The 70,155-nt window shown below is 48.8% G+C and overlaps 4 protein-coding genes across 4 annotated transcripts in view; 3 read left to right on the forward strand and 1 right to left on the reverse strand.

Moving 5' to 3' along the window:
• Positions 1-5,041: 5,041 nt before the first annotated feature.
• EXOSC5 (exosome component 5) lies at positions 5,042-38,177 on the reverse strand. Its single transcript, XM_063139728.1, has 6 exons — positions 38,031-38,177; positions 35,390-35,503; positions 30,263-30,384; positions 22,544-22,684; positions 19,002-19,091; positions 5,042-5,619 (listed from the first exon to the last, which is right to left on the reverse strand). Exons 1-6 carry the CDS (start codon positions 38,140-38,142, stop codon positions 5,527-5,529), a joined length of 672 nt encoding a protein of 223 aa, XP_062995798.1. The 5' UTR covers positions 38,143-38,177; the 3' UTR covers positions 5,042-5,526.
• A 2,243-nt stretch (positions 38,178-40,420) lies between these two features.
• Positions 40,421-47,348, forward strand: LOC134407804 (2-oxoisovalerate dehydrogenase subunit alpha, mitochondrial-like). The gene is made up of 9 exons (XM_063139751.1): positions 40,421-40,534; positions 41,879-42,058; positions 42,253-42,339; positions 42,973-43,081; positions 43,549-43,710; positions 45,136-45,342; positions 45,862-46,003; positions 46,154-46,313; positions 47,178-47,348. Exons 1-9 carry the CDS (start codon positions 40,421-40,423, stop codon positions 47,346-47,348), a joined length of 1,332 nt encoding a protein of 443 aa, XP_062995821.1.
• Positions 47,349-53,443: 6,095 nt separating this feature from the next.
• LOC134407947 (2-oxoisovalerate dehydrogenase subunit alpha, mitochondrial-like) lies at positions 53,444-65,393 on the forward strand. The gene is made up of 9 exons (XM_063139966.1): positions 53,444-53,557; positions 54,867-55,046; positions 55,241-55,327; positions 55,961-56,069; positions 56,833-56,994; positions 61,941-62,147; positions 62,973-63,114; positions 64,206-64,377; positions 65,223-65,393. The coding sequence occupies exons 1-9, from the start codon at positions 53,444-53,446 to the stop codon at positions 65,391-65,393; spliced, it is 1,344 nt and encodes a 447-aa protein (XP_062996036.1).
• A 3,978-nt stretch (positions 65,394-69,371) lies between these two features.
• Positions 69,372-70,155, forward strand: part of LOC134407778 (2-oxoisovalerate dehydrogenase subunit alpha, mitochondrial-like) — an 11,015-nt gene continuing 10,231 nt past the window's right edge. Inside the window, exon 1 of the mRNA XM_063139722.1 lies at positions 69,372-69,491. Coding sequence (XP_062995792.1) covers positions 69,381-69,491 — 111 coding nt within the window. The 5' untranslated portion in view covers positions 69,372-69,380. The remainder of the gene's footprint in view (positions 69,492-70,155) is intronic.

The raw sequence follows: 70,155 nt of genomic DNA on the forward strand, positions 1-70,155 counted from the left end.
TTATTAGGGGTTGGAGATGGCAAGCTGGCAGTTGAAGGAGAGGAAAAATTATTTATTTATTTATTTATTACATTTTTATATACGCCCAATAGCCGAAGCTCTCTGGGCGGTTCACAAAAGTTAAAACCATAATAAAACAACCCACATGTTAAAAGCACAATTACAAAATACAGTATAAAAAGCACCATCAGGATTAAAACCACGCAGCAAAATTGATATAAGATTAAAATACAGAGTTAGAACAGTAAAATTTAAATTTAAGTTAAAATTAAGTGTTAAAATACTGAGAGAATAAAAAGGTCTTCAGCTGGCGATGAAAGCAGTACAGTGTAGGCGGTCAGGCGGACCTCTCTGGGGCAAAGTGGGTCCGTCTAGGCCGCAATGGGGCCAGGCCTGAAGAGGCGGGCCAAGGCCGCCCTTGCCTTTCCCACCTAATGATGAAAACTCACATTACAGGCCGACCCGAGAGCCTTTGGGGTCGAAAGAGAGGAAACGAAGTCAAACAAGAGTCTTCCTAATTGGGAGGCGCGAAAAGGCAGGCGCGATTTGGCCTTGATTGTCTGTCCCCAAAGAGGCCTGGGTGACAGGGTTCTACATGGATCCCCCCCCCCGTCACCCCCTGCTCCTGCCCCCTAAGTTCTATTAATTAAAATCTCTTTAATGTTTCCCACCAAGGGGCTGCAGAAGCAGAGGTGGCAGTGACGGGATACGACGGATGAAAAATAATCAAATGCAGCCTGATTGAATATTCATGGTCGGGAACCGGAGGCAGAGAGTGTAGCGGTTGAGAACTCGAGTCTGTTTTCAGCTCCTGGAAAAGGGGAGACGAGGTCCTTTGAGGGGAGGAGGAGGAGGAGGAGAATATGGAGGCGGCGGGGTGGGGTGGGGGCAGAGAGAAGGCCGTTTGTGCATGATGGGATCCTGCTTTTCTGAAGCCAGCCAGGATTTATTTTTTTTCCAGAGAGGCAATGAAGCACCAATGGGGGAAATAAAAAAAAGATCATTTCATCAAGGCAATTAGGCGCATTAATCAAAGCAGGCTGTTTGCTGCTTACCAAGGCAGTTGGTGAAGGTTAAGAGCACGGTCAGCACTCCGGGAAGTGAACATCAGAGGGAGTAAAGAGTTTGGGGACGGGCAGCTAGCTTGCCAAGGATTATGCCCGAGGCCAGCCCCGTCGGTTGCAATTGGCAAGGACTTGATGGAGATGAATGATATAACCCCACAAGAGGACACCACTGGAGCTGCCTCGTGAACCACGGGAGCCCCCACGTCCCACAACGCGAGTACGGGAACGTCCCCGCTCTTCTTCAGTGATCCCACAGGCACAAGATTTGGAACCCAGAACCAGATTTGGCTACCTGAGCAACCCCAAGGGACTTCTTTTTTCTTCTTCTCTTATTCAAAAAAAAGAGAGAGCCTCGTGTGGCGCAGAGCGGTAAAGCAGCAGTTACTGCAGCCGAAACTCTCCCCACGGCCTGAGTTCGATCCCAGCGGAAGCTGGTTTCAGGCAGCCGGCTTGGGTTGACTCAGCCTTCCATCCTCCCAAGGTCGGTAAAATGAGTACCCAGCTAGCTGGGGGAAAGGTAATCACGGCCGGGGAAGGCAACGGCAAACCACCCCGCTATAAGGCCTGCCAAGAAAACGTCAGCGAAAGCTGATGTCCCTCCAAGAGTCAGTAATGACTCAGTGCTTGCACGAGAGGTTCCTTTCCTTTCCTTTTTTCAAACCCCCCCCCCCACGTTTCTAGTCCTCATCAGTTTTAGAGAAAGGACAGCTCTGTAGACAACGCGAAGGGATGTGGCTGAGAGCACCATGGTCAGCAGTGAGGTTTTCAGGGGGCAAGGGCGCTTCGAGGAGACAGCCGGGAGGGGGCAGGCGAAATCCCGTTTCTGCAAGCCAGCCCACCAATTCCCCCTTTATCAGTGTCCACAGCTGCCAACTTCCTCCCCTTCATGTTCTGCCACGTATTTGCCCCCACAGCTGTTTCAAGCACCTCATTCTTAAGGCTGCTCCAGAAACTGGAGCTAGTGTGGAACGCAGCAGGAGCTGCCGCTTTTCAGTATATAAGTCCTTTGCTGAGGGAACTACCGCTCCAGGTTTAAGGTTCTGGTACTAGTGTACAAAGCCCTAAACATCTTGGGACCAGGATACCTGAGAGAGAGGGCGCCTTCTCCCTTACCAACCTGCCTGGTCACTGAGGTTATTGGAGGGCATGCGCCTGATGGTTCCACATGGACCTTTGGCCTGATGGACTCCACCAGGAGAAGAGCCTTTGGTGTGGTGGCCCCTTCTCCACGGAATTCCCTGCCCCTGGAGGTCAGGCACTAGGCTGCTTCCGGCGCCTCCTGAAAACAACTCTTTTCCAGGAGGCCTTCCTCAACTGACTTGCCAACGTTGTTTTTTATCGGTACTTCCTTTTACATTGATCAGTTTTAATTTGCTGTTGTTCATCTTCTTTTACTGTTCTATGTGCACCGCTCCGGAAGCTATTTCAGATATGGGGCAGTATATAAATATTGGAAATAAATACTGGAAAGGAAAAGGAGTAGAACTTGAGGCAGCCGTCCTTGGGCCAAGCCATCCCTCAGGGAACCAATTTTGGCGGGGGGGGGGGCTCAGCTGCTAACCTTTCCTTTAAGCAGAAAGGGCCCAGTTCCATTCTCAGCTCAGCCAACGTCCTTGCTGGGATTAAGTGTCATATGCAAGAGGCTATTCGTCGCCCCAGCTCTGAGAGCGAAGGGTTGGCTGGGCTCTCTCCTAGAAAAGACCTTCTGTACCCAAGATCCTGGGAGCAAGGAATTATATCCCCACCCACCCACCCACAATGCCATGCCCCGATTCCTTGTTCAGTTTAGGGATGGAGCATCTAATGGGGTCTAGGAGCACTTGGGGAGGGGGAAGGCAGGAGTCCTTTGGGAAACCCGGCTGGCTTGCCTTCTCGCCAAGGCACTGCTGCATTCTGAGGCAGGCAAACGCAACGAAGAAACAGCTGGCAAGATGCAAGTGGATTCCGCTCCGGCAAAGGCCACGCTCCCACTGCTGCGTCTGCCAAACGGCAAAATTAAAAACAAGCAGGAAAGTTCCGCAGAATGTTAATGAGCGCGGGGATGGCACGGAGCCCTGTGTCGCTTTCGGATCTCAAGGCCTGCATGAGAATGGCAAGAGGTGGGCGTAGGTCCCTTGCGGGGTGGGATGTGTGTGTGGGGATCTTGGGCAGGCGGCCCCTGGGGACTGCAGTGAGAGACAAGTGCCAGGGCTGAGGAGGGAACAGGACATGGTTGCACACAGTCTCAGCCTGGAGGGAAGGACCTTAGTCCTGAGATCGCAAGGCTTATGCATGGGGGGGGGGGGATAAATGGGGTGGGGGGCAGCGTAGACAAGATGGTCAAAGCCAGGGGGGGGGGAGTTCTAGGCCCAAACCTGAAGGGGACTTGAGGGGAGCCGGGGGCAGACTGTGGTAACTGATCTCTCCCTCCAAGGCCACAGTGACCCGCCCTAGCTCAGCCTTCCCCAAGCTGGGGCCCTCCAAATGTGTTGGAACACAACTCCCATCATCCCCCAGCCAGCATGGACTTATGCGAGTTGTAGTCCAACAAATCTAGAGGGGAAACTGGCCTAACAGTTGTGCTTTTAAAGCAGCTATGCTAGCATTATTATCATCATCATCATCATCTTCATCATAAATTATTATTAGCTATTATAAGAGACCCAGTGTGGTGCAGTGGGACTTGAGAGATCTGGGTTCCAATCCAATCCAATGCCAAAGGAAGTGAGGCAGGTGGCTACTAGGAGGGGGGCTTCCTCCGCTGTGGCACCCCGGTTGTGGAATGAGCTCCCCAGAGAGGTCCGCCTGGCGCCTACACTGTACTCTTTTCGTCGCCTGCTGAAGACCTTTTTATTCTCTCAGTATTTTAACACTTAATTTCAACTTAAATTTAAATTTTACTGTTCTAACTCTGTATTTTAATCTTATATCAATTTTGCTGCGTGGCTTAATCCTGGTTGTGCTTTTGATACTGTATTTCGTATTTGTGTTTTTAACCTGTTGGTAGTTTTATTACGGTTTTAATTTTTGTGAACCGCCCAGAGAGCTTCGGCTATTGGGCGGTATAAAAATGTAATAAATAAATAAAATAGTCATTGACTCTCACCATAACCTACCTCACAAGGTTGTTGTGAGGAGAAAATAGAGAACAGAAGGACCATGTGAGCTTCCTTGGGTTCCTTGCAGGAGGAAAAAAAGGCAGGATATAAATGCAACGACAACTATACAGAACACCTTCAGAAACTGGGCCTACCAAAATACATCCACACCAACACCCAGAAAGCAGCCATACTTAAAACATGCTCAGTTGTGAGGAAATTCCTGAATCAGTAAAAGGCAGCATGGCTTGGGCAAAGCCCGTCATGTCCATCTAGAACAGCCTTCCTCAACCTGAGGCGCTCCAGATGTGTTGGACTACAACTCCCAGAATGCCCCAGCCAGCTCTGCTGGCTGGGGCATTCTGGGAGTTGCAGTCCAACACATCTGGAGCGCCCCAGGTTAAGGAAGGCTGATCTAGAAAAACTGCCACAAGTGAGAGATATGATGATGATGATGATGATGATGATGATGATGATGATGATGATAATGTGACATCCAATCCTTCTCCATTTCATAGGGATTAGACTGTGTGACAGTGAGTAGCCAAAGCAGTGAGCTTCATGCCTGGGTGGAGATTTGGACACAAGCCTTTCTGGTTCTGGCTCTAGCCAGACGCTCGGACCGCTACACCTCAGTGGCTCACGAGGAATACTGGGGGGCTCACCTTCGGGCCCCAAGCAACACTGATGCCCACGGATTGCAAGCCGGGGTCTTCTCTCCTGCTTCGCGGAGGGCGGGTGAGAACGGCTTGCAGCACGTTAGGGTAGGTGAGAACAGAAAAGACAAGGAAAGCGGCGTGTTTTAACGAGCGCAAAACTACCGTTTCAGGCAGGAGACCAGAAAGGAACCATCTGGACTCACAATGAGGCCAAAGATGAGATGATCGCCTAAGAATCTGTGCAGAAACGCCGACTTTTATTGGAGAAGGGGAGAAAAATGGGCACGGCAAAACGTAACTGACATTCCCGTCCTATGATGCCCATGATTGAGTCATATACTGCAACCGACCTGATGCCCCCCCGCTCCAGGTGTGTTGGACTACAACTCCCAGCATTCCAATTGTAGTCCGACACACCTGGAGGGCATCAGGCTGTGGAAAGCTAATGCAGTTGCTCCTGTAAAACTGAGAGGTAGCAGGCCCTGCGCAGTGGTAGGGAAGGACAGGTTAAACAGCTGGCTTCGCCGGCACCCTGCAGTCCAAACCAGCTCCACAAGCCCAGTTCACAGCCTCCGCTCGCTCTCACCCAATCTTCTTTTAGAATGGAGGAGGAGGCATAAAAGAAGGCTGAAGGGGTGTGTGTGTGCACGTGATCCCACGGACGCCACCCGATTTTCGCTAACAGCCCGGCCCCCTTTTCCGTTCCGCTTGTCGGTGGGGGCGTCACCACTTGGAGTACTTCCTGCAAGACGAATCCCGGTAGAACTGAAAGATGGCGTCAGCGGCCCGCTGGGAGGCGGCAATGCATTGCTGGAGCTGCAGGGGGAAAGGAAAGGCGAGGCTGTTATGCTGGGAGGGGACGGGAGGGGAGGGGAGGGCCCCCGAAATGTCAGGGGAGGCCACAGGGTCTCTGAAAGGGGCATGCTACCACACCGTGGGACGCAGCATTTTTTTGAAGGTGATGGACGGTAAAGATAACAATATAAGAAGAGCCCTGATGCTGGATCAGACCAAGGGTCCATCTAGTCCAGCACTCTGTTCACACAGTGGCCAAACAGCCATCGGCCAGGGATGAACAAGCAGGACATGGTGCAACAGCACCCTCCCGCCCATGTTCCCCAGCAAGTGTTATACATGGGCTTATTGCCTTTGACACTGAAGGCACCACATTGTGGCCACCAAGATGCAGGATTCCTGCTGAAAACAGATTCAAGGTGCTGGTTTTAACCTATAAAGCCCTACATGGCTTGGGACCACAATACCTGATGGAACGCCTCTCCCAACATGAACCTACCTGTACACTGAGCTCAACATCTAAGGTCCTCCTCCGAGTGCCTACTCCGAGGGAAGCTTGGAGGATGGCAACAAGGGAGAGGGCCTTCTCAGTGGTGCCCCCCCAACTGTGGAATGATCTTCCCGATGAGGCTCACCTGGTGCCAACATTGTTATCTTTTCGGCGCCAGGTCAAGACTTTTCTCTTCTCCTAGGCATTTTAACAGCATTTAACAACATTAAGTTTGTTTTTAATGGAGCCCAGAATTGTTGTTTTTAAATCGATACTGTTGTTTTTATACCATTGTTTTTATGTTTCTGATGGTTTTTAAATTTTATATAATTTTTAATGTTTACTGTTTTTAAATTTTGTAAACCGCCCAGAGAGCTTCGGCTATGGAGTGGTATATAAATGTAATAAATAAAATTAATAAATGTGGGACGAGACAGTCTTCAGCTTGAAGAAAAAAATCCTCTTTGTCCTGGGAATCAGGTGGCCGTGGACAGCCAATCGCGTGCTAATACCTTCTACCTAGCTTCGCCATGGGCTGCACTCCCTTGGCCTGGGCAACCCATTGCTGAGGGACGTCATCTGGCAGCATGTCTGCATGCTTCCTGCTGCGGCCGCGGAGGGACCGGAGGGTGCCCCCCCTTCCACGTATCCCCTCCACTTGCAACCTCCAAACGACGGATTCTTTTCGCTGCAAGCCGGCCTCCAATTCCCGCCGCCTCCGGCAGACGAAAAGAAAGCAGCCGTGGGCAGACAGAAAGGAAAAGAAGAGAAGTTGCACGATGAAGAGAGAAGAGAAGAGGGGAGAGAGAGGCAGGGGGCAGGAGCTACCAAAGGGAGACGCCACGTAAAAGTCTTTCCCTCAGAAAACAGATGCAAAAGGAGGGGAATGAAACCCTGGCAGCTGACTTCAAACCACCCACCGGCTCCCTCGGGCCAATTCGTAGGATTGGAAGCTCGTAGTCTTGGCTTTATATTTGATTCCTCGCTCTCCTTTATTCCTCATATTGAGGCAGTAGCTAAATCCTGTCGTTTCTTCCTGTATAATATTGCCAGGATTCGACCATTTTTGTCTGTCTCTTCTGCCAAGACTCTCGTTCACGCACTGGTTATCTCTCGGTTGGACTACTGCAACCTCCTTCTCTCTGGCCTCCCCTCGTCTCACATCAGTCCGCTGGTCTCTGTCCACCACTCTGCCGCTAAGATCATCTTCCTGGCCCGCCGCTCTGACCATGTCACTCCGCTTCTGAAATCTCTTCATTGGCTTCCAATTCACTCCAGAATCCAATATAAACTTCTCCTGTTGACCTTCAAAGCTTTTCACGGTCTAGCTCCTGCCTATCTCTCCTCTCTCATCTCACACTATTGCCCCGCTCGTGCTCTCCGCTCCTCTGATGCCATGCTTCTCGCCTGCCCAAGGACCTCCACTTCCCTTACTCGGCTTCGTCCTTTTTCCTCTGCTGCCCCTCATGCCTGGAACGCTCTTCCAGAACACTTGAGAACTACCAACTCAATCACAGCTTTTAAAACTCAACTAAAAACTTTTCTTTTCCCTATAGCTTTTAAACATTGAGTTTGTTCTGACTCTATACTGTTAGCTTCACCCTACCTGGTGCCTGTTTACACTTCCCTGCGCCTGTTTGCATTCTCTTTCCCTCCTTATTGTTTACTACAACTTTATTAGATTGTAAGCCTATGCGGCAGGGTCTTGCTATTTACTGTGTGGTCTGTGCAGCACCATGTACATCGATGGTGCTATATAAATAAATAATAATAATAATAATAATAATAATAATAATAATAATAATTTCAAACCCAGTGCTGCTTTTCCCATTGCCTCTGTGGAGAATCAAGGGGAGAAAAACCACTGCCCGCCCCCCCCCCGCCCACCCAATTCGTTCCTTCCGTCTTAATTAGTCAATTTCTATGCGAGGGGCAAGCTATCAACCCCCCCGCAAAAAACATGTACCAAAAAGCAGTACCAGGGCGCTCTGCAACCCCGTGTCAGACAACTCGCCCGCCCGGGACTGTCAGGGACTGTCAGGCCCGCTTAGGACTTCTCAACTCAATTACTGCCGGCGCACCGCCGGCCGGAGAGCGCATGGCGGCGGCGAGGCCACGGTACACTGGGAGGCAGCGGCGCCTGGTAATTGATTTACACACGGCGGCTCCCTCGCCTCCGCTGGGTGCAGCGAGCGAGAATGTAGACAAACAGCTACAAATATGAAACCAGCTCCGGCCTCTTGCTCAATGCTACACGGCATCAATCTTCCGGCACGCGCGCAACACAGGCGCACGGCTGGATTTAGGCGCGAATCCGCAGCAGGGCCCGGCACATGCCGACAAAGGGGATCAAGATCCCCTTCCGAAGCCACCCAAATTTCATGCCAGGGCAAGCAGAACGATGCGACCCGGAATAAAAGGGAGGGGGCCAACCTGCATCGTCACCCTCCTTGTTTTAAGGAAGCTTTTCTTAACCAGACGCCCCACCCTCCGTCCATTTGCTCCGTTTCTGTGCCGCTCAATATCTGGACAGGGATAACCTAGCTTCAGTTGTCCATACTTTGGTAACTTCCAAATTAGATTACTGCAATGCCCTCTACATGGGGCAGCCTTTGAAGACGGTCCGGAAGCTGCAGCTTGTGCAAAATGCAGCGGCCAGATTGATAGCTGGAACAGGGAGGCTTGAGCATATAACACCGATTCTGGCCCGCTTGCATTGGCTGCCTATATGTTTCCGAGCCCAATTCAAGGTGCTGGTTTTAACCTATAAAGCCTTACATGGCTTGGGACCACAATACCTGATGGGACGCCTCTCCCAACATGAACAAACCCGTACACTGCGCTCAACATCTAAGGTCCTCCTCCGAGTGCCTACTCTGAGGGAAGCACGGAGGATGGCAACAAGGGAGAGGGCCTTTTTGGTGGTGGCCCCCCGACTGTGGAACGATCTTCCCGATGAGGCTCACCTGGTGCCAACATTGTTATCTTTTCGGCGCCAGGTCAAGACTTTTCTCTTCTCCCAGGCATTTTAACAGCATTTAACAACATTAAGTTTGTTTTTAATGGACCCCAGAATTGTTGTTTTTAAATGGATACTGTTGTTTTTATACTGTTTTTTATGTTTTTGATGGTTTTTAAATTTTGTATACTTTTAATGTTTACTATTTTTAATTGTTGTAAACCGCCCAGAGAGCTTCGGCTGTGGGGCGGTATATAAATGTAATAAAATAAATAAATAAATAAATAAATAACCAACACTCCCTGGGCAGTTCACACGGTGGGAGAAAAACAATAGAAAACCTTCAACTTTCAAAAATCTAAGGCCGTTTGAAACCAAGTTAAAAAAAAACAATTCACAATAAAACTGCCCTCTTTTGTATCTGGCCACGAGGGAAGGGCTCCTGCTGCTTTAACGGTTGCGATGAAGAGGGAATTTCAGCAGGCGCTGCCTGCATACAAACGACCCCTGCTGAAATCCCCTTTTCTAGACAACTGTTAAAGATACAGGAGCCCCGGTCCTCCTTTCCATAAGGTCACCCTACTTCGGAGGTTTCCCCACGCGTTTGCCCGCACACCTGCAGCAGAACTCGTCTCAAAAAAAAGATTAGCCTGCCAGCCACCCCGGTGCCGAATGCCTTCCATCTCTACCCATCCGACCTCTGGCCCCAAAGCTCATCTAAATGCGAGACTCACGGGCGGATGGGGCTGTGACCGCACCAGTCAGAAAGGGCTGTGCTGAAAAGTGGGGGTGGTCTTGGAGGGGAGGGGGATGGAGCGGCAGGGGAGCCCGGCAGCGCACGAGAACGGCGCCCGAGGCCACAAAGGCAATGGAGGTCAAGAGCGAGTGGGCAGAGAGAGCAATGAAGTTAAAGGAAGGGTCAGAGGGCAGGCAGACATCGCCACGCACCCCCTCAGGGATGGAGAGCTTAAAACTTAAGGGCCAGACGCTGGAGAGTGATTGAAAGGGGGATTGGGACCTGGTGTACAGACCAAAGGCGAAGGTCGGCGTAATCTTAGCGTGGGGGGAAATGAAATGAATCCTACAGCAAGCCCAAGGCAAGCATTCAAACCTTTCTCCCCCCCCTCCACCCACCCCTAGCAATCCAGCTACTGTGCGCCGTTTGCCATTAAAATGCAAGACCGCTTGATGGGAGCGCTGCCAAGGCTGCCTTCAACAGCTGTTATCAGGAGAGTTCAAAAGAGTGGTTTTAATTTCCTCCGCGGCCTTCTTCAGTTGGCCTGACAGGCATCGTCGGGCCAGGCTGGTCGGGCGCTACGTCAGCCAGTCTGAAGAGGGGAAGAAATTCCCGCCTGGCGCTGTCGTTAGGTCCCGTTACCAACTGGAAAACGAGTCCGAGACTTGAGGACTCTTCGTTTAAAATGTGGGTTAACGGACCATCAGCCTCGCTGGACCGTTCATCATCAGCCTGCTTCCACACAAAGAGAGGCAAAACAGCCTCAGACACGGTGGTCCAGAACATGCACAGGCTCAGGCTTTGGCAGACCACCAAAATCAAAGGAGGGCAGCCACGAAAAATGTTTCTTTGGAAGTCTCCTCTTCCAGGGGGATAGTAAGAACCCAAGGAGAGCCCTGCTGGATCAAAACAAAAGCAACCTCATCCAGCATCTTGGGACATGTCAGTGGAAGAGCACATGCTTTGCGCACAGAAGGCCTGGGATTCAATCCCCGTCATTTCTGATCTTGGGAAAAAGGAAAAAGGAAAGGAACCTCTCGTGCAAGCACTGAGTCATTACTGACTCTTGGAGGGACGCCAGCTTTCGCTGACGTTTTCTTGGCAGGCCTTATAGCGGGGTGGTTCGCCGTTGCCTTCCCTGGCCATTATTCCCTTTCCCCCAGCTAACTGGGTACTCATTTTACCGACCTCGGGAGGATGGAAGGCTGAGTCGAGCCGAGCCGGCTGCCTGAAACCAGCTTCCGCTGGGATTGAACTCAGGCCGTGGGGAGAGTTTCAGCTGCAGAAATTGCTGCTTTACCGCTCTGCGCCACACGAGGCTCTTTCTTGGGAAAAACTCCTCTCCAATTCTGGAGAGCCCATTCTGGAGAACCACCCTTCCGCAACCTGTTGGCCTCCAGGTGTGTTGGCCACATCTTCCGGTCCAGCACATCTGGAGACCAACAGGCTGGGGAAGGCTGAGGCGGACAATACTTGAACCGAATGGACGACAAAGATCTGACCCCGGTAGACGGCAGCTTCCGCAGTTCCTACTCCGCCGACCAGGGAACAGCAGAAGGCCAGGGCTTTGAGCGTTTACCCCAAAGTCTCGTGCTGCTTGTCTGTTGCAGGAGTTGAGGTTGCTCATTTCTACTCCCAGGTAATTCACTAGACGAGGCTTCAACCCCTGGAGCCTTGGGAGTCACCGGCCAGATCTACGCCTTGTGTCAAATCATTACAAATGTGGAATAAAAAGCAGGATACCGCACTGTGAAAGCAGTATATGGAACACAGGTTGTACCCCAACAGTTATCAGTGCTCTGAGCCACCTACCCCTTTTGTCTACATCCTCAGGGCTAGCGGCCTCTCCCCTCCCTCTCCTTCGTGGGCCGAGGGCCATTTTTCCCGGACAGCCACCGACGAAGCAGATTTCAAGCTCCGCTGCCGAAGTCAGCCAAGCAAAACCTGACTTGCCCGAGCTGGAATGGGGTGAAGAAGAATGGGAACACCACGGGGACCTGGCAGCTTCAAACTCTTGCAACTCAACATGATGGGAAGCAGCCTACTCCCTTCCTTTCGGACCAGCGTGGCTTCCAAGTCAGCGCCAGGCTTAGCATGCAGCTGGTGTCTCCGAGCTCCTGCCAGGGAGGGAGGTAAATCATCATTATTTATTGTGTGCGCTCCTGTTGCTCCTGCGAGAGACAAAACTTTCCTCTGGCAGAGGGCTTGACAGCTGCTGATGGATGCTGGCTGCGTGTGCGCGTCGTTGCAGCAACCCAACATGCGAGAGGTTCCCAGGAAGGGAGAAAGCTCATACTGATGACCAGGGGTCGGGGGGGGGGGTCAGGTCTGGGTGCGGTCACCCCCAAGCTAATAAAATGGCCTGGGCACTCTTTCTGCCCCATTCCTTTTAGAAGTCTTTCTCTACATATCCCAGAGGCCCAGAGCGCGTTACAAATTATAGTGTGTCCATCTCAGTTCTCTAAAAGATTGCACCAACAGGAGCCCAAGGCAGGCAAGCTGGCGTGTGCTTTGGATAGAAGCAACCCCAATGTAATGGAAGGTTTTATTTCCCCCCTTTCCTTTATGTGTGCCATGTGTGGGTGTGGGTGTGGGTGCGGGTGATTCTCAAGGGGAACTGCAGCTTCGGACTAAAGGGGCAGCTTTTTCCATATGCTGCAACAACGTCCAAAACAGATTTTGGAAACTCCATTTTGTTGCAAATGTTGCCAATTTTGGATGCATGCATACACGAAGGGCTGATGAAAACGCCTCCCAACTACTTGTTGTTGTTGTATTTTTCACACCCTTGCAAATTAATTGTAACTGAAGAAAAGCTACTAATCTGAGATGATTGGGGGCAAGGTGCAAATTAACTGAGGAATTTGTTTTATTGGAGGTGATTTGGATGAGACGTTAATTGGCTTTGCCTTCTGTGAAATGTTAATAAATCCTAGTAATCATTTCTAAATGGGCATATATAACTATAAATCAGCATATGAAAATTTATGCATATTTGTGTCCTATGGGACTAGGCACCAAATCTTTCTCTTTTTTTTCTCGCAATGCCCCTCCACACCCCACTTTTCAGCTTTCATCGGCGCTTAATTGTTAGAAAGGAGGTGTGAGATCACGCGTCTTGACCTAACTATCCCAAAGGTGTGGAGAAGAGCTGCAATTACTCAGGGGTGGGTAAACTTAGCCTGCATGTTCACAGACTACCCCCCCCCAAAAAAAAAGGGGGGAGTGGTAAGACAGAAGGGCCCTGATGCTGGATCAGACCAAGGGTCCATCTAGTCCAGCACTCTGTTCACACAGGGGCCAAACAGCCATCGGCCAGGGATGAACAAGCAGGACATGGTGCAACAGCACCCTCCCACCCATGTTCCCCAGCAACTGTTATATATTGCCTTTGATACTGAAGGTACCACATTGTGGCCACCAAGATGCAGGATTCCTGCTGAAAACAGATTCAAGGTGCTGGTTTTAACCTATAAAGCCCTACATGGCTTGGGACCACAATACCTGACAGAACACCTCTCCCGACATGAACCTACCTGTACACTGCGCTCAACATCTAAGGTCCTCCTCCGAGTGCCTACTCTGAGGGAAGCTTGGAGGATGGCAACAAGGGAGAGGGCCTTTTTGGTGGTGGCCCCCCGACTGTGGAATGATCTCCCCGATGAGGCTCACCTAGCGCCAACACTGCTATCTTTCAGGCGCCAGGTCAAGACTTTTCTCTTCTCCCAGGCATTTAACAGCATTTAACAACGCTAAGTTTGTTTTTTAACGGACCCCAGAATTGTTGTTTTTAAATGGATACTGTTGTTTTTATACCATTGTTTTTAAGTTTCTGATGGTTTTTAAATTTTGTATAATTTTTAATGTTTACTGTTTTTAACTTTTGTAAACCGTCCAGAGAGCTTCGGCTATGGGGCGGTATATAAATGTAATAAATAAAATTAATAAATGTGGGATGAGACAGTCTTCAGCTTGATGCAGCAGACTTGCATTCTTAGCCAGACTCCATCGTCAAAAAACTTACACAACGAACCAAGAAGGAAGACAGACGTGTTAGGGCAGCTGTGCATTTTGCCACTCAACTGCCGGGCTGGAACAAGTAGGTTTTCCTCCCAGGTGAGTAAACAATTGGCAAATGGTTCCTTCCCTCCTTTCCACAATCCCTCAAGATACACTCTTCAAAGAGGCATGGTGGGAAAGTAGCACCGGCCTCACCTACCAGCCATCAGTCATCCCTTACGATCTGCCAGGGAGGCTCTGCTTAGAGTTCCTCCTAAGATCAAGGCCAGACTGGGTACCCCGAGAGAGCTTCCAGACAGAGAGGTCCTCGTGTAAACAATTCAGAGGCATTATGCAGCTAGGCGGTCTTTTCTTACTGAATGAATTTTCAGTGGAAAGAACAAAGGTGGAGAACACAGGAGGGAAACGAACAGAAAATGCTGTCGTCGTCATCTGGACCGCTGCAAAATTCCGTGAATGAGGCAGGGCAACTGCACAATAAAAGACTCGTCTGAAAGCAACTACCAAACGCAGGGACTTTTGTGCTGCAGACCATAATTCTGGAACGATCGCCCTCGGGGGGGGGGCATTTTTGGCTCCTGTCTCCTCTGGAGGGAGAACTCAAGGCCTCTCTCTTTTTCCCTTTTTCTTTTTGCTCCTGTGCCTTCGGTAGCTCAATTGTAAAAATAAAATGTTTTGCTGCTCTGCCAGGTTTTTTGATCTTCAATGCATTTTGTACTGTTCGGTTTAAAATTGCTTTGTGTATTTTAATAAGTTGCGACCTGGCTGTGCTTCATTTCTGCATGCGCGCCTTTCGAAATTACTCCCCAAAGAGGCAGATATACCCTATTTCTTCGATTCTAAGATGCACTTTTCCCCCCATATAAACATCTCTAAAAATGGGGTGCGTCTTAGAATCACGGGTGTGTCTTAGGGTTTTTTTTCTTGTTGGTGGTACTGAAATTAGTGTGTGTCTTACAATCGATGGGGTCTTACAATTGAAGAAATGCAGTAAGACATTTCTTTAAATGACAGTCCAACACAGAAATGATTCACTTAGCAAACACTCCTGTCCTTAGCAGGGCCCAAAGGCAAGACTCCTCTGGAGATTCTCCTCCTCTTCATTGCAGCAAGGGGCTCAGAGAGCGTGCTCAAAAAAGTGGATCCGGTGCTGGATGTACTACAACTCCCATCAGCATGGCTCTTGGCCATGGTGGCTGAGGAGGATGGAAGCTGCAGGCACATTTGGAGGACACCAAGTTGCGGAAGGCTGGTATACAGGCTGAAGAAATCAGCTTTTCGGTGCGGTTGCTATAAAAAGCCACGTTTCGAGCCTTTATGACGGCAAACACAAAGATATGCTTGGAAGTGCGGGGGCGATGCCTACTGGAATATCACACCCCAGTTGACAGGGCTCAGGGAGCGTCAGCGCTCTCTAAAGCTCCTCCACGCCTCCCTCTGTACTTTCAGAAATAAGAATTATACGGGAAGTAGAAGAAAACCCACAGAATCGTGCAAAATAAGAAAAGGTGTGTATTTCCCCGTTATTTGCATCATTCAAGCAGGTTGGTTGCCGAATAGACGTTACGTATGCATGGACATCATTACATCCGTTGGCACAGACCTTTCTTCTTGTTTTCCCTCCATGTCTGCAACTTGATTTACATCTGAAGCCCTCTCCTCGGTGGACATCTCTAGCACAGTGTGCCCTCTAAGATCCTTAGCTTGTGGCCTGCCATGGTCACTAAGTCGGCACATTGTTTTATTTATTTATTTATTTATTTATTTATTACACTTCTATACCGCCCCCATAGCAAGAGCTCTCTGGGCGGTTTACAGAAATTCTAAAATTGAGATAAAAACGAGTATACAAAATTTTAACGGTTTAATAGTTTTAGTGCTTTTAAATTATATATTGTTTTAACTTGGTTTGTGGTTTAATTTGTTTTTAGCTGCGTTTATTTACTGTTTTATACTGTATGCTTTTATTTGTACGCCGCTCTGAGATCTTATTGATATAGGGTGGGATATAAATGTTGTAAATCAGGGGTCCCCAACCCCTGGGCCACGGAAAGGTCCTGGTCCATGGCCTGTTAGGAACCGGGCCGCGCAGGTGAGCTGCTTTCACCCACCCCAGTGTACCTGGGTGCAGGGCGCCATCTCGCCTGCCCAGCCGAAGTGAAGCCAGGATGTTGGGGTGGGCGGCTTCAGAATGGTGCGCCCGGCCAGAAGCTGCTCTGGGAGAGCGACTTCCAGGCGCGCCGTTCCGAAGCCGCCCGCCTGCCCCAGCGTCCTGGATTTGCTTCGGCTGGGCGACCACCCAGCCAAAGCGAAGAGTGGGGGGGGGGGCTTCCCAAAACCATCCCCTCAAACCCCACACCCCCGATCTGCATAAAAATTGTCTTCCACGAAACCGGTCCCTGGTGCCAAAAAGGTTGTTGTAAATAAATAAATGAATAAATGGTCGCACTGGTTTATGTCGTATATTTTTATCCTGGTTGTGCTTTTTATACTGTATTTTGTAATTGTGCTTTTAACATGTGGGTTGTTTTATTATGGTTTTAACTTTTGTGAACCGCCCAGAGAGCTTCGGCTATTGGGCGGTATAAAAATGTAATAAATAAATAAATAAAATAAAATAAAATACATATTTTGTAGGGAGCTGATGAAGAACCTGCCATCCCCACGGCAGTCTTATAACCACCCTGACGCCTTACTATTCGGGGTCAGAGAACACTCGGGGTCAGAGAAGTCTCATCATACATTAAAGTAGACTTTGCCAACTTAGTACCTTCCAGATGTGTGGAGAAACAGCTGAAATTACTCAGGCACAAAGCTAAGAAGTACCCTGATGCTGGATCACACCAAGGGCCCATCCAGTCCAGCATCCTGTTCACACAGTGACCAACTCCCCTCCGCTCCAACGAGCACGGCCAACGGGCATACAGGATGCGATCGGGAAGAAGAGCCCTGCGTATCGGACGGGCACCGGATTAGAGACGGCTGTGATAGAACTCAAGGGGAAATACTAGTTTTATTTATTCACTGTGTCGTCATCTGCGCTCTCCCTTTTTAAGGCACTCAACGCATTAGAATTCACCCCAAAAGAAAAGCGATTCCCCCCACCTTTCTCGTGACAGGAACACTTGTCTAATTAATGGTGCCTGGCTGCCACCTCCGTTCAATAGCACATTAGTGTTCATAATTGTTCCTTTAGAGCAGGACGGGCTCAGCGTTCCGAGCCATTTGGCAGGGACGCGGGAACAGTAATGAGAAACGACTCCGCGGCCCTCGTCCGGAATACTAAGAAGCTTTCCTAAATAGGTTTGGGTGGGATGGGGGTTGGAGAGAAAAGCATTGATTAACACACACACACACACACACACACACACCCCTTCACATACATTGTGTACCTGCAGCTGATAGCCATATTTCACCCACCCACCCAGCCCCGTGGATAAATCCATTTCCCCCTGCTGTGGAAAGCAAAGGAGAGGTGATGGATGGGGTGGGACAGACGGTCTGACCGATTCAGCCGGCTACGTTCAAGAAACGTGACTGGCGGAAGCCTTTGCGAGGCTGCCGCCAAAGCAGGCTGTCAAGAGCAATTTGAGGAGAGCGGAACAGGCGCTGCAGATTTCGAATATGGGATTGCTTCAGTCACCTGAGGCAGCCCATTGACACTGGGCTCAGAAGGGGGCAAAAAGGCTTGTTGCGTCTGCACGGCCCTCGGCCTAAGGGAGGTCAAACCCTCGGCCCAACCACGCACACCAAAGTGCCAACAGACAGCAGGATCAGGTCCCTTAAATGAATTCAGACACAATAAAAGAGCAGCAACACAGCCAATTCCAGCCTCTGCGGTTATATTAACGTCCTTAGCTGGCTCAGCTCCCTTTCTCTCCTCAACTGGCAGCAAAGACTATTCGATTCTGAGGGATGCCACTGCTGCTGTTGGTTCCGGTGTTTGCGTTTTGCTTTCCTCTTAAGGAAAACCAACACAAAACAAGAATTCCAGAGGCAGCAGCAACATTAAAACAGGATAACTGGCAAAGGGGAAGCTGGGCCCAGGGCCCCGTGTGGCACCTGGCTGCAATATTTCATCCAGGCCTCTGTTTCCATGGTAACCAAACACCTCCATCTTGAAAGTGTCATGTAACCCCACCGTAAGGTGAGGCCACACAAAACCATCACACAAATTTGGATGAGGGGAAATGGGAAATGCACCCACGGGCTGTCAGGGAAAAACAATCAGACTTTCCTCCAAAGTAAAAAAAATCAAAAAAAAATCCAGGTTGTGTATTGTAAGGTCTCACATATATATTTTTAAAAGTATTGGCAAAGCGGGGCACTTCTGTGTTCGTGTGTTCGATTCCAGCAATTCATTTTTAGGTTCATCTGCAGGTTTCTCTCTAATATCTCACCTGCTGCCCTCTTTCTATGTCTGAATGTTTCACACAAATACGCATCCCATGTTATTTTGAATCAATGCAGGTGTGTGGAGAAAACCGCTTTCCCATTTTCCCCTGCCCTTTTACTTAACAAGCCCCCTCAGAAACAGGCTCAGAAGAAGAATGCCTCATGGACTTTACCTCATTTAGAGGCGAAAGGAAAAAGAAAAGAGTCAGGATGCTGGCAACTGTGGACCCACAGACAGGGCCACCCATATTCCAGAAAGTTCTGTGCCAAGGTCATCTCAAACTGCACCAGGACAACCCGAATTCTGCACACAATCTGCAAATTCTAGAAGTCTACATGTTATTTGTGCATTCTGCGTCATTAATTTCTGCTAACCAGGAAGAGCGGAGAAGACCGACACTGGACACCAGAATCCTGTCCTACTCCCTAGAAATCTGAGTTTTTATCAGATATTTCAAACCTATCATTGCAACCTTCGGGATTGGAAATTTGTTTTTGGAAAACCTGAAGTTCACAGAACAATTAATACTGCATCCAGCACCAAATGCCATGGGTAAAATCCAACATAAACCGTATTTAGAGTAAACCTATTGAAATGAGTGGGATGTAAGCTTTTCCAGAACTGAATCTGGCCTCAGGATGGAAGAGGTTTCTCACCCACCCAGCCCTGCTCTACAGCTAAAGTAAATGCCCCTAAAAATGACTTTGACAGATGTCACAAATAAACACACACACAAATTTCAATGGGTTTTGGATCTGGAGAGGTTTCATCCACCCAGCCTGGCCTGGGCCACTGCACTCACCTGTTCCACTGAACACGACCCCTTTGTGGTGGACATCAACACCTTCTTCTCCGTGCTCTCAAGGGCAAATGTCAGCACAGCTGCGGCTTCCTAGAAGAGTGAAGAAAGGCTTCTGGTTGACACAACCAAGACCCAGGGGCAGTAAGCCAGCTTTCCCCAACCTGATGACCTCCAGACGTTCTGGACTACCACTACCAGCATTCCTACCCACTGGCCATGCTGGCTGGGGCTGATGGGAGTTGAAGTCCAAAAGATCTTGAGGGCACCAGGGTGGGGAATGGTGCTATCAACCATAGCCAGTAGCAAAGTGGAGGCAGATACCGGCCAACGAGGCAGACCCCTAGACAAACACTGCGGTTAGAGCAGGAGTGGGCAGAAGCTAGATCTCCAGATATTTTGGACTTCATCTCCCAGAAGCCTCTGCCAGCATGGCCTAGTGGTCAGGAACGCTGGGCGTTGAAACCCAAAACATCTGCTAATCTACCTTCTGCCCACTCTTTGGTTAGGGCATCCAAGGGGGTAAGGTATCATCACAGGACAACCAGAACAAAAACATAATGTCGGAAGTTTTTGATTGTTCTACGTCTTCACGAGCAATTGGGTGGAATCCTGCTTGCAAGATTCCTCTCGCATCCCCTTTGCTCTACAAAAGTAAAATAAAATAATGAACGCTGGTCAATCAGGAGGCACCTCGAATCTCCCTGAGCGGGAAGAATCCCCACAGGCTCCCCTGTGGCTAACGGCCCTCCCTGGAGGCAAGTGTACAAACCCTTCATTTGGTCTTTGCTTTGCCCTAAGTCTCGAGAAGCACCTTCTACCGTGTGAACTTGCTTGCCTCCTTCGATCAGGGAGGTTGAGCTTCTTTCAACCTGAGAGCTGGGTCCCATTTCAGGAAAGTTTGGAGGGGCCACAGTAGGAAAGGCAAAAAAAAAAATCACCACATTTTAACTTCAAGTTCTTATTGCCAGTGACTAAGGTTTAGGAGCACCATGATCAACCTCTTAGCATAGAGGGGGAACCTTCACAAAGCCAGAAAACCACCCTATGATGGGAGGTTGGAGGGAAGGGGGCAGGGGCAGAGAAAGGGGGTGGGCCCATCCCAAGAAACACTTAAAAGCCCTTCTCCAGCCTTGAGAGGTGTGACAGGCAGCAACTGGAGAGGTTTACCTAGGGAGGTGGTGGGCTCTCCCACACTAGAGGCCTTCAAGAAGCAGCTGGACAACCATCTGTCAGGGATGCTTTAGGGTGGATTCTGCATTGAGCAGGGGGTTGGACTCAATGGCCTTGTAGGCCCCTTCCAACTCTGCTATTCTATGATTCTATGATCTCCCGCCTCGCAATCAGAGGCATTTCTGAGATGTTTATGTGACACAGTGCTGTGATGTTCCCCTGCAGAAATGTCTACTTGGCACCTACATTTTTGGGAACAACCCAGAGAGCTTCGGCTATTGGGCGGTATAAAAATGCAATAAATAAAAAAAGAATACATGGTTACTGTTTAAGCACCCAGCAAAGACTATTTGATTGTCTTGCTCTTGGTCTTTCTGTTCAATTTTCTGCTGGCTGAATCTGGCTGATTAAATTGGATTTGTTTGTTCAAACTTTCGCTGTCTTCCTGCTGCTGTTGTAACATTCGGTGATTTAACACGCCATTTAGTTTTTGCCGGTGAACTGGTGATTTACTCTTGTTTTTGCGATTCGCTTTTCTTGCTTTTTTTAATGACCGTTCGTATTTTGTAACCTGCTTTGAGCACTAATCAACTTACAAATAAATGACAGAGGGGAAAAATGTTTTAAATGGCCCAAAATAGACAGGTTCGTGATTAACCATCTGGTTGCGCTCACAAGTAAGGTGACAAAGGACTGAATGTTTTTAGAAACATACTTTCAATTATCTAGGTTCAATCAGGGATTGAGGATTCAGGGTATTGTTCTGGATTAATGCAGAGCGTAAAGCAGGGGAGGAGGGAGGGAGCAGGCCTGGGTGGGGTGGGGACAAATCCTGCCCTCCTGGATTCTCTGTATGGCCTCGCTCCCTTACTGCTTGCAGTAAGAGCTTTAAGCTACACTATGACGGCATTTTGGCCACACCCGTTTTAGGCTTTGGAACCACCCACCACAGGAATGTGGCCCCCAAGAGCTCCGAAATGGAATTCAACCCTGTGGCCGAAAAAGGCTCCCCATCCGAGATATAAATCTTTGGAAGGTCGCCCATGTCACTAGGGTAGGGTGGAGGAGGCGATGCTGTTCTGAGGAGGCACCGAACAGAATTCTGGAAGGAGACGCAACTGTGCGTCTACTGAAATGTCCCCTGACGAATGCATTCGAAACAACCCAGGAGTTCTTCGTTCAATTTTTCTTGGACCTAACTGGCGTCACCTTTTTGCATTTTCCTCGGGCGTTACTGGTACGCCGAGTGGGAAATTGTCCTTAAATTAAACAACAGATAGCTGGAAGGTTCTTTGCTTTAAAAAAAAAAATGCCTGCAGGATTCATCCCGGTGCCCCACCCTCTCCATCCCCTGCTTTTAACCCCCAATGGAACTACTGCATTTGGCATAAACTCAGATCCCAGGGCTGGGAGGAGGCGGTGTTTGTTTCAAATAAGCGATGCGTTAGAAGTAGCACTTCGTCCCGCAGAAGGTCCAAACACTCACCGGGAAGGCTCTGTAAGAACCGGGTTTTCCCGCACCCCCTTTTTCTTTCCGAAGAAAGCATGCAAGAGAAGCAATGATCTTGGCAGGCCAGCAGGAAGGAAGGCTGAGCCAAACTGCAGTTGATTAAGGAGAGTCCTGGGCAAAAAAGGCAGCTGGCGAAGGATTGGATCTGGAGGCCGATAAATGAGCAAAGCCATTAGGAAAGGCAGTGAGGGCCAGGCAGCCAGGAGGGACACCGGGGGGGGGGGGGGGGAGAGCGATGGAGCTGCCAGACCGCAATAAGCAATTACCCGCCAGAGTTGATCAAGGAGCGATGACAGGGCTGCCTCCCTTTCGCCGCACCTGGCGCCATGCAGACCTCACACCAGCTGGATACCTAACTGCAGCTGGGGGGTGGGGAACCCCGTGTAACAGGAGTGGAGAGGATCCCTGAACGCCAAGGATTCCCTGCGCAGTCATCCTGGCAGGTGACATTCGGAAGCCCCTGGAAGTCGGGAGACGCCACGCCTCAACTTCACTCCCCTGACGATGCTGGGACGCCAGCTTTCCCCGGCCTGGTATCTTGAAGACGCCATCGGCCATCCTGGATGGGGTTGTTGGGACTTTTAGCCCAGCAGACGTGGGGGACGCCAGGAGCACAAGGTCTTCCTCTTCTCCACTTTATCCTCCCAACATCCCTGTGAGGTAGGCTAGGCTAGGCTGAGAATCAGTGACTGGCCCAAAGTCACCCGGTGAGCTTCATGGCCATGTGGGGACTAGAACCCAGATCTCCTGAGACTCAAGCCAATACTCTAACCATTACACCACACTGCTGACCGCTGAAACTCCCTGCCACCAGAAAGAGCAACGGCATTCAGTCCCCACCCGGAGGTATCCAGGCACCCACCTTTTCCTGCTTCGCCGTGGGGTCCAGGGTGATGCTGCCGTTTGAATCCAAGGCACACGTCACTCCGCAGAACAAGGAATTCATGGGCAGCCCTGCGTCCATCAGGCCCATGCAGGTGGCATTCAAGCAGCTCGACAGCAGCTATGACACGGTCAGGTTTCATTAAGGAGAAAAAGGGCACTCTGGAGGGACAGCACGCAAGCTTCGTTGTCGGCACCAACAGGTTAGCATTAGCCACGGCCCTACCATAAGGCAGAGTGAGGCAATTGCCTCAGGCGGCAGATCTTGGGAGGTGTCAGCAAGGTGTTGGGAGGAAAAACCTGTGTGCCATGCAGGCTGTTCTGTGTTCCCTAAGTTAGCCTGCTGCCTTCAGGTGTACTGGAGGTTGTTGTGCCACTGTCAGTGTTGAAGGCAAGTTCACCTGTCAGGTCAATATGCTTCCAAAAACGGAATGGGAGGGGGGAGCCATCGTGGTCTTTGCTTCAGGCAGCAGAATGTCTTGGGCTGGCCCTGGGGACGGTACTCAGCACAACACAATGTATTAGGGCAGGGAACACGCGGCCTTCCTGATGTTGCTGGACTGCAATTCCCATCAGTCCTACCCAGCAGAGCCAATAGTAAGGGATAGTGGGTGTTGTAGTCCAACAACATCAGCCCCCCCCCCCTTTCCATCCCTGTGCTAGGGAACTGAGGAAGGCCATCAGCCTCATGGAAATCAACCTCCCATGATCGGAGAACCAGAGGGAAGATTCCCCAAACCGCAGATCGGATATTCTGCCAATTCACTGTCGCAGATGCATGGAGAAGTGCAAATAGTTACTCAAAAAAGGAACACGATAATTGCATGCCAGTTCTCAGCTGCGGGGAGAAGAAGGCTTGGAGGGGCACAGAAAGGTCGCCATCAGGCATGGTGGAAGCAACGGAGGAAAAGCCTGCCACTGCCCCCTCTCCTCACTCCAGAGGGTGGCCAGCATCTCAGAAGAACAATTCAGGCTTCGACGCCCTCCCAGTGGGAGCAGAATGGGAAAGAATTCCTATCTGCAAGATCCATTCAGTTTCATAAATGCCTGCCTCTCCTTCATACTCACAGCCTGGCTCTGACCCTCGGCCGACCCACTGGACCAGTAACCGCTGTGGCTGAAGCAACTTTCTAAGTCCACAGGTGAAAGCTGCAGGTTAAGTTGCTAAATCTTACTGGGCAGCTAATCGATCACAGCAGCCTCCTCTGTGATCATGCCAGTCACAAAACGCTCTCCGCTCCCATCACTTCGAGGGAGGAGAATCAGCGACACGGCAGCGGCCGTCCAAACCGGGGAGGCAGGGGCAGCTGTGGGACACTGGAGAACGGCCGGATGGGAAAAGCAGCTTTTAAGGATGCCGAAATCCTCTGGGTTGACTTCGGCTCCAAAGGCACTTGTTCAACCCAGCCCCAAAAGGCATGGAGGTGCTGCAGGGATGCCTCCCACTTCAGGCCGGAGAGGGAAGCCCCACCGAACGTTGTAAAAATGCTCTGAGCCACGGGGAGCGTCCGAAGCATCTCTCTGGCTCCTGGCATGCTGCATTTCCAGGTTAACCAGCCGGCGTCAGCGAGATGCTCGGCAGATGGAAACGAGGACGGGCAGCTCTCGTTAGCCAGCGCTGACGAACAGAGATGGCAAGCCCAGGGAGAAGAGACGGTCGGAGGGAAGATCTCGGAGCCTTGGGAAGCGGGAAGGGTGGGCTGCAAGCCAGGGCTCCAGAAATAACCGCCCGCTGGAGAGAGTGGGGGGGGGGAAGTGACCAGAGGTGTAGCGGTCCACTTTGAAGTGCACGTGCACAGGGCAGCCCCCAGGGAGAGTCCAAAATCGCAGGCAGCTGCGTGGATCTGTATCAACAACCCGAATTCTTTTCATCTCCACCAGAAGCAGGTTGTTTTTTTTTTAAAAAAAAAAAAACAGGTCTTAATTTCTCACTCAAGGCTAAATCACCGGAATATACTTTGCATAGCAAGATGAAACGATATACTGCCCCCGCCAGCTACGGTGAGGGCTGCAGCTATGTTCAGAGGGAACAGGGAATTCTGGAGGGGGCAGCAGATGATGCCAGCATCCCTGCTGATAAAAGAAGTGCCAACGCTGCACCCCTGTGTGCCCAGGTTCCGCCATACCACTGGTGGAGACCCAAGGAGGGCATCAACACAGGCATAGGAATACCCAGGTCCGCTCCGCCCCCACAATCAAGAATTACACCGTTAAACAGATGGAATCAGGGGTCTGGGAACAAAGCCCTACGAAGAGAGACTGGAAGAACTGGGCATGTTAAGACTGGAGGAGAGAAGATTGAGGGGAGACATGATAGCACTCTTCAAGGACTTGAAAGGTTGGCACACAGAGGAGGGCCAGGATCTCTTCTCGATCCTCCCAGAGTGCAGGACACAGAATAAAGGAAGATAAAGGAAGCCAGATTCCGGCTGGACATCAGGAAAAACTTCCTGACTGTTAGAGCAGTATGACAATGGAACCAGTGACCTAGGGAGGTTGTGGGCTCTCCCACACTGGAGGCCTTCGAGAGGCAGCTGGACAGCCATCTGTCGGGGATGCTTTAAGGTGGATTCCTGCACTGAGCAGGGGGTTGGACTCGATGGCCTTAAAGGCCCCTTCCAACTCTGCAATTCTATGATTCTATGATTCTATGATTACTAGAAGGGGAAAATGGTGTGAGTGTGTACATATCGTGAGCAGCAATCCCTCTTCCAAACTGTGATTGTCTGAGCAAACTATGCATATACCAGTTGCTGTGGAAGATGAGCGGGAGGGTGCAGGGGCGCTCATGTCCTGATTGTGGGCTTCCCAAATGCATCTGGTTGGCCACTGCAGGAACAAGACACTGGACTAGTTAGGCCTTTGGTTAGGGTTAGGGGAGACATGATAGCAGTCTTCAAATACTTAAAAGGTTGGCACACAGAGGAGGGCCCAGATCTCTTCTCGATCCTCCCAGAGTGCAGGACACGGAATAACGGGCTCAAGTTACAGGAAGCCAGATTCCGGCTGGACATCAGGAAAAACTTCCTGACTGTTAGAGCAGTACGACAATGGAATCAGTTACCTAGGGAGGTTGTGGGCTCTCCCACACTAGAGGCCTTCAAGAGACAGCTGGACAACCATCTGTCGGGGATGCTTTAGGGTGGATTCCTGCACTGAGCAGGGGGTTGGACTCGATGGCCTTAAAGGCCCCTTCCAACTCTGCTATTCTATGATTCTAAGCCACAGGACAAACCAACCTACTCCAGCACCTGCACTGCTGGCATCTCATGGGATCAAGAGGTGCCTTGTTGGACCCCACACCAAAGGTCCTCCAATGCCCAGCATTCTGCTCCCAACAGTGGCCGGACAGATGTCCCGTCAGGAATGCTCACAAGCAGAGCGCGGCGGCAAGAGATGACCTTTCACTGCGGTTTGCCCTAGCACCTGGTACTTAGAAGGTAAACTCCCCCTGAAGATGGAGGCTCCATTTAGCTGTCATGGCTAAAAGTAGCCACCACATATTACTCGGATACTGTAGAGATCTACATTGCATGCACAATTCCATGAGGAGTCAGAGAGGACAGGGATGAGGCCCTGACTCTCACCACACACTCCAATCTTGGGAGTTGTTTAGACAGAAAAACAGTCCCTACATGCCTAGGTTTGTGGCCTAAATGTACGAAAGGGCCAACAGGCCAGCACTTTCCAGGAGCTTGGAGACAAAACCTCCGAGATGCCCTATAAAGCTACAACAAGCCAGCAGGCTCAGCGCAAGACACGTCTATGCGTAGTTCAAATTCCATCGACCGCCACAGCTCTCCTGGACGGCCACAGTTAAGTTGCTACTCCTCACGTGGGCCGTTTTCCAGCTTCGCCCTCCTACCCCCGAAGATTCCTTACAGTTAATGAGATGAGGACATTATTATCCGTCCTTAATGTTAGGGACTGAGCTGGTCAGGAATCTAAATGAATGGAGCTCAATTAACTGTGCAGCAAGAAGGGTTCTGCGTTTCCCCTGCTAGGCTGCGGCGGCTGTGAAATCAGCCAGAGAACCTCAGTCCTGGCTGAACGAAAGGGAACGCTGGTCTCAAAATTGAAGCTGAATTAATTCTCTGAACCATTGTATATTTAGCTTTAATAAAATATCACGGCACCCAGAGTTAATCTCTGCTGCACCCTGTGTGATGCTGAGCCAGAAACGCCAGCACTGGTAATTTGTCACCAGACACCGGATAAATTCTGCCACCGGAATTGGTGGAGGCCTCCATGTGCTAATTATGACCCTGTGGGGCTAATTGCACGGGGGCACGCATCATCTGGGGATCTCCAGTTATATCCTAGATCCCCCTTAGAAATCTGGTAAACATGAAATCTGCTGGGTAGGTTTGCTGATGAAGATTAATTTCTCTGCAGTGCTGGGTTGGCTTCCCAGTTCCCACAGCCAGGTTCAGATTAAAGAACCTGCCCCCACCCAATCCCACAAAGCACACACACACACCCCAGCACTGGATCACCACCTCACACATATCCACTGCATTTCAACGGAAGTTTCCGGCAACCTAACGTGCCTTATGTAACTCCGTCGGGAAACGGCATCACACAGATGTCGTGAGATTCTGCAAAAAAAGAAAGAAAGAAAAAGACCTAAGGTAAACAAAAAAGGAGCCGCATTAAAAAATACAGAAAAGAGAGATTGTCTGCTCCGCTGACAGTCACAGGAACGCGGGAAGGAGGCACTGGCGAAAAGCAAAGCCGTACGAGGGTGTGAAAGAACACCAAGACGCTGCCACACTCTGTCCACGCTCTTTGTGAAGAGGGGGCGGGATAGAAATCAAATCAATTGAAATCAAATCAAAGGCCGTGCCCATTCCACGATCCCAGACTCCCGTCTCCGAAAGGAGTTGTTGCAGTCGGGTAGAACAGGGGCCCGTTTCTTCCTGCAAAGCACCTGGAGGAAACTGACCTTTTATTAACGGGTTTTGTCTGGATTCGAGAAGGCACAGAAACAACCGCAAAACCTATCAAAGGGCAGCCGCCGCCGCCGGCGGGACCCACGACATGATTTAACAGGTCCACAGCGAAGCCCTCCCCGTCCTTAACTCACTTTGGCCCGATCCACACGCTTCCTGGTGCCGACGGATTTGTCATTTCTGTCCACGTTCAACAGCCCTTATTGCCAGAGGCAGATCGACTCAGCCAATGGAGCCACGTGTCCCTGAGACTCAGTTTGAGTTAATGGCATATGAGACACACGGCCTGCATGTGTGTCTCATACGCACGACAAGCTGGAGCGTGTTCAGAGGAGGGCAACCAGGATGATCAGGGGTCTGGAAACAAAGCCCTATGAAGAGAGACTGAAAGAACTGGGCATTTTTAGCCTGGAGAAGAGAAGATGGAGGGGACACATGATAGCACTCTTCAAATACTTGAAAGGTTGTCATACAGAGGAGGGCCAGGATCTCTTCTTGATCCTCCCAGAGTACAGGACACGGAATCAAGGGCACAAGTGACAGGAAGCCAGATTCCAGCTGGCCATCAGGAAAAACTTCCTGACTGTTAGAGCAGTGCGACAATGGAATCAGTTACCTAGGGAGGTGGTGGGCTCTCCCACACTAGAGGCCTTCAAGAGGCAGCTGAACAACCATCTGTCAGGGATGCTTTAGGGTGGATTCCTGCATTGAGCAGGGGGTTGGACTCGATGGCCTTGTAGGCCCCTTCCAACTCTGCTATTCTATGATTCTATGTACGCACGCATGTGTATGTTTTTATACTAGGCTAGTAGCAAGAATGCTTTTAATTATATGGTAGCAAGCACAGTCTTACAATATTTATTTTTCCTTGTAAAGATCCTGCCACTCACGCTGGGCAGCTCCTCAGCCGAATCCGGCCACCCAGGTGATGCGATCTGACTCCCTGTTATTATTTCTCTTTCTTCCTCCTACCTGAAATAGATTGAGGGATGTGGCGGAAGGTAGGATAGAGGAAGAGAAAGACTAAACTGTATTTAACCCTCGACGAGCTACAGCGCTCATGGGTGCCACTTTGCATATTCAATCCCCTCTTGGGGGTTGTCGTGTCACGGGGCCCTGGCGAGGGCGGGTTATGTGGGCGTTAAACCACCCTCGCATAACCCATGGTCTATTCTAGGGTTATGCGAGGGTTGTTTAAGCCTCGCATAGCCCACGCTCGCCGGGTTCGCAGGACACGACAATGCCCGAGCGGAGGTTGGAATACGCAAAATGGTGGCCGCACCCCACCCACTGCAGCCTCACCATGCGTTAAATAACGCAGGGCAGGGCACGCGGGCGAAATCAGCAACTCTCTCCACATGTGCTCCAGTGATTTTGCTCCAGAGACTTCGGAGGACGGGAGCGACGAACCGTCCTTCTCTCATGTTAATTTCTCTCTTTCTTCCTCAGATTCAGCAAGCCGGGAGAAAGAGAGGGATCAATTTGCCCCCCCTCAAAGCTGGTCACTTGCAAAAGTAGTTGCTGACCAGGGTGTTAACGGTAAAAGGATTTACTGTTTTACTCTGTACAGCACCATGTACATTGATGGTGCAATATAAATAAATAAATATTATAATAATAATAATAATAATAATAATAATTAAAAAAAAAAAAAAACCAGGAACAAGTGCTACTCCGTGAGGATGTGTCTTAATTGTTGTAAACCGCCCAGAGAGCTTTGGCTGTGGGGCAGTATGTAAATGTAATAAATAAATAAATAAAATAAATAAATAAATAAGACCGCCAAAGGGTCTTTTGGCCCCTGCACACTGCAGAGAAACCAGGTCCCTAAGGACTCCTCCGCAGCGTCTAAAACAGCCATTTTTGCAGCGCTGCTGCCACCTGCCGGCCACACAGAAACTTTTCATTTCTCCCACCAGCATGAAACTTTTCCAGAAGAGGAAACGTGAACTCTTCCCGGGAGGCGCACAGAAATGAAGCCGCTTCAGGCTCTCACAGTCAGAGGGGATCTACACTGCATACTGAAGGCGCTTGCGTGCGCCTCCAGTCTGCCCCGAAAACTATTGTGTAGATCCCGTTTGGAAGAGGCGGAGGAAGAGGCGGAGGAGGAGGCGGCTGGGGAATCCGGCTGCATCCTTGCCGCCCACCTCCCTGCCGGCCTCCTGCTGCCGGCGAAAGAGCCACCTGGGTCGGAGAGCTTCTTCCGCTCTCCACCCCGCCTTCTTCTGCCGAGTGGCTCTTTCGCCGGCAGCAGGAGGCCGGCAGGGAGGTGGGCAGCAAGGACGCAGCCGGATTCCCCAGCCGCCGCCTCCTCCGTCTCTTCCAAACGGGATCTACACAATCGTTTTCGGGGTGGACTGGAGGCGCACGCAAGCGCCTTCAGTACGCAGTGTAGATCCCCTCTCAGACAAAGGGGCTGGCTAAGAATCAGCACTATCTATCCGGCACATTTACGTCCTGTCTTTTTTTCCTATTGCAAGGAAATCAGGGTGGCTCACACAGTCCTCCTTGCCCCCATGTTGTCCTCACAACAATCCTGTGAGGTAGGCGAGGCTGAGAGATCCAGAGGGCTGTCGGTCAGGCAAGGAATTGGGGTTGAACACCGACTGCGAGACAACAAACCCAAGGTTTCGTGGAGAAATGGCGCCCCTAGCATTTCTTGGCTTCTGGCGCGTGTGAACGCAGGGCAGAGGTGCTCCTTAAACCGTCCCCCTCTCCGCAAACTGGGTGTTCCAAAGAAAGGATACGGAGCCGGCATCTGTAACTACCTGAAGCACCACCGTAATAGAAGAGCGGGGATGCAGCGTGCCCAAGATCACGGCTTCGCAAGTCTTCTTGATCATCTGTTCTCGGCTTCTTTCGAAGACACCTGGGGAAGGAAGGAGGGCTGCAGATGAGCCGAAAGCCAAACAGCAGCAGCACCCTCCCACCCATGTTCCCCAGCAATTGGTATATATAGGCTTTCTGCCTCAGATTCTGGAGGTGGCACACAGCCATCAGGGCTAGTGGCCATTGACGGCCTTCTCCTCCAGGAATTTATCTAACACCCTTTTAAAGCCGTCCAAACTGATGGCCATCGCTACATCCTGTGGTAGTGAGTTCCATAGTTTAACTATGTGTTTAACTATCCTCCATCCAGTCTGTCGCTTAGACTCTCTGCTATTCAATAGAATGAGGTAGTCAAGTTTTTTCTGGATTGATGCACTTCAGCCTGCATTGGGGGGGGGTGGAGCATACATGTCTGAATGCCCCCCAACAAAAGAAAAGCCCTTCCTTCATATGAAAAAAAACTTAACAAAACGATTCAGCCTGGCCGTCTCCCCATGATATTAATTTTTGTAGATGCAGGAAAGATTTTGGGCGTATGTTGGAGAAAGCACTCAAAACATGCAATCCTCACCCTGCTCCAAAATGGTACAGTGACCCAAGTAATAAAGTACTGATGGTATAGTCCAGGAAAAGGGTTTCCATTGGGTGCTGCCCCAAGATAATCACTCCAACCAACACCTAATCCTACTGTGCTGACTCCAACCTAACTCTGTGATTGGTGACCCCAGAGGATAGGTGTGGCGATACCCACCTTTCCATCCCTTAGGTATGTCTGGGGATTTGTACATCTAGTGAATGCGGAATGTTTGACTGATGATGCGGTGAGAGACTGATGATCATTTGGCTGAGGATGCGGTGGAGGGGGGAGGAGTATAAATAGGCTGGCTGAGGGGATTGTGAGTTAGTTGAAGAGTTAGGGTTTGTTTAGTTTGGAGTGTCCAGTGGTGTGGAGAGTGAATGGAGATAAGAGTTTAAGAGACTTAAGAGTACTACTTTTATTAGAACTAGTAGATTAAGCAGGTTAACTTGCATTTAAAGTAACTAGAATCATAGAATAGCAGAGTTGGAAGGGGCCTACAAGGCCATCGAGTCCAACCCCCTGCTCAAGGCAGGAATCCACTCTAAAGCATCCCTGACAGATGCTTGTCCAGCTGCCTCTTGAAGGCCTCTAGTGTGGGAGAGCCCACAACCTCCCTAGGAAACTGATTCCATTGTCATACTGCTCTAACAGTCAGGAAGTTTTTCCTGATGTCCAGCTGGAATCTGGCTTCCTTTAACTTGAGCCCATTCTTCCGTGTCCTGCACTCTGGGAGGATCGAGAAAAGATTCTGGTCCTCCTCTCTGGGACAACCTTTCAAGTATTTGAAGAGTGCTATCATGTCTCCCCTCAGTCTTCTCTTCTCCAGGCTAAACAGGCCCAGTTCTTTCAGTCTCTCCTCATAGGGCTTTGTTTCCAGGCCCCTGATCATCCTGGTTGCCCTCCTCTGAACACGCTCCAGCTTGTCTGCGTCCCTCTTGAATTGTGGAGCCCAGAACTGTTCGCAATACTCCTTAGTATTAACAAAATGCAATACTTAGTTTTGTTTAACTAAGATCTGTTAAACAAAAATAAATGTTTTATTTTGTTTTGTTACCTCAAACCACGTGTCAGCTTGGCTTTATCACCTGTTCTACAGTTACTATCATAACCATATATATATATATATCTTTCAGCTTATTACATACACAGTAAAACCTTCCCAGATTCTAGCCTTTACCCTCTCATGTGAGGAAAAGGTCGTGTTTTACCCTACCCTCAAGTTGTTCAAGTGGTAGTGCTTGGCTTGACAAGGGTGTGCGTTAGGCAAGGCCTTCTGTATAAGGCCGGTGCCATCGCAATAGGAGATACACAAACAGGTATCTTCTGTTGGACAGGTGGTTCAAGCAAGGGCAGAAATACACAAGCTTCCAGGTTTCACTGACCTCTTACGTCTGACAAAGAGTCAAAAGCTAGCCCAATGAAAGAATTCCGGCATATCCGAAAATACTCTCTGAAGGACATAGAGCCTAAAGGAGACGCACTCCCAAGCGCATTCTCTTCCTGTATTAACGCTAATTCCATCAACTGCAAATAAGATTAGCAGCACTTTCTTTTATTTTCTCCAAAAAAGCCTTTTTTTGTCTCCACAGAAAAGGAACGGGCATTCTTTTGTTTCATAATTTAATTATTCAAAGCAACGGGCCCCCTGGAGATTTCACAGGCACTGAAAATCTCAGCGGGCGGGGAAAAAGAAGGGAGAATTTTATTTTATTTTTCTGATGCAAGCGATTTTCTTTTGTGTGCTTCCTGTGGAGGGAACAAGACATCCAGATGGCATCACTGCAGGATTCCAGATGGCCCACTTGGCAGTGGAGATAACAGCTCGTCTCACCTTTTGATTACGCTAGTTCTAGTTTCGGGGGGGGGGGGGGAGGAAAGCAGTGAGAACGGATGCCGAATTTAAATTAGAATAAGATGGGGACACAATGGATGCTGTTTGGACCTAAGGCAAGACCATGGTTTAATTTTATGAGAACAAGCCTAGCCTCCCCACGATCTCACATGCTCCCTCTGTGGCGTTACACCCCACAAGTCAGTTCCCTAATGAATGTGTAGGATTTGTAAGTCTATTGTCTTTAAAATGTTGACCTGAGTGGGTGGAGATTGAACATCTTAGGAGGGGGGAGGAGGATATATAAGGGAATGACTGAGGTGATAGGGGGGTGTTGCTTTTAAAGTACTTTAATTCGAGGGGAGAATTAAAGAGGGTTGTCTTTTGAGCGTAGTGTGCAGATAGTCAGTTGGGGCATATTAAACAATCCTGATAATAAAGGAAGTTCAAGAGTGAAGGTGTGAGAGAAAGGAAAGCGTGTATGAGAAGAGAGAAAGTATTGGATGAGAGGTTTTAACAAGGGTCTGAAAAGTTTTATTATGAAACAAAGTTTGTGAACGTTGAAATAAATTTTTATTCAGTTTGTTTTGCTACCACAAAAATCCCACGTGTCTCCTTGGCATTTATCATCTGCAGTATTATACATATAACACCCGTTCCGACATTAATTCACCATCAGTACATATAATTCACAGCGCATTATTTTATTCCTGTTTAACCCCTAACATTATTTTATTCTCCGCACAGTTTGTAGAAAAGTGGTGTTTGTCCCTCACCTCAGGCTCATAAAGTGGTGGCGCTTAGCTTGAGCAGGGAGTCTCCGCGGACAGGCCTGTTGCGGTGGCACACCCTCCCCTTATTCTCTCCTTCACAATCACAAGGAGACAGGAAGACTAGCCACGGTTTAGCATGTTAATCGAACCCTAAACTGTGGTTAATTTAACTAAGGTTACTCAAAACAAGCTAGCTTCAGAAATGATAGCAGCATCTGCACACAGGGTAGGTGTCAAGGGTGTGCATGGTCGGGCATCTGCAAAGGGCCCACATTCCAGAAAGGGCCCACTGACAAGAGCTCCATGGGGTTGCTCCTCCGCTTCATCATTGCAACCTGCTTGTTCACCTCCCTCTCAGCCAGGTACAGACAACGGTGGTGCAATAGATGCCGCCGCCGACTCGCTCCCTGGCAAGCAAGTGGGAGCCATGATGAGAAAGAGGAGGCGAAGGAAGAGCAGCTGGTGACAATTGTGGGGAGAAAGGAGATTCAGTGAGGGAGGAGGTCCACTCAGGGCGTCACTAGATTGTTGACCGGGGCTGGTTACAGGGAGCAGACAACTCCCATGTTAAAACAGCTCCACTGGCTTCCAGTCTGTTTCCGGGCACAATTCAAAGTGCTGCTTATGACCTATAAAGCTCTATATGGTTCGGGTCCAGGTTATTCGAAAGAACGTATTCTCCCTTATGAGCCTGCCCATGCTTTGAGATCTTCTGGAGAGGCCCTTCTTCAGTCCCACCTTCTTCACAGGCACGCTTGGTGGGAACGAGGGAGAGGGCCTTCTCGGTGGCTGCTCCGGTGCTCTGGAACTCTCTTCCCGGGGAAGCTAGGCTGGCTCCCTCCTTGATTGGCTTTCGGGAGCAGGCTAAAACTTTTTTGTTCAAGCAGGCCTTTGGAGAATAATCCAGCCCTCCATCTATGTTAATGTCTTATAATTTTGTTGTGTATTTTTCAATTGTTTATGGTTTTGTTTCCCTTCCCCCCCCCCATGTATATTTTAAACTTTGTAAGGCCGCCTTGAAGACCAGCATTGGGCAAAAGGCGGGATACAAATAAATATAGTAATAATAATACCAGGAACTGCCACCATTTGCACATAATGGTAAGCCAGGAATCTTCGCTTAGTAAACAACAATGCAAGCCACATGCTCACGCACATAGTCCTTTGCTCCTCCTTTCATGCGAGTGGGAAAACAAACCAGGAAGAGGATAGCTCTGTGTGATGTCCATTAGAATTATGGCTAAGTGCTCCCAGACAAGCCAGGATGCATAAGCCAACCAATGTCAGTTTAAAGCTGGCTTATTAAGGCTTAGCTTGTTTCTACTAACTGTGGTCAAGGTAAGGGGTAGCTTGTCTGGCTTCGGACGACCAGGATCTGTCACATCGACTGCAGCCTTCCCCAACCTAGTGTGCTTCCTAATTCCAGTCAGTTTGGCCATTGGTCAGGATCCCCCCTTCCACGGAGCTCTTATGAGCACAGAGTTGCTTCGAGAGCTCACCAAACGCACATTGGGCAGGGAGATGTGTCTGGCCTAGGCGTCAGCAGCACGACTAGACTGCACGACCCCACGATCCTCTCACACACGCTTTAAATGCGCTAGGAGGTTTGTCAGATGTCTTCTTTCGGCTCTTTAACCCCATCGCCCTCAAAGGGAAAACAATTCTCAAAATGTACCAGGTCAACAGAGATTTAAAATGCAGTACAAAATCATTTCAGCAAACATTAACAAGCGGACAGAAAGCATCACAAAACCACTTTAGTGCTAAACGCTAAGCTTTGGCTGCCAGCACCTGGGTCAAACCCCCTCCCCTCAAAAAAGGGTACCACAAGGGGAAGGTTTGCTACACAGGAGCTCCTCACCTGGTAGGCCCACTTTGGGCCTGAGCAGCACTTCCAGGGTAGCTTTATCATAGATCTCTTTGCTGACCTTGACTTCTGTGGGCCCGTACACGCCAGCAAGCACCGAGGTGTCCCCTGAGAACAGCCAGAAACAAGGGAAAGGACAAGCTTGAGTATGTGCCGTGATAATAGCAACTTCTCCATACCAAATCCCCACTCTTCTGGGGGACAGGGACGCAGAATAGGTGCACTGAACTCCTATTAATCTGAAAAATGAAGCCCACCAGATTAACCTCTGGAGCCTAAAAAGCAAGGAAGAAAGGTAATTATCCCCCCTCGCCCCCAGAGAACATGAAAATGGGGGAAATATCCCCAAGTACAGGTAAAAAGAAATTGTAGGGGCAGCCCAACAGATAGCAAAAACATCCATATTATAATTTAATTGAATTAAATACGAATTCTGTGACCCAGTGCAGATTGGTTTTGTTTTTGATCCCTATGGAGGCATGCCTATCATGGAAGAATCAGCAATGGAACAGGATGAACAAAAGCATGCCTCTGAGCATACACAGAGTGCTATCTCCCTCACAATGGAGAAACCAGAGCAAATTTGGGAGAAACTCCCTGGCTCCCACCAGCTGAGAATAACAGAAATGCTGCCAGGGGCACTTAAGCTGGAGAAAAAGGTTAGGGATATGAAAGCGGTATATAAGACGCAGGAGCCACACTACTTTTTATACTGTATTTTGTATTTGTGTTTTTAGATTGTTGGCTGTTTTATTATGTTCTTCATGGTTTTAATTTTTGTGAACCGCCCAGAGAGCTTCGGCTATAGGGCGGTATGAAAATGTAATAAATAAATAAATAAATACTGCTTTGTAGCGGTATTGAAGAGCACTGACAACTGTTGGGGTCCATTGACACATGCCATAGACCACTATCATAGCGCTATATGCTGCTTGGTGTAGATCTGGCCACAGAAGCCAACCAGCTGTTGACCAGGCACCCACAAGCAGGACACGGTGCAATAACACCTTCCCACCCATGTTCCCCAACAACTCTGTGTCAGAGGGAACAGAGAGAGGCGGCATTTTTAAAGGGCTCAGGTTGGGTGGGTTGGAATTCCCACAGACCACACTAGCATTGTGGTGGACTCCAATTGGAGTCCATCAGGGGCAGAGCCTTCAGCGTGGTGGCTCCCCCTCCTATGGAATTCCCTGCCTCTGGAGGCCAGGCAGGCGCCAACTTTGTATTCCTTTCAGCACCTCCTAAAAACATCATTATTCCAGGAAGCCTTTCCTTAATGACCAGCCATGGTTTACTGTACATTTTGCATTTTTAAAAATCTATTTTAAAGTGTTTTATTCTGTTTTTATTTTACCGTATTTCTTCGATTGTAAGACACCATCGATTGTAAGACGCACACTAATTTCAGTACCACCAACAGAAAAAAAACCCACCTAAGACACACCCGCGATTCTAAGACCCACCCCATTTTTAGAGATGTTTATATGGGGGGAAAAGTGTGTCTTAGAATCGAAGAAATAGGGTATCTTGTACACCGCTCCGGAATTTTCGATGGGGAGTGGTATACAAATATTGTAAATAAAATAAAATAAATTTATCCCCCATCCAGGACTGCAGTTTAAGGGCACGATCCTATGCATATTTAGAGAGGGGAAAAAAAAAGTCCTACGACTCTCAGTCTCCCTTGCCCCCTAACCCCAGATAGAATCATAGAATAGCAGAGTTGGAAGGGGCCTATAAGGCCATCAAGTCCAACCCCCTGCTCAATGCAGGAATCCACCCTAAAGCATCCCTGACAGATGGTTGTCCAGCTGCCTCTTGAAGGTCTCTAGCGTGGGAGAGCCCACAACCTCCCTAGGTCACTGGTTCCATTGTCGTACTGCTCTAACAGTCAGGAAGCTTTTTCTGATGCCCAGCCGGAATCTGGCTTCCTTTAACTTGAGCCCATTATTCCGTGTCCTGCACTCTGGGACGATCGAGAAAAGATCCTGGCCCTCCTCTGTGGGACAACCTTTCAAGTATTTGAAGAGTGCTATCATGTCTCCCCTCAGTCTTCTCTTCTCCAGGCTAAACATGCCCAGTTCTTTCAGTCTCTCCTCATAGGGCTTTGTTTCCAGACCCCTGATCACCCTGGTTGCCCTCCTCTGAACATGCTCCAGCTTGTCTGCGTCCCTCTTGAATTGTGGAGCCCAGAACTGGAGTCAGGTTACGGCTACAAAATCATCCAAGAAATAGTGGGAGGTGTTTACAGGTTGCCCAGGAACTTAGCGGCTCTGAATAAGCTAGATTTTTAAAAAACATATAAAATCCATATTAAAGGGTATAAAGGAGGAGGATAAAGGAATTCTGTGGGGGGGGGGGGATATTAAACCTCTGAGACTTTGGCTACGAAACGAGCTTCAGGGGTCTGGAAGACGCGTCTCGAACTGAGCTGGAGACGCCAGGAAAGAGGAGGAGGAGGTGGGGGGGCAGCCCAATATAGACAAAGATCCGGAGCAGTAGGAACGTGGATGGAGACACCAGAGCAAGGGCCATGGGGCTTCTGCTCCCTTCCAGGGCAGGGATGGCGAGGGCATGATCCGGGGCGAGGGGCGGTAGGCTGGGGAGGGAGAGGCGGAGGAAAGCCACGGCTCACCCTGCATCCAAGAAGCGGAGCCATCAGGACGGGACAGCGGAGCCTGTTCACACAGAATCCGGCGCAGCGCAGGCAGGTCCCCAGATTCGAAGCGCTTCTGCTCGGTCTCCATGCCTCCAACCCACCACCCACGTGGCTTCCCCTGGACGCTTCCGGATCCGGGGTTTATGAATGTGTATGACGTGTCGGCCATGCCCCGCCTCCTCTTAAAGCGAGATACACACACACACACACACACACACACACACACGCATTTTTATGCCGTCATTCAGCCAAAAAAGCTCTCACAGCGGCTTACAAAAGTATTTCTTTACAGTCCCTGCCCACAGGCTTACAATCTAAAAGACATGACACAAAAGGAAAGGGGATTGGGAGGGCAGAGGAGGGGGGAAAGGATATACACACACACACACACACACACACACACACACACACACACACGCACATCTGATATTTATTAGTACATTTCTTATTCGCTCAATAACTAACGCTCATTGGGCGGATGACACCCAGTTAAAAACCAAAATGCCATTTTAAAACGCAGTTAAAAATATGCAAACCAATCCAAAAATTTAAAAGAAAGAAATTAGGGCTCTGCACCGACCCCCATGATCTGATCCGCACCCGATCTGCAAATAGCGGATTGGGCCCGCTCCGCCCTGCCTTGATCCGCCTAGGGTCCGCCCCACTCCACTGCGGAGCTCCAGCTCCGCAGCGGCGGGGGCGGTGCCAGGTAAGACCCACCTCCCACCTCCCCCCTTACCTGCGTCTGTCACGGTCTGGCATTTGTGGCCTGGTCTTCCGGTTTGAGCCTCAGGTGAAGCTGCTGCCAGAACTGAAAGGACTCAGGTAAGTCCCTGTCCCCTTACCTGGCTCCGCCGCCGTCACCGCATGGATTGCGGCAGCAGTGGCGCCAGGTAAGGCCCCCTCCCTTCTCCCCCTTACCTGTGTCCGTCGCGTTCCAGCAGCAGCTTCACCTGAGGCCGAGGACTCCTGTTTGAGTCCTCGGGCTCAGTTGAAGCAGCCGCCGGAAAGCGCAGACGCAGGTAAGACCCCCCCTCCCCCTTGCCCCCTTACCTGGCTTTGCCGCCGTCGCCGCATGGGCGGTGGTGGCAGCAGGGCCAGGTAAACCCCCCTCCCTACCCCTCCTTACCTGCATCCGTCCGTGGTCCCGCGACCGCTTCAACTGAGCCCGAGGACTCAAACAGGAAGACCAGGCCAGGTCTTCCTGTTTGAGTCCTCGGGCTCAGTTGAAGCAGCCGCTGGAGTGTGGACGGACGCAGGTAAGACCCCCCTCCCCCTTGCCCCCTTACCTGGCTCTGCCGCTGTTGTTGCATAGGCGGCGGCGGCAGCAGGGCCAGGTAAACCCCCCTCCCTACCCCCCCCTTACCTGCATCCGTCCGTGGTCCCGCGACCGCTTCAACTGAGCCCGAGGACTCAAACAGGAAGACCAAGCTGGGTCTTCCTGGTTGAGTTCCCGGACTCAGTTGAAGCCGCTGCCAGACCGTGGACGGATGCAGGTAAGACCCCCCTCCCTCCTCCCCCTTACCTGCGTCCGTCCTGGCCCGTCGCCAGCTTCACTATTGCCCGCGGCTCAACCAGGAACTGTAGGCCCTGCTTGCGGCCTACAGTTCCGGGTCGGGCCGCGGGCTCTAGTGAATCCGGCGACGGGCTGCGATGGACCAGGTAAGACCCCCCTGCCCCCTTACCTGGCTCTGCCACCATCACCGCATGGGTGGTGGCGGCAGCAGCAGGACCAAGTAAACTCCCCCCCCCCCTTACGTTTTTTGCGGAGCTCCGGATCGAGGCAAAGGATCAGTTGCATTAACAGTTGCATAGAAAAGGGAATTTCAGCAGGTGTCATTTGTATATATGGAGAACCTGGTGAAATTCCCTCTTTATCACACCAGTTAAAGTGCAGGGATGCTCTTGCTTTTAAGGGTGGAATAGACCGTTTGAGTGGTCCCTCATCTAGCCCACCCCTATCCAGGCCAGCCTCCCTGCAGCACTGGAAACAGCCAATCCAAATAAGTGGCTTCATTGCTCTAGCCTGTACTAACCAAAGCTTCTAGACCATCTTCAGTAGTAGCTCCGTATAGAACACATTGAAATAATCCAGGCGGAGTACATGGAGAACTGCACCCCCTTTGAGCTTCTTGGAAGAGAGGTGGTACATATATGTCAGTAAACAAATTAGAGGGTGCGATGAAAGAGATGGGGATGGCAAGAAAAGAGGGGAAGGACCCAGAGAGCTTAGAGTGAAATTGGGAGGGGTGATGAAGGGAGGGAGAGAAATAGGGCAGGTATTATCTGGACCCCTTTGATTTAGAGGTGTGTCCTGGGGCATTTCCTGCCTCAAGCTTTGCTTCTTCGCTCCAGTGCCACACGAAATGGGGCTGGCAATGGTGTCTGCTGGAGTGGGGCTGCGGACCCTTCGGAGATTGATGCTGCTCAGCTGCCCTCCGTTTCCCGGACAGATGGCAACACGGGAGCTCCACACGGGAGTGAGTTTGGAGGATCATTTGGGGTGTGGAGGATCATTTGGGGTGCGGAGCATCATTTGGGGTGCAGGACCCTTAAAGGTAGGTGTGGGTGGGAGCTCCAGGGTCAGAAAGGGCATGTTATTTCTTTCTCTGCAAGATTCTGCCCCCCTATCTCAAGCAGAGGGGTGTCACGGTGGGAAATCGCCTCCAAAAGGGAAGAAGAGTCCTTGCCCAGATTTCTGAAAAGACAGGTTGACCAGAGTGTAGCCGCTTCTACCCCGCAACATTTTTTGAAGGGGTGGAAGGAAAAGGCATAGGGTGAGAGAGATTTGGCAAGGCTCGGTTTTGCATGAGCAGAGAGGAGTCTGTAACAATTCAGCTCATTTTAATTTTTTATGTAATAATGTGTGATAATATGTGTTCGGCTAAAACCCATTCAGGGTAGCCATGAATAAAATTTGTTTGTTAATTTGTTTGTAACATGTACCATGAGGATATATGTATTTATTTAAAGTATATTTATTTCACTCCTCAGCCAAACAACCCATCAGCGAAGTAAGATGGTCTCCACCCGCAGATTTGCAATCTAAAGAGACGGCACGCAACGAGACGTGGAGGGGGGGACGTGTTCATAGGGATACGGGAGAGGGCTGAGGTGGCCTAATGGAGGTTGTGGGTGGGGGCTTTTTAGGGAGAGTGGGGTAGCGAGGTAGGGAGAGGATATAGTATCAGGGGTGCTGTTAAGGGAGGAGCACAATGAGTAGCTTGCTCTGAACACGGCTGGGAAACCCTTCCTCTGCCCAGTATTGTGGGTTGACAGAAACTTGTGAGGGGTAAATGAAAAGCCACTCAGGAGCAGCAGTTGGGAGTCCAGCAAACCAGGAGGACATCAGGTTGGGGGAGGCTGTTTGGAGAAGAGTGTTGGGCTTCGTGAGGAGAACCGCCTCAGGTTCCCACAAAGCCGCAAAACTCACCTGGGAGCCTCCAATTGTCACGGGATTGATGGGAGAGCAAGAAGAAGTGAGGATAATTTATGGTGCCTTTCAAGGGAGGGTGTGGTAGAAATGTGATAAATATACAAAAAACCAGGTGGTCCGGCTTTCAAAAGTTTCCCTTACATGGATTTATCTTCTAGGTTAAAGCTTGCTTTAGCCGCACCCATCGTTTTTAGCACACCCTCCACCCAACAGGGCTATAACTTGTCTTGGCCTGTTCATGTCCCTCCAACAACCCCATCATTGGAGGAAACCAGTGGATTTGAGGGTCGTTGGACATGCGGAGACATGCTTAGCTGTTTCATGCCGGGGGACGCTGTTATACTCAGCCCTCCACATGTGGGCCATTGTCCTGTCTTACCCCTACCAGGTATCTCTCCAGCAGCAAGAAGAGTTTACCTCTCTTGAGGAAAAGCCGCAATTCCCAGGTGCCTCGGCTGAGTTCATAGACAGGCTTGAGTTCATCCAGCCCAATGTCACTTCGGGGATTCCCATCTACCGGGTCATGGACCAACAGGGGCAGGTTGTCAGTCCCAGTGAGGACCCTCAGGTGAGTTGTATGCACCTGATGTGATGGCGAAATTCAGAGGGGCATGTTGTCCTCTAGGCACCTGCAAATATCCCAGATGTCCTAGAGTTGGATTCTGGAGCCAAGGAATTTGAAATATATATTTTTCAACCCTGTTTAAATATTTTTCATCCGACGGTATTTCCCATTTTGCTCCACGCTTTTCCTCGTTGCAGCTCCCCAAAGAGCAAGTGCTGAAATTCTACAAGAGCATGACCCTTCTCAACACCATGGATCAGATGCTTTACAAGATGAAAAAGCAGGTACAGCACACCCTGTGTGTGGAACAGGCAGGCTGACAAGATCCCGGCCTTCTCAGTTGTTGGCCCAAATTTAAAAAGTCAAGTCTCAATTGTCCACTAGGGATGGTCACACAAAGACGTTTCTCCTGATTTGGGTATCCTTGATCTAATCCATGGGTAGGCAACGGTCTGGGACCAATAGAGACATATGGGAACGTGAGAAACTCTGAGCACCATCACAAAGTTAGCTCCTTGGGAAGAGTGGTCGGTTACAAAGCGAAGCTAATCTGTCCAAATGATAGAGGTGAGGGCTGAGCCACAACACACACATTTTCAGCACATTTAACTTTTCCCACTTGTTTTTCTTGGGCGCCAATTGCACTACAGAGGAAAGCGTCACTCAGCAGCTCCCTTCACTTCCCAAGAATGTCTCTTTCAGCCCCATCATGCAGCCCAGAGGCATTCATGGGAAATGAAGATGGCAGCAGGTGGAGGCCATCACTTGGCTCAGATGTTTTGTTTTGTTTTTAAGTGGGAGGGGTTTGGCACTTTAGCGGCATTACCTGTCCCTGATCTTGCGGGTTAAGAGAGAAAATGGGAAAGGGAGGCCCTGACATTCCTTACCTGACGGTAACTTCACTTTTCTGTTCATAGGGTCGGATCTCGACTTACATAACCAACCATGGAGAGGAAGGCACGCAGGTTGGCAGTGCGGCCGCCCTGGAGGACACTGATGTGGTCTTTTCACAATATCGTGAAGCAGGTGACAGACAGTTGGTGCCTCACTCCAGCTGAAGTCAGGTGTGCTGCCGGCTGCTGAGCTGCTAGGTAGCAGCGCATGGTAGTTGAGCACCAGAGCACATGGCTCTCCACATGTTCTTTCCCCCAAAGATCTATTTTACTAATACTCCTTTTTAAATTCCATCCCCATAGCAAGCACAGCAGATTTTCTTAATGCATCAACTTTTGTGCAATTTCAACTTGAACATAGCTTACAGCCTTTGAACCATACTGTGCACATTGCTCCATCCCCAATTTAGAAGGTATTTCTCCCACGTCCCTCTTTTTCAACTCTCCCTCCCACACAGGTAAACAAATAAGACCCCTCTATGGAAATAACATTGATCCTGAACTCTGTGCAGCACCTGGCACACTGGTATTTCAAAATCAGTATGAGAGCCCAGCAGTAGCAGCCTCCTTGCTAACCTTTTGTGGCCTTTTCTCTTCCAGGTGTGCTCGTTTACAGGGGCTTTCCTCTGGACCTGTTCATGGCACAGTGCTTCAACAATACCAGCGACCCCGGGAAAGGCCGCCAAATGCCTGTGCATTATGGCAGCACAGATTTGCACTTTGTTACCATTTCGTCCCCGCTAGCTACGCAGATCCCGCAAGGTGAGACAAAAACAGATTTAAACATTTCCTTCCGGGAAGGTAGACAAAACACCACTGACTGTATAGCTAATATTCAGGGTCCGGGATGTGACTTGCTAGCCTTCGCCTTCATAGTCTTCGCAGCAGATCAACAACAATGTTCTTTAGGAGTGGGCTGAAGAGACATCTCCAGTAGTTTTGGACTTGCTTCCCAGAAACCTCTGCCAGCATAGCCAATGGCCAATTTGAGTTGAAGACCAAAAACCTGGAGAATTCCTTTTGCCCTCCTGCACTACATAAGTAGCAAATCAGTCTATACTAAGGACTTGCCCACCTGCCCATTCAGATGCAGACTACAGTCAGTCATATACCCAGGTATATTCTTAGTGAGAAAAACAAAAATAAACCCTCATTCAATGTACAAAAACGTCCTGACCTGCTCACCTAGAGCAAATTCTTACTCACCATTAGTGAATAGATGTTTGTAAGCTTGATATGCAGGAAACACATAAAGTTCTATTTTGTTGCATAAATGTATATGGGATATTTTGAATTTCGCGGAATGCTTCCCCAGGCAGAAATGGCATGTCAACAAAGCCTTTTGCAATACAAAAAGCTCTCTGGCTTTAGACCTGTGGAAGATCTGGGGGAAATCCTGCCAGGCAAGGGTAGGCAATATTGGGCTAGAATAGAGGATTTCATAGTTTGACTTAGTCTAAAGCAGCTTCCTGTGTTCATAGGCGCTGTTCCTTTGAAATGGAGTTCCTCTTTAGCTGGGTAGGTTCAAGGGTAGTGAGGCCTCCCAGGAAGCCATTCCCAGCTCAGAGTCCTTGTCAAAGAGGCCTTTGGCCTGGCTCACAGCGTGCTTGACTCACAAGATGGGAAGTCCTCCAATTGGCTGCTTGGTGTGCCCCGCCACGCCGGCTGCAAAACAGAGGCGTTCGCTCTCTTTTCCCTCCCTCCCTCGGCAAGCCTGCGGCAGGTGCTTCGGATTTAGAAGAAATATTCAATTAATTGTTACTATTTTAAATTTTATTGTTATTATCTTCCTTAGTGGGTCGTTGAAAACTGCTATGCTGAATAATGATTTTTATAGGGTAGGGTAGGGGGCACTGGGCATGAGTTTGTGGAACCAAGTGGGCGGTTACCTGAAAAGGTTTGGGAACCACTGGTCTAAAGCAGCTTCCTGTGTTCATAGGTGCTGTTCCTTTGAAATGGAGTTCCTCTTTAGCTGGGTAGGTTCAAGGGTAGTGAGGCCTCCCAGGAAGCCATTCCCAGCTCAGAGTCCTTGTCAAAGAGGCCTTTGGCCTGGCTCACAGCGTGCCTGACTCACAAGATGGGAAGTCCTCCAACTGGCTAAAAAAAGGGAAACTTTGTATGAAGACGTGGTCACCACGAATTCCTTCTCTTTTCCTACCCTCACTCCCTCTTGCTTCCCCTTGACAGCTGCTGGCACTGCCTACGCCATCAAGAGGGAGAACACCAACCGGGCCGTGATCTGCTACTTTGGGGATGGCTGTGCCAGTGCAGGGGATGCCCATGCAGGCTTAAGTTTCGCTGCCACTCTCGAGTGCCCCGTAATTTTCTTCTGCCGGAACAACGGCTACGCCGTCACCACTCCAACATCTGAGCAGTACCGGGGCGATGGAATTGGTAAGCGGGTTAGGTCACGGAGACAAAGGGGTATTCAAAGGGTTTTTTTTCTCACAGGTAAGTGCACTTAGAATTGCAGCCTTAATGACTTGTTTTCTGTCCCACCCAACGTTATATACCTGTGCATGTCTATCCCATCTCATCCTGCCCCAAAGGCACAGTGCACGGAGAGACATACCGTATTCCATGGAGCCCTGGACTGCCCTCTCTTCACATACAGGCATTTGACTAAGAGGGGAAGGTCCAGTGTTTTTTAACAAAGGTCACCTCCGACCCTAATTTAACATAGCAAACCTAGAAGGATTCTGCAGGCTACGGTCACTACTCTTGTAAGTGGACGCTGTGCTTCATTTGTACACATTTGAGAATAAAAATAGTACAGACTGTGCTCCTGCGAGGTCTGTATATACAAGGTTTCTGTCTATAATACATACACATACTTCAAAAAAAAAGTATTTGGTATAAGCACACATGCAATAGTGGATTCCAAGTGTGTGCATTGATCCTTTCCATCTGCAGCTGTCCGGGGTCCTGGTTACGGCATTCCCTCAATCCGGGTGGATGGCAACGACGTCTTTGCGGTGTACAAGGCCACCAAGGAGGCCCGGCGCCGTGCTGTGGCACAGAACCAGCCGTTTCTCATCGAAGCCATGACCTACAGGTGGGTATGGAGCTGGGAGGCGGAAATGGAGCACAAGCCTGACACCAGTGACTCTGGGAAGAAGAGGCCTAGTAGGGGTGTGTATGTGGGGTGTGGGTGTGGGGGAGTAACGACCTTGTCTGAATAATTAGCTCCTTGTTCTCTTCTCAGGGTCGGATGCCACATCTCAATTGATGACCGCTCTGTGGAAGAAGTCAACTATTGGGAAAAATATAACAACCCCATTTCCCGTCTCCATCACTATATGGTGGGCCGAGGCTGGTGGGATGAGGAGCAGGAGAAGAGCTGGTGCAAGACATCCCGCAAGAAGGTGAGCGGCCTGCATGTATCCAGAAAAACAAACAAGAGGAAAAGGCATGAAAAATAGAGGAGAAGATGTTTTAGAGTGCCTGAAAAATGCGTTTCTAAAGCCCCAAAAGCGAAGCCATCCCCTCTCCTGTCTTTTGACTGACATCTTACCCCACCCCCCAGTATGCTGACAGGAATCACTCAACCAGAGCGAGTGGGAGCAGAAGGGTCCATATTCTCACATTTGCTGACCTCAGTGGGATTAAGTGTCACAGCTAGATGTGGCCCAACAGCGGAGGAAAGGAAGGCCCACCCCTCTCCCCACTTGTCCCCTCCACCTTCCTTCGTCTCGCAAGACAATACTCTAGTTAAAATTAAGACCGAAGAAAATTAAAGTGTTTTCCTAGGCTCCTTCCTCCCTGCTGGGTGCAGTGCCTGCTACAGGGAATTCCGGCCTAGCGTTATTATTGTGTACTTTTTCTCCCTCTAACGCCAGGCCTGCATGTGCGTACAGTTCATTTCCAATTCGCGGGAAACGCTTTCAGACAAGGCGTTCTGTTGAACGCTCCCCCAAAAGCCAGGGAAAGCTCACTAGCGCTCCCTGGCTGCGAGCCAGAGCATAAGGCGGTACTGGCATAAGGCCACGCTCCTCTTCTTGGTACAGAATTTTGTTGTGTATTTTAAATGTTTATGTTCCCCCCCCCCCCAAAGTATGTTTTAAACTTTGTAAGGCCGCCTTGAGGCCCAACATTGGGCAGAAGGCAGGATACAAATAAATATAATAATGAAAATATAATAACGTAGGTTTCATCAAATGGAACTTTCTGTCCTTGGGAACGTGGCCTCCATCTCTGGTTGTATTCTGAGTTCTGCCATCTTTCTTTAGGTCATGGAGGCCATTGAGAAAGCTGAGCGCAAGCTAAAACCCAGACTTCAGTTCCTCTTCTCCGACGTCTACTCTGAGATGCCCAGGCACATCCAGAAGCAGCAGGAATCCCTAGAGTGTCACCTGAAGCAATATGGCGAACATTATCCCCTGGACTGTCATGAGAAGTGAGCTGGTGCCCAGGAATATTTCCAGCACCTTTGCATGGGTGGGGTGAAGAGGATCTGAGTTCTCTTGGTCTGTTAACACTTAATCAAAACTAAAAGTGAGGGTTACATTGTGTGTATGGGGAATAACGGGTGAACGCATGCAGGCTAGCCTAAGCCTACGTATGTAGAGCAATGGGGCGAGAAGGGAATAATAATAATAATAATAATAATAATAATAATAATAATAATAATAAAGCATTATAAGCATTTTCCTCTCATGTTATCTCCTACTTGACCAGTGACTTTCTAGAGTGGGGTGTCCCACTTCGGACGCATTCAGGAAAAAAAGCAGGGCATTTTGCACATGTTCAGGGATGCCTGTCATTGCTTTAGAGGCATTAGGGTTTCTGCCCTGGATTGAAACCAGTTCTGGGACAAACCCCAGTGACTTTTGTTTGAATGATTAGATACTGACTATGGAGCAAAGTTGCCTTTTTCTTCTCATCTCACCCCTGACACTAGATACGATGTGCATATTCCACAATTGCAATGCACAACATGGAAATAGGTGTTGCATTCTGGAAATTCTAGAGGGAATTCCTTAAATGTTTGAATTGAGGACAACTATCCTAGTTTGCTTGTTCTTTGTGAACTGTTTATTGCCTTACAACTGTTGTATGGCAGAGCTCTTGGAAGAAAGCCCTATGAGGAGAGACTGAAAGAACTGGGCATGTTTAGCCTGGAGAAGAGAAGATTGAGGGGACACAATATAGCACTCTTCAAATACTTGAAAGGTTGTCACACAGAGGAGGGCCAGGACCTTTTCTCGATCATCAGTGCAGGGCATGGAATAATAGGCTCAAGTTACAGGAAGCCAGATTCCGGATGGACAACAGGAAAAAAATCCTAACTGTTAGAGCAGTACGACAATGGAACCAGTTACCTAGGGAGGTTGTGGGCTCTCCCACCCTAGAGGCATTCAAGAAGCAGCTGGACAGCCATATGACAGAGATGCATTAGGGTGGATTCCTGCATTGAGCAGGGGGTTGGACTCGATGGCCTGAGAGGCCTCCTCCAATGCTACTATGCTTCTATGCTTCTACTTCTTGAAAGGACATAAGCCGACATACCCAATCCGCTTTGCTCCCCACCTACCAGCATGCCTGTTTCCCTCCTCCTCAAGATCGCCTTTATGACCTTGGTTCTCTCCACACCAGCTGTGAGGAAGATGCTGTCTCTGACCTTCGATCCAGGAATCCGTACTAACTTGTGCCCCCCTCCTTGCTCTGTCAAAACGAACATTTTGCATACCAACTCCAGCATTATGAAAAAGTTCAGAGCCTATATTAATCTCTCCATTCTGACCTGATTGAGCAACCAGGACCATGGACAGGGCACGAGTTACGACTGAAGATGAAGCAGCTCTCACTCCTACCCCCTGGGTGCTGCGAAGAAGTAGCTTCCTTTAACTCAAATTGGCACTTTGGGGTCTGTTGCTCGGCCCTCCAAACAGGAAATTATAACACCCCCCCCTCTCCTCTTCGCTGCTAGAAAAGTGTTAGAAAAGTGCTGTTAGAAAAGTGCCCAGCTCTGAACCAGAGTTGTGAAGAAGCCAAGAAATTCCTAGATAAGCAAAATCAAGTGAATGTTCTCTTAAAGAACAGCGAATACCTATCTCTTTGTGTTGATGCTTGCCAAAGGAACAGGCCATGTATTCTCTTTTCAGCTAGAAATTTCCTGTTAGATGGTGTCTACGTATGTAGCACCAGAAAAGATAATACAGAAACACCTAGCTATCTCCCTTGCGAGGTAGGCACATGCTTTGGGAGCAATTAGCTCCAGTGCCTCTTTATTCTGCGGAATAAACGTTGTTTGACCCATACTTCCATCTCTTCTCCTCCTTGTGTGCTGAATTGGACTTGGTACACCAGGAAACAAGCAATTTTTGCAACAATTCTGGTGAAGCCAGCCAGGAGACCTGTGTGACCCGGGAACTGTTAGCGACGTGGGATCAACAGCGTAGTGGAACAGCTGCTGGACTGACTTTGGGATCCGCCACCACGCTTTGATCCAGAATTAATTAAGTTTTGCAACAAGGAATAGATAACTTTTGGTGTCAGCTGGCTGACTGGGTGAACTTGAGATTCTAAAGTGATTTCTGCTGTACATGTGAAAGTGACGGGAGATGAGCATTGGGATCAGTTTCCTTATCAGTTTTCAACCAGGATGATCAGGGGTCTGGAAACAAAGCCCTATGAAGAGAGACAGAAAGAACTGTGCGTGTTTAGCCTGGAGAAGAGGAGATTGAGGGGAGACATGATAGCACTCTTCAAATACTTGAAAGGTGGTCACACAGAGGAGGGCCAGGATCTCTTCTCGATCCTCCCAGAGTGCAGGACACAGAATAACGGGCTCAAGTTACAGGAAGCCAGATTCCAGCTGGACATCAGGAAAAACTTCCTGACTGTTAGAGCAGTGCGACAATGGAACCAGTTACCTAGGAAGGTGGTGGGCTCTCCCACACTGGAGTCATTCAAGAGGCAGCTGGACAACCATCTGTCAGGGATGCTTTAGGGTGGATTCCTGCATTGAGCAGGGGGTTGGACTCGATGGCCTTGTAGGCCCCTTCCAACTCTGCTATTCTATGATTCTATAATTTCCAACCTGGTGACTGGGTGCTGATCCGGTCCTGGAAGGACGTGCCATTGGAGGAAAAGTCGAAAAGTCTGTTCCAGGTGCTCCTGACTACACACGTAGCTGTAAGGGCAGTAAGTGGATCCACCACACATGAGTCAAAAAGGCATCGCCGAAGGACCAGGTCGATACGCCAGCAAGGGGGAGGAACTTAGACTGTACAACAAGAGGATACAAGACTGAAGCTATTGTTCAAAAACCCATGTAGCTAAATCTTTGTTCAAACATGTATGGGGCCATTGTATTCCTGGTCCTGGTGGAGAGAAAGGAACAAGGAAAAGGCGGAAAAAATGACACACTTGAAACATTATGAAATTTCCATAGAAGCCTTGACGACATCATAGTTTAGTAACTTGTCCTGAATTGCAAGAAAAGTCTAAGAATAATACTTGCTATTTTCTGCTTTTGTATCTGCGCCTGTTGCTATTAGCAATGCATGCCTTCCTTCCTTGATCGCCTTGCTAAATAGGCAAAGATATGTAATATAAAGTGAAGAAAGCCTTTTCTTTCATTTTTTATATTGAGTGGGGAATTGTTAGAAAAGTGCCCAGCTCTGAACTAGAGCTGCGAAGAAGCCAAGAAATTCCTAGATAAGCAAAATCAAGTGAATGTTCTCTTAAAGAACAGTGAGTACCTATCTCTTTGTGTGGATTATTGCCAAAAGAACAGGCCATGTATTCTCTTTTCAGCAAGAAATTTCCTGTTAGATGGCGTCTACGTATGTAACACCAGAGAAGATAGTGTATAAAACCTAGCTACCTCCCTTGCGAGGTGGGCACATGCTTTGGGAGCAATTAGCTCCAGTGCCTCTTTATTCTGCAGAATAAATGTTGTTTGATCCATACTTAGGGTGACCATATTTTGGAAACCAAAAAGGAGGACAACATGGTCGCCCCAAGGGGGCGTGTCCAGTACCAAGGGGGCGTGCCCACCCGAAAATAGCCTTGTTCACATGTCTGATTTTACAGCACACATTTAAGACAAATCTGTTCTACATAACATCTTAATGTTAAAATCACTGAATTAAAGAACAAGTGAGAGATTTAATGTATCTGAAATTAACTTCACTCACTCCTACTTTTGTAGGTTTTGCTGTACTTTGAAGCTTTTGCGCTCCCGGATTTGCCATCAAAAACCCGGACATATCCGGGCAAATCCGGTCATATGGTCACCCTACTCCTCTCCTCCTTGTGTGCTGAACTGGACTTGGTACACCAGGGAACGAGCAATATTTGCAACACAAATAGATTACTTGGACACTTGTTTCTCAGTGGTCAGATCAGAAAGAATGAGAAGGGCCAGTGTCCATGCTTCCCTTCAGTCAATGCCTCTGTAAAAACATCCAACTGGCTGGGGGCCAGTTGAGGGACGGTCTCCCCCCCTCCCTTCCCAGCACTTTACACCTGGATGGGGGAAGAGCCAGTGTCCACGATTTCTCTCTCAACAGACTCTTCCATCCGTCTGCCAGCCTCTTCTCCAACGAACAGAGAGTGGGCAAAATCTCTCTCCGTTTTGGCCCATTTTCAACGGACTTCTCCAAAAGAAAATAGATTTCTTGACAGAGTCCATTTGCATGATTCACAAGTATAGAAAAAGGGAGGGGGTGAAGGATAAGTGATGCAATTGCTCTGAAAAGGAGCACAGACGGGAGCCGGGCCGATAACTCCCACTTGTCAATGCCACCCTCACCCAACTCAACTCGCTGTCCCTGACCTCTTAACTGTCCCCATCCTCCTCCTAACTGAGTTTTCCCAATGGCCACTAACTCCACGCAACATTCCCTTCTGATTTCAGCTGTCAATCATTCTTCCACAGTCTTCTTACTCGCCCCTGTCAAACAATCATCTGAGTTTGATGTGCCACGACAACAAACATGATTATACAAGAGGATCGCCCTTAAGAAACCCTCAAGCAAACATATTTAAACAACACGCATAGCGATAGATGTGAACAGAGACTTCTCACCTTCTCGCATGCATAAGGTCAAGAGTCACAGTCCAGTGTCTGTTTCGTCCTTTCCATAACCGTCCTCCTGGATCAAAAGGAACATTTGGTACGCCAGCTCCTGTATTAGTTGACAGCCCAGAGTGTAAGGGCATGTTCGCACGACATGGGTGACAAGCTATGCACAGCCAGTCATTTTGAGAACAACTGACAAGGTGGTCAGGGTGGCCGACAGACGGCTGGGCCCTCCGCCCACAGTGCAGGGCTTGCTTCCTCCAGCCTGCGCCACCTGGCATCCCAGGAGACTTGGCGGCAGATTCTGTCCTGTCTGCTACCAAATCCCATGACCCCGCTCCGATTGTGATTGTGGTTGGAGCCCTTTAACAAATAAATAAATCCCCAGCCCCATTTTTGTACAAAGATGGGGCTGTGTACACTTTCCTGTGCTCTGGGGATGTGTGCTAATGTCCTCCTGATATATATTTTAAATTCTTTTCTCTTCATTTTTTCTCTCTTCAGTTTATTGCTGTTTCACATTTTGCGCAACAGCAGGTTAATGAAGAATACTTGCTTGCCTGGACTGGAGCCATGGAGGTGGGGGAAACATTTAAGATTATCCACTTCCCACAGGGATGCCCTTGTTTTTAAGGGTGGAATAGACCCTTTGAGTGGTCTCTCATCTAGCCCACCCCTACCCAGGCCAGCCTCCCTGCAGCACTGGAGTAATAATAATAATAATAATAATAATAATAATAATAATAATACCGTATTTCTTCAATTCTAAGACGCACTTTTCCCCCCATATAAACATCTCTAAAAACAGGGTGCATCTTAGAATCATGGGTGCGTTTATTATTTCTTAGAATCAAAGCTTTTTTTCTGTTGGTGGTGCTGAAATTAGTGTGCGTCTTACAATCGATGGTGATTTAGAATCGAAGAAATACAGTAATAATAATAATAAATTTATTTCTTACCCGCCTCTCCATTTTGATCGAGGCGGGAAATAACAATAAACGATAAAATACATAAAACGGAGTAATATGTTGGAAACAGCCAATCCAAATAAGCAGCTTCATCGCTCTAGCCTGTACTAAGCAAAGCTTCTAGACCATCTTCAGAAGTAGCTCCGCATTGCAACAATCCAGGCGGGGTACAAGGAGAACTGCATCCCTCTTTGAGCTTCTTGGAAGAGAGGTGGTACATAAGTAGGTAGACAGTTGTATAGAATGTTGATGGGTATGCTGTATACCTACTTTTGGGCAACTTTGTATGTCAGTAAACAAATTAGAGGGTGGGATGAAAGAAATGGGGATGGCAAGAAAAGAGGGGAAGAACCCAGAGAGCTCAGAGTGAAACTGGGGTGGGGAGGGAGAGAAATAGGGCAGGTATCATCTGGACACCCCACCCCTTTGATTTAGAGGTGTGTCCTGGGGCATTTCCTGCCTCAAGCTTTGCCTCTTCGCTCCAGTGCTACACGAAATGGGGCTGGCAACGGTGTCTGCTGGAGTGGGGCTGCGGACCCTTCGGAGATTGATGCTGCTCGGCTGCCCCCCACTTCCTGGACAGATGGCAACAAAGGAGCTGCACACGGGAGTGAGTCAGGGAGTTGTCAGTCACCCAGGCCCCGGGGAGGGGTGGGGTGGGGTGCGGAAGATCATTTGGGGTGCAGGTCCCTTACAGGTAGGAGTGGGTGGGAGCTCCGGGGTCAGAAAGGGCATGTTATTTCTTTCTCTGCAAGATTCTGCCCCCCTATTTATTTATTTATTTATTACATTTATACCGCCCCACAGCCGAAGCTCTCTGGGCAGTTTACTCTGCTTACTATCTCAAGCAGAGGGGTGTCACAGTGGGAAATTGCCTCCAAAAGGGAAGAAGAGTCCTTGCCCGGATTTCTGAAAAGACAGGTTGATCAGAGTGTAGCCGCTTCTACCCCGCAACATTTTTTGAAGGGGTGGAAGGAAAAGGCATAGGGGGAGAGGGATTTGGCAAGGCTCGGTTTTGCATGAGCAGAGAGGAGTCTGTAACATGTACCATGAGAATATATGTATTTATTTAAAGAATATTTATTTCACTCCTCAGCCAAACAACCCATCAGCGAAGTAAGATGGTCTCCACCCGCAGATTTGCAATCTAAAGAGACGGCACGCAACGAGACGTGGAGGGGGGGACGTGTTCATAGGGATACGGGAGAGGGCTGAGGTGGCCTAATGGAGGTTGTGGGTGGGGGCTTTTTAGGGAGAGTGGGGTAGCGAGGTAGGGAGAGGATATAGTATCAGGGGTGCTGTTAAGGGAGGAGCACAATGAGTAGCTTGCTCTGAACACGGCTGGGAAACCCTTCCTCTGCCCAGTATTGTGGGTTGACAGAAACTTGTGAGGGGTAAATGAAAAGCCACTCAGGAGCAGCAGTTGGGAGTCCAGCAAACCAGGAGGACATCAGGTTGGGGGAGGCTGTTTGGAGAAGAGTGTTGGGCTTCGTGAGGAGAACCGCCTCAGGTTCCCACAAAGCCACAAAACTCACCTGGGAGCCTCCAATTGTCACGGGATTGATGGGAGAGCAGGAAGAAGTGAGGATAATTTATGGTGTCCTTCAAGGGAGGGTGTGGTAAAAAAATAAATAAAAACCCAGGTGGTCCGGCTTCCAAAACTTTTCCTTACATGGATTTATCTTCTAGGTTAAAGCTTGCTTTAGCCGCACCCATCGTTTTTAGCACACCCTCCATCCAACAGGGCTGTAACTTGTCTCGGCCTGTTCATGTCCCCCCAACAACCCCATCATTGGAGGAAGCCAGTGGATTTGAGGGTTGTTGGACATGCGGAGACATGCTTAGCTGTTTCATGCCGGGGGACGCTGTTATGCTCAGCCCTCCACGTGTGGGCCATTGTCCTGTCTTACCCCTACCAGGTATCTCTCCAGCAGCAAGAAGAGTTTACCTCTCTTGAGGAAAAGATGCAATTCCCAGGTGCCTCGGCTGAGTTCATAGACAGGCTTGAGTTCATCCAGCCCAATGTCACTTCGGGGATTCCCATCTACCGGGTCATGGACCAACAGGGGCAGGTTGTCAGTCCCAGTGAGGACCCTCAGGTGAGTTGTATGCACCTGATGCAATGGCCAAATTCAGAGGGGCATGTTGTCCTCTAGGCACCTGCAAATATCCCAGATGTCCTAGAGTTGGATGCTGGAGCCAAGGAATTTGAAATATATATTTTTCAACCCTGTTTAAATATTTTTCATCTGACGGTAGTTCCCATTTTGCTCCACGCTTTTCCTCGTTGCAGCTCCCCAAAGAGCAAGTGCTGAAATTCTACAAGAGCATGACCCTTCTCAATACCATGGATCGGATGCTTTGCAAGACGAAAAAGCAGGTACAGCGCACCCTTTGTGTGGAACAGGCAGGCTGACAAGATCCCGGCCTTCTCAGGTGTTGGCCCAAATTTAAAAAGTCAAGTCTCAATTGTCCACTAGGGATGGTCACACAAAGACGTTTCTCCTGATTTGGGTATCCTTGATCTAATCCATGGGTAGGCAACGGTCTGGGACCAATAGAGACATATGGGAACGTGAGAAACACTGAGCACCATCACAAAATTAGCTCCTTGGGAAGAGTGGTCGGTTACAAAGCGAAACTAATCTGTCCAAATGATAGAGGTGAGGGCTGAGCCACAGCACACACATTTCAAGCACCTTTAACTTTCCCCACTTGTTTTTCTTGGGCGCCAATTGCACTACAGAGGAAAGTGTCACTCAGCAGCTCCCTTCACTTCCCAAGAATGTCTCTTTCAGCCCCATCATGCAGCCCAGAGGCATTCATGGGAAATGAAGATGGCAGCAGGTGGAGGCCATCACTTGGCTCAGATGTTTTGTTTTGTTTTTAAGTGGGAGGGGTTTGGCACCTTAGCGGCATTACCTGTCCCTGATCTTGCGGGTTAAGAGAGAAAATGGGAAAGGGAGGCCCTGACATTCCTTACCTGACGGTAACTTCACTTTTCTGTTCATAGGGTCGGATCTCGTTTTACTTGACCAACTCTGGAGAGGAAGGTGCGCAGGTTGGCAGTGCGGCCGCCCTGGAGGACACTGACGTGGTCTTTTCACAATATCGTGAAGCAGGTGACAGACAGTTGGTGCCTCACTCCAGCTGAAGTCAGGTGTGCTGCCGGCTGCTGAGCAGCTAGGTGGCAGCGCATGGTAGTTGAGCACCAGAGCACATGGCCCTCTGCATGTTCTTCCCCCCAAAGATCTATTTTACTAATACTCCTTTTTATATTCCATCGCCATAGCAAGCACAGCAGATTTTCTTGATACATCAACTTTTGTGCAATTTCAACTTGAGCATAGCTTACAGCCTTTGAACCATACTGTGCATATTGCTCCATCCCCAATTGAAAAGGTATTTCTCCCACGTCCCTCTTTTTCAACCCTCCCCACCACACACGTAAACAAATAAGACCCCTCTATGGAAATAACATTGATCCTGAACTCTGTGCAGAACCTGGCACACTGGTATTTAAAAATCAATATGAGAGCCCAGCAGTAGCAGCCTCCTTGCTAAACCTCCTTTTGTGGCCTTTTCTCCTCCAGGTGTGCTCACATATAGAAGCTTTCCTCTGGACCTGTTCACGGCACGGTGCTACAGCAATGCCAGTGACCTAAGGAAAGGCCTTACTATGAATATTGTTCCATGCCCTGTTGAAATGGCCTCATGGTCCGAACTCCCACTCACCCACCTTCCCACGTAGACCATCAAATAAGAGGAAATGATACTGATCCTGAACTCTGTGCAGCACGTAGCACACTAGTCATGCTAAACCAACATGAGAGGCCAGCAGTAGCCGTCTCCTTGCTAACCTTGTGTCTCCTTTGGCTTCTTCAGGTGTGCTGATGCACAGGGGGTATCCTCTGGACCTCTTCATGGCACAATGCTACAGCAATGCCAACGACCCTGGGAAAGGCCGCCAAATGCCCGTGCATTACGGCTGCAAAGATTTGCACTTTGTTACCATTTCGTCCCCGCTAGCTACGCAAATCCCCCAAGGTGAGACCAAAAACAGGTTCAAACACTTCCTTCTGGGAAGGTAGACAAACAAAACATCACTGACAGCATAGCTAATATTCAGGGTCCGGGATATGACTTGCTAGCCTTCGCCTTCATAGTCTTCGCAGCAGATCAACAACAATTTTCTGCAGGAGTGGGCTGAAGAGACATCTCCAGTAGTTTTGGACTTGCTTCCCATAGCCAATGGCCAATTTGAGTTGAAGACCAGAAACCTGGAGAATTCCTTTCTGCCCACTTTTGCCCTCCTGCACTACATAAGTAGCAAATCAGTCTATACTAAGGACTTGCCCACCTGCCTATTCAGATGCAGACTACAAAAGAAAAACAAAGCTAGACCTGCTTACCTGGAGCAAATTCTTACTCACCATTAATGAATAGATGTTTGTAAGCTTGATATGCAGGAAACACATAAAGTTCTATTTTGTTGCATAAAATTCTTATTTTCCATCAGCTAAAACTAGGCTGACATCAGTTTCCCCGAGGACCTTTTCTTCTGTCGCCCCCAGATTGTGGAATGGCCTGCCGGAGGAGATTCGTAAAATTAACTCTCTGTGTGATTTTAAGGCAGCTTTAAAGACTAGCCTTTTCCGGCATGCCTATCCAGATCAATGTAAAATCAAGAATTTTTAAGATGTATTGATCCTGTTCTAATGTTGTTCCCTGCCTCGATCCAAAGGGAGAGGCGGGTAAGAAAATTATTATTATTATTATTATTATTATTATTATTATTATTATTATTATTATTATTATTTGTATATGGGATATTTTGAATTTCACAGAATGCTTCCCCAGGCAGAAATGACATGTCAACTAGGGTTGTGCTCCACTCCGTTTCGGATCACCGAAGCAGGAGCGGAGCGACCTGATCTGCCTCCGCCAAAGGCGGATCTGAATTGGGTCGGGGGCAGCAGATCGAGGCAAAGTGGTTCACTCAGTTGCGGAGCGCTTCGCCTCAATCCGGAGCTCCGATCGCCATTTTGGACATTTTTATACATATTGGGAGAAAAAAATCCTACAACTTCTTTGTTTTTAAAGCTAGATCCCTGAAAATTACTGTGCTTAGAGATTGCTCAGTGGGGGTCATTTGTGTAGATTTTCAGAAGAAACCGTTCAGCGGTTAGGTTGCAATGAATTTTTTTAATGGGTAAGCGGGAGGGGGAAATAGGCCTTTTTTGGCATTGATAGACAGCTTCATCTTCCAATCGTGCTGAGTGATCACCCCATGTAAATCATCATCCAATCCAAATGTTGGATGGGGGGACTAAGCCAGAGACACTTTTCTTTCTTTGTCTTTGGGTAGGGCTTTGGTCAGTGAGGAGTGGATTGGCGAAGCAGTAGCCTGAGCAAACTCACACAACCTTACGTTGCTCCAGTAAAGGAACCCACTACCAATGTTTTAAGTAATATACAAAGTAAAATAAAAGATAGGCAACACAGCACTGCAAGGTACCCACAGTAACCTTGTTGGACAACTGGATAGCAGTGGTGGAAGTGGATGATGTCCTGTACGGCATGTCCAATGTTGGAAAGTGGACGTGCCCAGTGCCCACTGCCCTTGAGGACACATCAGAACCCTCAAAAGGGGAAACAGTGGACTGTGTCACTGTAGCCTAGCTTCATCAATGACTCGCACGAGTTGATGTGTGAGGTGGCTTCTCAAAGCCAGGAACCTAGACAGTTCTGGGCTCCACAATTCAAGAAGGATGCAGACAAGCTGGAGCGTGTTCAGAGGAGGGCAACCAGGATGTTCAGGGGTCTGGAAACAAAGCCCTATGAAGAGAGACTGAAAGAACTGGGCATGTTTAGCCTGGAGAAGAGAAGATTGAGGGGAGACATGATAGCACTCTTCAAATACTTAAAAGGTTGTCCCACAGAGGAGGGCCAGGATCTCTTCTCGATCCTCCCAGAGTGCAGGACACGGAATAACGGGCTCAAGTTAAAGGAAGCCAGATTCCAGCTGGACATCAGGAAAAACTTCCTGACTGTTAGAGCAGTACGACAATGGAATCAGTTACCTAAGGAGGTTGTGGGCTCTCCCACACTAGAGGCCTTCAAGAGGCAGCTGGACGTTCATCTGTCAGGGATGCTTTAGGGTGGATTCCTGCATTGAGCAGGGGGTTGGACTCGATGGCCTTGTAGGCCCCTTCCAACTCTGCTATTCTATGATTCTATGAGGAGCAGCCAAAGGACTGGGAGGTAGACTACAGCGGCACTGTCCAATGTTTCCTCAAGGGCACTGGGAACGTCCACTTTCCAATACTGGAAATAAAGTCAGCCAGCCTTTTTGTTCTAATTCTTCTTGTTGTTGTGATGATGATGATGATGATGATGATGATGATGATGATGATGATGATAATTTAATAATGGCTGTGTTTACAGTGTAGTCAATCAACTCTGAAGCAAGGAACAAAGCTTTACTGTTCTACTGCTGGCCTCCTATTATTTATGGGATGCAAAGGCATCTCTCTGTGCTGTTCCCGCCTCACAGGGCTGTTTTGTGTTTCTGGCTTTGAATGGCCTGGAAACAATCCTTGGCTCACTGACTTGTGCCCGCAGAGCTGTCTGCTGCCTGCCCGCCTCCCTGCCTCCCTGGGTTCCCACGTTGTGGGTTAGCCGCATCTGGTGGGATTTACCCACGGATGTATTGCTTACTTACACCTACCTTGCGTAGCACCTACCTGCCAGCCTCCTCCACCTCTCTGCCTGCCTCTGCCTGGGTGCTGTCATTGTGGGGTAGCGGGATCTTCTGGAAGATTCCAAGAGATCTATGGCTTGCTCATGCAACGTACCAGCCCCTTACTGCCTGCCTCTGCCTGCCACCTCTACCTGCCTCTCTGTGCCCGCTTTATGGGGTAGCGGGATCTGCTGGGACTTACTTCTCCAGAGATCTATGGTTTACTCATACATCATGTAGCACCTCGCTGCCTGCCTCTCTGCCCTCCTGGTGCCAGGGAGATGTAGATGGGCTAGGTGGGTCAACCCCACAAGCCTATGGCATGCTTGCTCCCAGTGCTTCAGGGGCATAGCCGCCTGCTGCCTCTACTCCTCTGTGCCCGCCTCAGAGGGCCGGTTTGTGTATGTCTTGCTTTGACTCAGGGCATTAGTCCTTCCTCGTGATGAAAAGGCAGCTGCATTTTGTATGTGCTGGTTTCATGATGACTGAATCCTCTGTGACAATGTAGGCTCATCATCATTATTAGTATTGTTATTGTTATTACAATTATTGGCTGGGCATACCCTGGAGTGTATGAACTCTGATGGACCCTGAAAGGATCGTCTCTTCAACAGCATCTCTGTTTGATGTGTGTGCATCTTGAAAAACCAACACGTTATAGCACTTTGAAATGAGTGGATGGCATGAAAAAAAGTAAATTTTTAAAAAAGTATTGAGACACAAGTGTGGCAACGCAAGATCTGAGTTGTTTCTCACATGACCAGCTATGTGCTGTATGCTCACCCTGTTTAATATTTCTATCTTGAAGTTCCCTGTGTTCATTTTTGAAGTGGTTAACCTGAGAGGAAGATTCTGATTTAGGTTTAACTTCAAAAATTCCCCCCAAATCAGGGCATGATCCGATTTCCTTCAAAGTGGCCATGCCTAAGGATCTATGTGGACGCTATCATGGTGCCCAGTTACATGTGTGTGTCTTAAAAAAATAACAGAGATAACTGCATTTCTGTAAATGGGGGGGGAATCTTTTAAATATTCCCAAAAAATCAGGGGATGACCTGATTTCCTTCAAAGTAGCCATGACTAAGGATCTATTTAGAAGCTATCATGGTGCCCATTTTGATGTTTCTAACTTGAAAACTAAAATAGTTATAGGCATTTCACCTTTGCAATACAAGTCTATGGGGGGAAAAACAGAGATCCGGATCCAGAGCACTGCAGCGGAATGGAGGCGGATCGACATGGAGCAGAGCAGACCCGATCCGAAAGGAGCGGATCAGGATCCGGAGCGGATCAGGGGGTCCGTGCACAGCCCTAATGTCAACAATACAAAAAACTCTCTGGCTTTAGACCTGTGGAAGATCTGGGGGAAATCCTGCCAGTCAAGAATAGGCAATATTGGACTATAACAGAGGATTCAACGGCTTGACTTGGTCTAAAGCAGTGGTTCTCAAAATGGGTGGTACTGCCCCCTTGGGGGCGGTGGGATTGCATATGGGGGTTCTAAGAGGCAAAGGGGCGGCAGGGGGGCGCTCAAGGTGGTCTTTTCTGAGAAACGCCTCTCCAGAAGGTCTTAAAACCCAGGGACATTTTTATGGGAGAAGGTAGTTTGGTCCTAAGCCACACATGTATTAATACCGTTTAAGACGAGTCCTTTTAACGGTGAATTGAAATGTTTCAAAAGCACCAAAACGCTAATGAAGACACATACCCTGCTTGGTGTGCCCCGCCACGCCGGCTGCAAAACAGAGGTGTTCGCTCTCTTTTTCCTCCCTCCCTCGGCAAGCCTGCGGCGGGTGCTTCGGATTTAGGATAAATATTCAATTAATTGTTACTATTTTGAATTTTATTGTTATTATCTTCCTTAGTGGGTCGTTGAAAACTGCTATGCTGAATAATGATTTTTATAGTTTAGGGTAGGGGGCACTGGGCATGAGTTTGTGGAACCAAGTGGGCGGTTACCAGAAAATGTTTGGGAACCACTGGTCTAAAGCAGCTTCCTGTGTTCACAGGTGCTGTTCCTTTGAAATGGAGTTCCTCTTTAGCTGGGTAGATTCAAGGGTAGTGAGGCCTCCCAGGAAGCCATTCCCAGCTCAGAGTCCTTGTCAAAGAGGCCTTTGGCCTGGCTCACAGCGTGCCTGACTCACAAGATAGGAAGTCCTCCAACTGGCTAAAAAAAAGGAAACTTTGCCTGAAGACATGGTCACCACGAATTCCGACCCTTGTCTCACTCCCTCTTGCTTCCCCTTGACAGCTGTTGGCACTGCCTACGCCATCAAGAAGGAGAACGCCAACCGGGCCGTGATCTGCTACTTTGGGGAGGGCACTGCCGGTGCAGGGGATGCCCATGCGGGCTTCAGTTTCGCTGCCGCTCTCGAATGCCCTGCAATTTTCTTCTGCCGAAACAACGGCTACGCCATCTCCACTCGAACATCCGAGCAGTACCGGGGTGACGGAATTGGTAAGCGGGTTAGGTCACGGAGAGGAAGGGGTATTCAAAGGGTTTTTTCTCACAGGTCAGTGCACTTAGAGCCTCGTGTGGCGCAGAGTGGTAAAGCAGCAGTTTCTGCAGCCGAAACTCTCCCCACGGCCTGAGTTCGATCCCAGCGGAAGCTGGTTTCAGGCAGCCGGCTCGGGTCGACTCAGCCTTCCATGCTCCCAAGGTCGGTAAAATGAGTACCCAGATAGCTGGGGGAAAGGTAATAACGGCCAGGGAAGGCAACGGCAAACCACCCCGCTATAAGGCCTGCCAAGAAAACGTTAACGAAAGCTGGTGTCCCTCCAAGAGTCAGTAATGACTCAGTGCTTGCACGAGAGGTTCCTTTCATTTCATTTCAAGTGCACTTAGAATTGCAGCCTTAATGACTTGTTTTCTGTCCCACCCAACGTTATATACCTGTGCATGTCTATCCCATCTCATCCTGCCCCAAAGGCACAGTGCACGGAGATACATACCGTATTCCATGGAGCCCTGGACTGCCCTCTCTTCACATACAGGCATTTGACTAAGAGGGGAAGGTCCAGTGTTTTTTAACAAAGGCCACCTCCGACCCTAATTTAACATAGCAAACCTAGAAGGATTCTGCAGGCTACGGTCACTACTCTTGTAAGTGGACGCTGTGCTTCATTTGTACACATTTGAGAATAAAAACTGTGCTCCTGTGAGGTTTGTATATACAAGGTTTCTGTCTATAATACATACACATACTTCAAAAAAAAGTATTTGGTATAAGCACACATGCAACAGTGGATTCCAAGCGTGTGCATTGATCCTTTCCATCTGCAGCTGTCCGGGGTCCTGGTTACGGCATCCCCTCAATCCGGGTGGATGGCAACGACGTCTTTGCGGTGTACAACGCCACCAAGGAGGCCCGGCGCCGTGCCGTGGCACAGAACCAGCCGTTTCTCATTGAAGCCATGACCTACAGGTGGGTATGGAGCTGGGAGGAGGACCTTTTTATTCTCCCAGTATTTTAACAGTCTATAAATTGTGCTTTTGTTAGACATAGGTTCTTTGCCCAGGGACGAAATCTAATCTAATTAGCCCCAAAGCACGACTCTACTTTCACAACGACAGAGGGTTCAAAAAGCGCTTTATTGATTTAAATCAAGATCTGAGCTCTAAAAGGCAAGTGGTCAGACAAAGAAAACGAAAGTTAAGCTCCCTTATATAGTTAGTGTCTGGGCTTTGCCCAGTGACAGTGTTAGCCAATGAGAACATAAAGTTTAGCATAACAGTTATCTTGCTCTGTATTCCTTTCGTCTTACAACGACCAACACTGTTCCTTTGTTCCACATCAACAATGACCTTCCAGGCCGGAGCTAGAAGTAACTGTTTTTATTAGATAAAGGGGGAAACAAGCTGACACCTATGGATAGACGTGTCTTCTCGCTTGCTGTGAAATGGCTGCAATTCTACTTCCTTTTAGGGTGACCATATGAAAAGGAGGACAGGGCTCCTGTATCTTTAACAGTAATGTAGAAAAGGGAATTGCAACAGATGTCAATTGAAGTGGGTGAAATTCCCTCTTTATCACAACAGTTAAAGCTACACTAGCTATAGTAGAGTGGCCAGATACAAAAGAGGGCAGGGCTTCTACAGCTTCATCAACTGTGTTGATGAAGAGAGAATTTCATCCCCTTCAATTGACACCTGCTAAAATTCCCTTTTCTACATTACAGTTAAAGATACAGGAGCCCTGTCCTCCTTTTCATATGGTCACCCTACTTCCTTTCTAAAATGGCTTCACTTTGGCTAACATAGCTCTCTTTTTTCTAACAGTTTGATATTGTATTTTATATTATGGTTTTATACTATTGTTTTGTTTTGAATTGTCTTAAATTTGTAAACCGCCCAGGGAGCTTCAGCTATTGGGCGGTATAGAAATGCAATAAATAAATAAGTAAATAAAGCACAAACCTGACAGCAGTGAGTCTGGGAAGAAGAGGCCTAGTACAGGGGTTTGTGGGGGGAAGTAACGACCTTGCCTGAATAATTAGCTCCTTGTTCTCTTCTCAGGGTTGGGCCCCATGTCTCATCTGACGACAGCTCTGCCTACCGCTCCATGGAAGAAGTCAGCTATTGGGAAAAATATAACAACCCCATTTCTCGTCTCCGTCACTATATGGTGGGCCGAGACTGGTGGGATGAGGAGCAGGAGAAGAGCTGGTGCAAGAAATCCCGCAAGAAGGTGAGCGGCCTGGTGTTTCAATCCTTCCCGCTCCGGCCGTGAGCTTCAGGTTGTTTTCAGGGTTACCAAAGAGACAAAAGTAGCCAGACTCACAGGTTTGTGAGTCTGGCAGGTTTCTCCCCCACGCCCTAAATGTTAAAAGAGTTCTGTACTCACTTTGGGGCTCACAATTTAAGTGTTTATCCAAGGATTTGTTTATATTTTGTGATGTATGTGGAATTTGATCCATGGTCAAGCGTGTGGTTTCTGGACTGTTGGCAATGCTGTAATGGGATTTATATTGGAGCACTTTGTTAACTGCTAATAACAAGATCTATTTACAGTGTTGGTTTCATAAGAAAAGCTGCTAGAATTACACACACACAAATACACAAGCCGGTTCTTTTGCTAATATGAAAAACATCTTCACACACCTCTCTTTCTTTTGTGCCATAATGTTATACATAATTAATTAACAATACAAAAAAATGCCTTCCAAAATTCAACAGGTATGGGTCAAAATCTCCCAAATTATAAAAATATCTAAATTTAGATGAAAATGTTCTTTTTTTTTTTTAACCTAGTGCAGGTATGTTCACATTAGCTGTATGTACAGAAGTTCAAGGAAGACGGTGCCCAGTTATTTGCATGGGAAAATATTATCCAGGGTTCTCTGCTCTGTTTTCTATAAATGAAAATAGCCCTTGCTCTTGTGAACGGAATCATCTTTTTAAAGAAGAAGCCAGGCTCCTCTTCGTGGTACAGAAATTAAAGCTCAACACAGGTTTCGTCAAATGGAACTTTCTGTCCTTGGGAACGTGGCTTCCATCTCTGGTTGTATTCTGAGTTCTGCCATCTTTCTTTAGGTCATGGAGGCCATTGAGAAAGCTGAGCGCAAGCTAAAGCCCAGACTTCAGTTCCTCTTCTCCGACGTCTACTCTGAGATGCCCAGGCACATCCAGAAGCAGCAGGAATCCCTAGAGTGTCACCTGAAGCAATATGGCGAACATTATCCCCTGGACTGTCATGAGAAGTGAGCTGGTGCCAGGAGTAGGTCCTTGCCTTTCCCCCTTTCCAAATAATTAGCGTCTGTAGGAGAAACTCTGGGTCAAACTCTTCTGTGTAGAAAACGTGATTTCCTGTCCATTGCGATCACTGCCTTGTTACTATGGTGATGGTGTGAAAAAGACAGATCAGTTGCTAAGCGGTCTCCACTGGGGAAGTTCTTCCTAAGGACTTGGAAGGTACAGGTGTGGTGGATGAGTGGGAGACTACAGCTTGCGTCCTCTCCGAGGAAAAAATCCAGTCCACTCTTGGAAAGTGTCTCTTGGAAGAGACCTGACAAATTATCCCTTTTAGGGGAGTGCATGTCAACCTGAAACTTGTCTCTAGTGAACGCATCAAAACATTATGAGGGCAATGGGGCAATCTATGGGAGACAGACCGGGCTGGGGGAGGGAATAGGATAAAGGGATAAAAGGTAAAATGTAAAAGCAAAACATGATGTTTTTCTAGGGGATTTCCTTGGGATTTGAGGGCTTTCAGCTGCTGGGGAAATGTCTGCATTGCCTGACTTTAGTAGTGAATTAAATTGGTCCCAAGAGCAAAGAAGAATATCTTCACAGGGCTTTTGGCTAAGCCCTTTTCCTGATCAAAGGGCATGTATTTCCAGCACCTTTGCATGGGTGGGGTGTGGGTGATCCGAGTTCTCTTGGTCTGTTAACACTTAATCAAAACTAAAAGTGAGGGTTACATTATTTCTAGGGGAAATAATGCGTGAACGGATGCAGGCTAGCCTAAGCCTACATATGTATGACAATGGGGCAAGAAGGGAAAATAATAATAATAATTAATAATAATAATAATAATAATAATAATAATAATAATAATAATAAAGCATTATAAGCATTTTCCTCTCATGTTATCTCCTACTTGACCAGTGACTTTCTAGAGTGGGGTGTCCCACTTCTTTGGCTGTGAAAGTTCTATTCCCAGAATGTGTGGATGCTGGATACATTCAGGGAAAAAAGCAGGGCACTTTGCACATGTTCAGGGATGCCTGTCATTGCTTCAGAGGCATTAGGGTTTCTGCCCTGGATTGAAACCAGTTCTGGGACAAACCCCAGTGACTTTTGTTTGAATGGTTAGATACTGACTATGGAGCAAAGCTGCCTTTTTCTTCTCATCTCACCCCTGACACTAGATACGATGTGCATATTCCACAATTGCAATGCACAACATGGAAATAGGTATTGCATTCTGGAAATTCTAGGGGGAATTCCTTAAACGTTTGAATTGAGGACAACTATCCTAGTTTGCTTGTTCTTGTGAACTGTTTATTGCCTTACAGCTGTTGTATGGGAGAACTCTTGGAAGAAAGCCCTATTAAGAGAGACTGAAAGAACTGGGCATGTTTAGCCAGGAGAAGAGAAGATTGAGGGGAGACAAGACAGCACTCTTCAAATACTTGAAAAGTTGTCACACAGAGGAGGGCCAGGAACTCTTCTTGATCCTCCCAGAGTGCTGGACATGGAGTAATACGCTCAAGTGACAGGAAGCCAGATTCTGGATGGACAGCAGGAAAAACTTCCTAACTGTTAGAGCAGTATGACAATGGAACCAGTTACCTGGGGAGGTTGTGGGCTCTCCCACACTAGAGGCATTCAAGAGGCATCTGGACAGCCATCTGATGCTTTAAGGTGGATTCCTGCATTAAGCAGGGGGCTGGACTCGATGGCCTTGTAGGCCCCTTCCAACTCTACGATTCTATGATTCTATGATTCCTTGTAGATGTGCCTTCTCAACTGGAACCTGAATCTGCCCAGTTAATCTTATATGTCATCACACCTACTTCCACTGCCGAAAGGACAAATTACTTTTCCATTTTTAATTTTAATACTGAAAACAACTTGCCTGTCCACCACACCATAGTTAGGTACCACAGTGCAAAAGAGCCCAATGCTACATTCCAGGAACAGCTGAAAAGATACATGCACAAATACACTCCAAAGAGCAGCAGTAAGTAAATGCAAATCATTGCAGCCAATACACGCATCTGAGACAGGTTTTATTTTCTTTGTAGCTCATTCCGATGGGCGGGGGGGGGGGGGGCGGCAGAGAGACCTTCCCCCCTATTTAAATAGGTCACACTGAAAGATCTGAATCCTCTTCAAGTATCTGTGTAAGATGCGTCCGAGAAGAAAGAAACAGCCAGCAATTCAGGAGTGCACCTATTTCTTTATTTTTTTATAATTGCTAGTGTACACTGTACTTAAGGAATATTTAAATACTACCATGGTTGGTCCTTAAAGCTTGTTTCCTTGACTCGTATGTTTACCCGGGGATGGCTGCATTGGCCCAAAGAAGATCTAGCCACAAGGAAAACGCTTGTGGAGAATACATATAGAGTGCAATCCTATGCCTCTTTAGACAGAAAAAAGTCCTACAACTCAACATTCCCAAGGGGAATACTAGGAGTTGCAGAACTTTTGTCTGCCCCAAAATGCATAGGATTCTCCCTAGCATGCAATCTTGGGGGTGGGGGGGGATCCCCAGCCATATTGGGGAATTGAGAGTTGTAGGGACTCTTTTCAGTACAAACATGTATATTGAGTGTTGTAGGGATTCTTTTCAATCCAAATATGCATAGGATTGCGCCCTTAAAAGAACGCAGGTGTTAATAAAAACACATACACCACATCATCGTCTCCCTAACCCACCATAATGAAGAAGTGGGGTTGCAAGAAAAGAGTGGAAGAGCTCAGAGTGAAACGGGGGGGGGGAATGAAGGGGGGATTCAGGTACAATTCTCCCCCCCCCCGCCCTGCTTAGGGTGACCCTATGAAAAGGAGGACAGGGCTCTCGAATCTTTAAAAGCTGCATAGAAAAGGGAATGCCAGCAGGTGTCCTTTGTATGCATGCAGCACCTGGTGAAATCCCCTCTTCATCACAGCAGTGAAAGCTGCAGGAGCCCTGCTTAAAGTGACCAGATACAAAAGAGGGCAGCTTTAAGTATTGTGATGAAGAGGGGGAATTTCACCAGGTACTGCATGCATAACAATGACACCTGCTGAAATTCCTTTTTTCTATGTAATTATTAAATTTACAGGAGCCCTGTCTAGGGTGACCATATGAAAAGGAGGACAGGGCTCTTGTATCTTTAACAGTTGTATTGAAAAGGGAATTTCAGCAGGCGTCATTTGCATATATAGAGAACCTGGTGAAATTTCCTCTTCATCACAACAGTTAAAGCTGCAGGTGCCCTGCCCTCTTTTAAATCTGGTCACACTATAGCTGCAGTATAGCTCATGCAGCTTTAACTGTTGTGATGAAGAGGAAATTTCACCAGGTGCGACATGCATGCAAATGACACCTGCTGAAATTCCCTTTTCTATGCAACTGTTAAAGATACAGGAGCCCTGTCCTCCTTTTCATAGGGTCACCCTAAAACACATACATAGCTTCCAGGCCAGGTGTGACAGGTAGGGTGACCCTATGAAAAGGAGGACAGGGCTCTTGAATCTTTAACAGTTGTATTGAAAAGGGAATTTCAGCAGGTGTCCTTTGTATATATGGAGAACCTGACGAAATTCCCTCTTCATCACCACAGTTAAAGCTGCAGGAGCCCTGCCCTCTTTTAAATCTGGTCACTCTAGTATAGCTCCTGCAGCTTTAACTGTGGTGATGAAGAGGACATTTCACCAGGTGCGACATGCATGCAAATGACACCTGCTGAAATTCCCTTTTCTATGCAACAGTTAAAGATACAGGAGCCCTGTCCTCCTTTTCATAGGGTCACCCTAGCCCTGTCCTCCTTTCCATAGGGTCACCCTAGCCCTGCTGAATTATTGGCGGGGGGGGGGACACCCCAAACTTGGGTGTGGGGAGAGAGAGAGAAACTGGGGGGCCGGGAGGCGGGGAAGGGAGCCGTAGCTACGGCTTCCCCGCCACCCCTGGGATTCCGGGGCGCGGCCTGGTGCAGCTCCCGCCCCACGCGCCGCTTCTCGGCTCCAGAGCCGCCCAAAATGGCGGCGTCGGCGGCGTCTGTTCGAGCGGGGCTGCGGGCCCTGCGGAGGCTGGTGCTGGGCCGCCCCCGGCTCCCCGGGCGGATGGCGACGCGGGGGCTGCGCGCAGGAGTGAGTCAGCCGGGGCCGCAGACCCCCTCGGTCACTCAAGGGGTGTGTGAGGAGGATAATTTGGGAGGGGGGTCCCCCATGGGTCGGTGGGGGTTCAGCGTCTCTGCGAGAGACCCCCCCCTCCAGCATTTCAAGTGAAGGGGCGTCGCTGTGGGGCGGGGGAGCACCGACCCCCTGGGATTTCTGACCCCCCAACATTTTTGAAGGGGTGCAAAGCAAAAAGACTTGGTGGGGTGGGGAGATTTGGCAGGACTCTGTTTTGCAGGGGGGAGGAGAGGTGTGTGGGGTCCCTCCTCCCCCCCCAACATATGTAGCCTCTCTTACACGTGTATGTGTACGTGGGGATATGCGGGGGGGCGGGGGTTGCGGGGTGGGGGTTTCTTAGCAGTCTGAAGTTGCCCTCTTTCAAGGGGCTTTAGTATGAGGGGTGCGGGGGGGGGACACAAGTGGTTTGCTGGGAATATGGGGATGACCCGTTTGCCTGCAGAGTACAGGGTGTCTTGTGAAGGGTTAATGAAAAGCCATTCAGGAGTTGTGCCTAGTGGTTAAAGCTAGGGAAGTTTACAATCCCCTTCCTCCAAGGGCACCATACATTGTCCCCACTTTTTCATCTTTCCAACCTATGGTTAGGTTGGGCCAGTCCACGTCTCTCAATCTGAGCTTC

The sequence above is a fragment of the Elgaria multicarinata genome, chromosome 13 (genome assembly GCF_023053635.1).
Source record: "Elgaria multicarinata webbii isolate HBS135686 ecotype San Diego chromosome 13, rElgMul1.1.pri, whole genome shotgun sequence".
NCBI classification, from domain to species: Eukaryota; Metazoa; Chordata; class Lepidosauria; order Squamata; family Anguidae; genus Elgaria; species Elgaria multicarinata.

Coding starts and splice junctions, on each gene's coding strand:
- EXOSC5 (XM_063139728.1), bottom strand. CDS start 38,142: ATGGAGACCGAGCAGAAGCGCTTCGAATCTGGGGACCTGCCTGCGCTG. Junction 35,504..38,030: donor CTCCGCTTCTTGGATGCAGG/GTGAGCCGTGGC, acceptor GGCTGTTCTCAG/GGGACACCTCGGTGCTTGCT. Junction 19,092..22,543: donor CCACGGCGAAGCAGGAAAAG/GTGGGTGCCTGG, acceptor TCACTCTTCTAG/GAAGCCGCAGCTGTGCTGAC.
- LOC134407947 (XM_063139966.1), top strand. CDS start 53,444: ATGGGGCTGGCAACGGTGTCTGCTGGAGTGGGGCTGCGGACCCTTCGG. Junction 56,070..56,832: donor TTCACAATATCGTGAAGCAG/GTGACAGACAGT, acceptor TGGCTTCTTCAG/GTGTGCTGATGCACAGGGGG. Junction 56,995..61,940: donor AGCTACGCAAATCCCCCAAG/GTGAGACCAAAA, acceptor TCCCCTTGACAG/CTGTTGGCACTGCCTACGCC.
- LOC134407804 (XM_063139751.1), top strand. CDS start 40,421: ATGGGGCTGGCAATGGTGTCTGCTGGAGTGGGGCTGCGGACCCTTCGG. Junction 43,082..43,548: donor TTCACAATATCGTGAAGCAG/GTGACAGACAGT, acceptor TTTCTCTTCCAG/GTGTGCTCGTTTACAGGGGC. Junction 46,314..47,177: donor GCAAGACATCCCGCAAGAAG/GTGAGCGGCCTG, acceptor ATCTTTCTTTAG/GTCATGGAGGCCATTGAGAA.